This window comes from Leucoraja erinacea, chromosome 37 (genome assembly GCF_028641065.1).
Source record: "Leucoraja erinacea ecotype New England chromosome 37, Leri_hhj_1, whole genome shotgun sequence".
NCBI lineage: Eukaryota > Metazoa > Chordata > Chondrichthyes > Rajiformes > Rajidae > Leucoraja > Leucoraja erinaceus.
This window is the reverse complement of record NC_073413.1, coordinates 2,281,347-2,353,088: the sequence shown is the minus strand read 5'-3', so window position 1 is coordinate 2,353,088 and position 71,742 is coordinate 2,281,347. Positions and strand designations below refer to the sequence as shown.

General features: G+C 48.8%; 2 protein-coding genes across 2 annotated transcripts; both read right to left on the bottom strand.

Moving 5' to 3' along the window:
* Positions 1-2,708: 2,708 nt before the first annotated feature.
* rrp7a (ribosomal RNA processing 7 homolog A) lies at positions 2,709-12,399 on the bottom strand. The gene is made up of 7 exons (XM_055663043.1): positions 12,274-12,399; positions 12,007-12,146; positions 9,100-9,225; positions 6,870-6,987; positions 5,798-5,895; positions 4,117-4,315; positions 2,709-2,992 (listed from the first exon to the last, which is right to left on the bottom strand). Exons 1-7 carry the CDS (start codon positions 12,323-12,325, stop codon positions 2,907-2,909), a joined length of 819 nt encoding a protein of 272 aa, XP_055519018.1. The 5' UTR covers positions 12,326-12,399; the 3' UTR covers positions 2,709-2,906.
* Positions 12,400-24,532: 12,133 nt separating this feature from the next.
* poldip3 (polymerase (DNA-directed), delta interacting protein 3) lies at positions 24,533-57,842 on the bottom strand. Its single transcript, XM_055663042.1, has 9 exons — positions 57,733-57,842; positions 50,527-50,947; positions 44,555-44,632; positions 38,765-38,890; positions 36,579-36,770; positions 32,197-32,274; positions 30,335-30,464; positions 28,104-28,170; positions 24,533-25,598 (listed from the first exon to the last, which is right to left on the bottom strand). Exons 1-9 carry the CDS (start codon positions 57,789-57,791, stop codon positions 25,427-25,429), a joined length of 1,323 nt encoding a protein of 440 aa, XP_055519017.1. The 5' UTR covers positions 57,792-57,842; the 3' UTR covers positions 24,533-25,426.
* Positions 57,843-71,742: the final 13,900 nt, after the last annotated feature.

The window sequence follows — 71,742 nt, the reverse complement described above, 5'->3', positions numbered from 1 at the left end:
ATCTTGAAGTACATCAACAACACGTTTGAGATTATTACATTTACTTCTACCGGCAGTTCACATCTGGAAAGGGTTGCAAATTCTCATATCCCGTCAAGTTTCAATTATATATCGGAGCAGAATCCAATTTTCACAAATGAAAGTCCCAATCTGCAGCTGCCACCATTTATTTCCCTTTATCATTGGGTCATTGACGACTGAGGACCTCTGTTGGACCAATGTGAAACTGCAAGCACAGCAGACATATCTCCTCACAGCAGGGTGAGGAGATATGTTGACGCATGTGCCCAGCTGGTGGAAAGATTGGCATACTTCCCAGGAAGATCATTCCATACATGTGTACACAAGGTTGTACAAAAGAGAAAATAAAGAGCAGTCTGTAGAAAGTGCAGATTAAATAAATGCGAACCCGCTGAGTTTCTTCAGCATTTACCTTTGATTGTCCTGCATCTGCAGGTCCTTCTTTAAAAAATGCGATGTGTTTGAAGGCTCACGACCAAAAACATCACCTATCCACGTTATCCAGAGATGCTGCCTGAGCTGCTGACTCTAGCACTGTGTCTTTATTTTGTAACCCAGCACCTGCAGCTCCTTGTATCCATGAGGCAGATTAGAAGATTGGGAATTCACTTCCAGCAGGAGGTCTGTTCAAGAGTCTGATGAAAGCAGAGAAGAAGCTGTTCCTGAATCAGGTAGGGCGTACTCTCCAGCTTTCGCATCTTCAGGTGCGGAGAGAACAGGGGATGACCAGGGTGTAAGTGGCTATTGTTACATTTGCTGCTCTCTGGAGGCAGTGTGAAGTCCGTAGGGAAGGAGAGGAAGAGGCTGGTTTGCGTGATGGATCGGGCTGAGTCCATCACTATCTCCTGTGGTCATGGGTAGAGCAGTTACTATTATCGAGTAGTTGTTACACCCAAATAGGAAACTTTCTCTGGTGCATCGGTAGAAATCGTAAGAATTATTGGGGACATGCTGAATTTCCTTCATCGCCTGAGGAAGTAGAGGCCCTTGTGCGCTTTCTCAGCAGTATGGTGGATGTGGGTGGACTCACAGCAGCACTGGAAGGCCACAGAACCCTGAGGGCATCGTGATGGGCTTGAGGCCAGGAAGGACACCCTCCTCTCACTTTACCCCACCCACACCGTTACCCAACCCCCCCCTCCCTTTACGCCACCCCCATGACAACTAACCCCAGGCTCCTGAGATTTACACCCAAGTTTCCTGATCTGCTACTGGACCCAGATCAGTGAGTGAAGCTGCATGGTCACGTCTTACTCCAGTCCCGGAGCCGTGAAACACTTCAGCAGAATCCGAGACCCTCACAGGGGACAGAAAGCGGCTCTGTGTCGCCTTCATCTCTCAAAGAAAAACAAACTGCTGGAGGGACTCAGCAGGTCAGCCCGCATCTGCGGAAGCAGAGGGATGGGTGATGTTTTGGATTGAGATTGTATAAGGAGACTGTGCAAGGGCAACTGAGCCAGAAGAGAGGGAGAGGAGAGGTGGGAGTGAGGGAGGTGGCGAGGAATACATGACAGGTGGATGTAGACAACACAATGGTATGAACATTGAATTTCCCGATTCTAGCTAACTCCCTTCCCCCAGTCCCTCCCTTCGTTCACCTGCTCCATTCCCCCGTCCCCATTAACTGGATTTGTCCCCCTACCCCAGCTGGTTCCATTCACCCATCATCCAGACGCCCATCTATCAGGGATTCCCTTCCCTCAGCATCCAGATTCCATCTGATCATCACCCCTCCCATATCTGGTTCCACATCACCTCCAGCCTCCATCTCTACCTCCCCTCCCTCCACCTGGCTCCATTTGGTGTTTTTTTTTCATCTGAAGAAGGGGCCCCGACTCAAAACCTCACCCTTCGTTTTTCTTTGGAGATGCTGCCCGAGCCGCGGAGTTACTCCAGCACTTCGTACCTATCATCGGCATACACCAGCATCTGCAGTTCCTTTCTACATTTCTTTTCCCATGGCATTGACTTCTCCAATTTCAGGTAGTCCTTGCTTTCTCCCTCCTTCCCCTCCCCTTCCTAGCTCTCCCACAGCCAACTGTCTCCGCCTCTTCCTTTCTTCTTCCCCACCCCCACATCAGTCTGAAGAAGGGTCTCGACCCAAAACGTTACCTATTTCCTTCACTCCATAGATGCTGCCTCACCCGCTGAGTTTCTCCAACATTTTTGTCTACCTTTGATTTTTCCAGCATCTGCAGTTCTTTCTTAACCATCTTTTCCCATATCGTTCAGTTTCCATCTACCACCCAACAAACCCAAATTCTCCTCTGCCCATTGCACCTGGTTGGACTCGTGCCTCACCCCTCCCTACCGACCGACCCCGGCCATCTCTCCTCTACACTCAGTCCTGGTGCAAGGTTGCCACCTGCAATGTGTAGGAAGGAACTGCAGATGCCGCTTTACATCGAAGATAGACACAAAATGCTGGAGTAACTCAGCGGGACAGATAGAAGCCTGAAGAAGTGTTTTGACCCGAAACGTCACCTATTCCTTGTCCAGAGATGCTGCCCGTCCCGCTGAGTTACTCCAGCATTTTGTGTCTACCTCCACTTGAAACTTCGACCCTCCCTTTGCCTCCACAGATGCCGAGCTCCTCCAGCAGCTTGTCTTTTGCTCCAGATTCCAGCATATGCAGCCCGTCTCCACCTCTCTGTTTTCCTTGCTTCTGGTCAGCAAATGACACAGTATTCAACAGGTTATCTGTTTATTTACAAATTTCTCGAGAGTATGGAACACATTTCCAAGAATGAAAATGAAATATTCTAAATCCAATAAATAGTGTGAAAATAAACTGAATCTGCAACCACTGAGCAGTTGCCACCCCAGCCTCACCCCTCCCCAAACCCACCCCGACACCCACTGCCCCCACCCCTCCCCGCTGGGCCTCAGTAAGGCTTGAATTTCCGCTCCGCCCTCATCAGAGCAATCTTCTGTTTATCCTCTTCAAACTTCTTCCGAAGCTGAGCGATATCTGGAAACAGAACAGACAAGCCTGAGTTGGGGGAAGGGCCAGAGACGCCGGCACATGGGGAGACCCAGAGTCAGTGGAATCAGTGGCAAGTGGTGAGGAGTGGGAGGCTTTGACATGGGGAAGTGAGGGGAGGAGAACTGAACAGGTGCTTGTGGTTTCTCACAGTAGTGGTGGGAAGTCTGACCCCAGAGCGTTGTGGTAACTGAGGGAAGTGGTGAGGTGTGGAGGGAGCAGAGACGACAGGGCATGGGGAGGTGAGGAGGAGAGAGGGGGGTCCCATGGACATCAGGGCATAGTGGTATCTCAGAGGAGGGGTGGGAACGAGGGACGTCAGCAGGGTCAGTTGTACCTCGGCGAAGTGGGCTGAACGGCAGGACACGGGGAGGTGATAGTGAGGGCGGGAGACCCAGGGGTTTGTGGCATCTCAGGGACGTGGTGGGAGCAAAGACGCAAGGACATGGGGAGGTGAGAAGGGGAGCCAGGGGGTTGCAGTTTCTTGGAGTAGCGGTGGGAGGTGGGACCCAGAAACACTGTGGTATCTCAGGGGATGTGAGGGAACAAGAGACGCCTGCATCCCGTGGCACCACGGTAGGGGGGAGAAGGGGCGGAGACGCCAGGCTGCAGGACCTGGTTATGGTGGAATTCAAGCAGTCGCCTGTGGCAGCACCAGCACACCTAGCACGTGGGGTGAGGAAGGAGGGAATGCATTTCGTTGTCTCTGTACTGTACACTGACAATGACAATTAAAATTGAATCTGAATCTGGGATGGAGCTGCCCTCCAGTGAGCTGTAGCCAGGGCTCAGTCCTGGGGAAGGCAGCAGCAACGCACCCCCTCCCACTGTAGAGGCCTCTGCAGGCCAATGCTGACCTTGGAAATGAGTGAGTGCACCTTCCCCCTCCCCCTAGACCACCGCCCCTCCCCCTAGTCCACCGCCCCTCCCCCTGGGATCTCCGCCTCACCCCCTTCCTTCCATGGGACGACTGCTCCCTGCCATTCCCACTCCAGACCATCACCCCCCCCCATACCTCTACACCTCCCGATACTCTTCTCCTCCCAGACCATTCACTCTTCCCCCCTCTCCCCCTCCTCCCCCCTCGCACACCCCACCCCGGAAGAACTCACGTTCTCGCTTGGCGTCCTGCTGCTGCCAGCTGTAGAAGTTGAGCAGCTCCCGCTGTTGCCGCTTGCGTTTCTCGCGCTGCACGGCCTGCAGATTGCGTGCCTCGGTGCGCGGGACCCCCGGGCGTCGCCCCTTCCTCGTCACCTTCACCCAGCCCTCCTCGTCCGGGACCCCGTCCTCCGCTCCGGCCCGAGCCTCCATCTGTGGGGCAGACGGAGCAGTCAGAAAGCAGTGGGATCTTGCGCTATCCCGACTGCTCGCATAACACTGGATATTAGACAAGCAGCACTGTGGTGCAGCGGTAGAGTTGCTGCCTCACAGCACCAGAGACCTGGGTTCAATCCTGACTACGGGTGCTGTCTGAATGGTGTTTTGTTCCTTCTCCCTGTGACCTGCATGGGTTTTCTCCGGGTGCTCTGGTTTCCGCCCACACTCCAAAGACGTACAGGTTTTCAGGTTTGGTAACGTTGCAAATTGTCCCTAGTGTGTAGGATAATGCTAGTGTATGAGGCGATCGCTGGTCGGTGGGATGAAGGGCCTGTTTCCGTTCTGGATCACTAAAGCCTAAATACAATTAAGCCAAAGTATAACAGGTAGAGCAAAGGAGAAGATACCAAGCGAAGAACATAGTTCTCAGCATTGTAGCGCACCAGTTCCAGAGACAAAGTCCCATGTCCACAATGGGGTAGAGGTGAATCAGACAGTATCAGACAGGTGAATCCATAAGCTAGGGCTTATGGAAGGACAGTTCAGAAGCCCGATATCAGAGGGGAAGGAGCATTTCCTGTGTCTGGTGGTGCACATTTTTAAGCTTCTGTATCATCTGCCGGATGGGAGCAGGGAGGAGGTGGAATGACTGGGTGGGAAGGTCTTTGATGACGGTGGGTGTTTGTCTAAGGCAGCGTGAAGTGTAGAAGGAGTTGGCGATGGGGAGTCTGGTCTGTGTGATGGGAGTGGGTGACGTGCACAACTCTTGCTCTGAGCTCATCCGTTCAGACCGGAGCTGCCTTCAACTCCCTCCCACCCTCAGCAGGGAACTGAGTGGAGTTCCCGCACCAGGGTCTCTCTCAGGACCGCAGTGGAAGATGGATGTGGGGCAGAGAGAGGCCTGACCATATGGGGCGGCACAGCAGCACCGGACCTGCCCCTTCCTGCCATCCTGGGTGACCTCCCTGCCCCCAATAAACCTCATCGCCACCCAGACCAGATCTCAGGCACACTGCACCTTGAACCCACCCACTCACCCACCACATGGATGAGATCAGCCAACCGACCCCCCCCCCCCCAAACCGTGCCCCCACCTCCCTGCCACCAAGACAGGGGCCCACACTGATCTCTCCCCACCCCCCAAACCCAGCCCTCACCTCCCCACCACCGGGACAGGGGCTCACACCTCCCAGCCCTGCCGCTACCACTAAAAGACAGGGGCCCACACTCCCCCCTCCCCACCACGGACAGAGCAGCCAAAACTGCCTCTGCCCCACCTCACCGTCAGACATAGGGTCCGAAATGACCCCACCCCAGCCTCTGCCACACGGTTCCCCACCGACCCCCCCCCCCCCCCGCCCCAAAAACTCTGCCCCCACCTCTCCACCATAGACATAGGGCCAAAACTGACCCCCACCCCAGACCCAGCCTCTGCCAGCCACCACTGAGACAGAGACCCACACCGACCGCCCTCACCGCTGCCACACGCTGGTCGTGTTTCTTCATGAAGTCGTCCACTTCTTTCTGCAGAGCCTCAGTGTCTGTGATGTTGCAGCGATAGTCCTGGATCCACTCTGGGAAAAGGAGGAAGGGTTGGAGTAGGGAGCAGCTGCGACCAGCCTGGGTTCCCACTGACTTCCCTCCCGTCACCGCCAGTAGCCTCGCCACTGCGTCTACTCTCTGACCCTCCCAAAACAGCACAAGTGTCCTCCATCAGTGACCCCCTCCCCTCATGCCCCATTGGCAAACCCAAGATCACATCCCCACCCCACCGCGTTGCTCATCTCTGATCCCCACCCCACGCCCACATTCACCGGGCGGCACGGTGGCGCAGCGGTAGAGTTGATGCCTTGCAGCACTTACAGCGCCGGAGACCCGGGCTCAATCCCAACTACAATAGACAATAGGTGCAGGAGTAGGCCATTCGGCCCTTCAAGCCAACACCGCCATTCAATGTGATCATGGCTGATCATCCCCAATCAGTACCCCGTTCCTGCCTTCTTCCCATATACCCTATCTTTAAGAGCCCTGTCTAGCTCTCTTGAAAATATCCACAGAACCGGCCTCCACTGCCCTCTGAGGCAGAGAATTCCACAGACTCACAACTCTGTGTGAAAACGTGTTTCCTCATCTCCGTTCTAAATGGCTTACCCCTTATTCTTAAACTGTGGCCGGTTCCCGACTCCCCCAACATCAGGAATATGTTTCCTGCCTCTAGAATGTCCAAACACTTAATAATGTTATGTTTCAATAAGATACCCTCTCATCCTTCCTAGAGACTACGGGTGCTGTCTGTACGGAGCTTGTACGTTCTCCATGTGACCTGCGTGGGTTTTCTCCGAGATCTTTGGGTTCCTCCCACACTCCAAAGACCTATGGTTATGTATGTAAATTGGCTTGGTAAATTGAAAAAATTGTCGCGGGTGGGTGTAGGATTGTGTTAGTGTGCGGGGATCGCTGGTCGGCACGGGTGGGTCGATGGGCCTGCTTCCGCGCTGTATCTCTAAACTAAACTAAATGACCGTTAGCAACTGGACAAGGCACTCACTCTGAAGGCCGGTGGTGACTGGGTGCTCGCTGGGAGACAGGATCCAGGGGGTTTGGGGTTTCAGGGCAGATTTCATGCCGGCCGGGCTCTTGAAGACGACGTAGCCCACGCGGTAACCCTGTGGGGAGGCAGAGGTTAGTCACACAACAGCAAGCAGTGCCACGGGGAACAGGGCGGCTCCAGCAGTGGGCCACAGATGCAATGACCCAGTCTGAATCCATGCAGTCCTGTCGGTCACATTGCCTTAACCAATGGTGCCAAGAATATTAGAGATCAATTAGAGAGCACAGTGCTACTACCTACCTCATTGGAGACCCTCGGACTATCTCTAATCAGATTTTACTTTGAACTAAACATCATCCCCTTTATCCTATATCGCACACTGTTGACGGCTCGATAGTGATCACCTATAGTCTTTCCGCTGACTGGAGAGCACGCAATGAAAAGCTTTTCTCTGTACCTCAGTACACGTAACAATAAACTAAGCTAAACGTCACAAATTTTTCATCCCCAAATGTTCCACCAGTGAATGGTTTGGGAGGTCACTCCACAGGGTCAAAGACCTCCTGATCTGTGGGATGCTCTCAGGTTAAACACTGCTCAAACACAGGCACTTCTTCGGCCCAACGATCCCAGCATGTTAACACTATCCTATAAGGATTTTTAAGGCAGGGTTAGATAAATTCTTGATTAGTATAAGTGTCAGGGGATATGGGGATAAGGCAGGAGAATGTGGTTAGGAGGGAGAGAGAGATCAGCCATTATTCAATGGCGGAGTAAAGTCGATGGGCCGAATGCCCTAATTCTACTCCTATTTCTTATCACCTTGTGACAATGTTGGCCGGCGTGGGCAAGTTGGCAAAGTGCCTGTTTCCACGCTGTATCACTCTATGACCCCTGCACACAATAAAGCCTGGATTCTACCCAGGGCCTTTGTGTTGGCTGCACCGAGCTTCAGTGCATCCCTCAGCACGTACGGCTGCATCCTGGAGTGTGCCAATCGACAGCACTGGCTTGTGGCATCACCTTATACTGGAGTTTCAGGCAGACTCCAGTACACCTCTCACCGATCTTCCAGCAGCAGTGTTTAACCCCGACAACATCCCAGAGATCGGGATGACAAGGAACTGCAGAGGCTGGTTGATTTTAAAAAAACACACAAAGTGCTGGAATAGCTCAGTAGGTCAGGCAGCATCTCTGGAGGACATGGATAGGTAACGTTTCATGTTGGGAACTTTCTTCAGCCACATCACGAAAGGTCGCCTACGCATGTCCTCCAGTGATGCTGTCTGACCCGTTGAGTCACTCCAGCATTTTGTATCCACAGATCATGGTCCTGAGCATGACACAGCTTCTCGCAATTAACCCCAACAAAGTGTATCTGCATCAATTAACAGTTTGCCTGGCAACATGTAGAGTCCAGAAGGGGAATAGCCATGCTTGTGGATATTAAGGGGAACTAGATCCTAGTGGGGGCCAAAATGGCAAGGTGCATGTGGAGCCAGAGGATGTACATGAGATCTTAAATAACTACTTCTCAATTGTGTTCACTGAGGTGTCAGATACCTGGAGGAGCACAACTATGGAACCCTTATTTAAGGAGGACAGCAGTAATAATCCAGGTAAGTCAAACCTCAATGGTAGGTGAGTACAGTAAAACATGCTGAGTGAGAGGAGGTAGTTGAGGCAGGTAATATCACAATGTTTGTACATGGATAGGACAGGTTTAGGATATGCGCCAGACAGGTGGGGCTTGTGTAAATGAGGCATGTTGGTCGGCGCGGGCAAGTTGGGTTGAAGGGCCTGTTTCCACGCTGTACGACTGTCTGACGGGATTCATTAATACACGGGAAGAAAGTAATCAAGAATAGACAACATTATCTTTTTACGTTGTGATCCTGGGACTTGGTTCCTCTTCTTCATTGTTCTTGAATGCAGCAGCACAGATAGATGAGATGAAGGCACAACATGGGATACTAGCTGATACACAGAATGAAATGACTGGGATATTCGCTAATACAGGTACCTGAAACCAGACCAGTTTCCCAATCACACTCACTCAAGACTTTTATAGGGACCAAAGTCAGTCAGAGCAAGTCATGAAACTCATTCACAGATCTTTGATCTGCAGCCATTTTCTTCGCAACTCACGCAGTCTTTTACTCCACTTCTCAAAACATGTCCGAAGGACCGCTGACTTCTAATGCCAGTCACACCGTGCACTGATTACCTCCGCAGGTTTCCTGGAGAAGAACTTTGATTTCTTTGCCTCGGATTTGGCTCCTGGGCCTGGCTTATCCTGCAATTCCACGGAGATGACAGTGCCACACTGTGAAAAAAGCCTGTGCACACTCTCCTAGCACGACACAGAAAGCAACACCTCTTTAGACCATTTCAGTATAACAAAACCAACATTTACAATATGTACAAAGACAGTTTTTCCCATCCAACACCCTTCTGAATGGAGTACACACCACACTACCATGTGCAGCTCTGCTCATTCTACTGTAGGACGCATGTTTTTAAGTTGGAATAGATTCACCAGTATATTACATGGACTTGTGTGCTTGAGTTATAGGAAGAGACAAAAAGCTGGAGTAACTCCGTGGGACAGGCAACATCTCCGGAGAGAAGTAATGGGCGACGTTTCGGGTCGAGACCCTTCTTCAGCCTAGACCCAAAATGTCACCCATTCCTTCTCTCAAGAGATGCTGCTTGTCCCGCTGAGTTACTCCAGCTTTTCGTGTGTATCTACGGTTTAAACCAGCATCTGCGGTTCCTTCCTACACAGTTATAGGAAGAGGTCAGGTAGACAGGGTGGTCATGCAGGCTTTCAGCACATTTGCCATCTTCAGGCAGGGTATTGAGTATAAAGTCGGGAAGTCATGTCCCAGTTGTACAAGATGTCGTGAGGCCATATTTGTGTTCAGTTTTGCTCACCCTACTACAGGAAGGATATCATTAAGCTGGAAAGCACAAAGACTTACTAGGATATTGCCAGGACCCGAGGGCCTGAGCTACAGGGAGGAGGGTGGGCAGGCTAGGACCTTACTCCTTGCAGTGCAGGAGGATGAAGGATGATCAAGACTTGCACAGTCTTTAACGCAGTGTAGAGGAATCAAGAACCAGAGGAGATAGGTTTAAGGTGAGGGGAATGATTAAATAGAAAAGCCAGAGGCAATTTTTTTCACAGAGATTGGTGGGGATATAGAACTGCCTGAGGAAGCAGTTATGGCAGAAAGTATAACAACATTTAAAAGGCATTTGGACAGGTACATGTACAGGAAAGGTTTGGATGAACACTGGTGGGTGGGACTAATGTAGATGGGGCTGCTTAGTCAGCAAGGCAAGTTGGGCCAGAGGGCTCTGAATAGGCTGGAATATTTGTCTTTAGAGCATGGGAAGCTGAGGTGTGACATTAAATTGAGGGACATAGTTAAGGTGGATGCTTGCTGTCTTTCACCTAGAGTAAAGATTTCTAAAACTGGAGGGCATTGGCTCATGGGGAGAGGGAAAAGATTTAGAACAGACCTCAATGGCATTTTTTTTTTGCTCTGTATCTGAGATAATTACGACTTTGAAAAGACATTTTGACAAATATATGGATAGGAAGGATTGAAGGACGGGCCAAATGGGACTGGACCAGAACTTGGCCAGCATGGGCAGGTTGGCCTTAAGGATCTGTTTCCATGCTGTGTAGCTCGAGAACTCCAAGGCTCACTCATTTTCTCCCTACACATATCATTGATATACACCTGTGTGCATCATTGTTTAGAGATGGTTTGCAAGATTAATAAGAGCATGGATTAGCTTTTGGGTAAAGGTTGCAGCACAGTGGCGCAGCGGTAGAGTTGCCGCCTTACAGTGTTTGAAGTGCTGGTGACCCAGGTTCCATCCCGACTACGGGTGCTGTCGGTACAGAGTTTATACGTTCTCCCCGTGGGGTTTCTCCGAGATCTTCTGTTTCCTCCCACACTCCAAAAACATACAGGTTTGTAGGTTAATTGGCTTGGTGCATGTGTAAATTGTCCCTAATGCGCAGGATAGTGTTAATGTGCGGGAGCGCTGGTCGACGCAGACTCGGTGGGCCGAATGGGCTGTTTCCGCGCTGTATCTCTAAACTAAACTTGGGTGGGAGGGGCGATTTTATTTGTCCTCATGGAGGAAGAGAGAAGTTGAATGTAACATTAGATCCTAAGGCATCTCGGCAGACTTTGTGGGAGAATCCAGAACCAAAGGGTCACCTGTTTAAGACAGAGATGAAGAGAACATTTCTGTCAGAGTTGTGAATTTTTATAATTGCCATCCTCAAAGAATGCTCGAAACAGAATATTTTCTCTGAAAATGTTGGCAGATTCTTGTTAAGTGAGGGACTGAAAGGTTTCTGGGTAAGACGGTAATGGAGATATAGTTGGATCAATCTTATTAAATGACTGAGTAAACTTAAGGAGCGGAGTGGCCTTTCCGGTTCCGAATGTTCCCCCCTCAGTCCCTAAACCCTCCCCTATCACCATAACCCTCCCATCCCATCCCCGCCACCCCATTCTCTCCATCATCCCAGTCACCTCCCTCAATCCCCCTCCCACTTTTCCTCACCACAGTCTCCCCCCTCCACTCACTTTCCTCACCCCCTTCCCCATCCTGACACGTCCCCACTCTTCCCCTTCTCTCCCACTGGACCTCCCTCCCCTCTCCCCCCTTACCCTCTCCCACCCCTTTACCTTCTCCCTCCCTTTAGCCTTTCTCTCCTCACCCTTTCCCTCACCCCCTTAACCTCTCTCCCCCCCCCTTCACCCTCTCTCCCCTAAACCCTAACCCCACCCCCCCAAATTCCTTCACCCTCCCCCCTAAACCTCCCCCTCCCCCTTCGCCCTCTCCCCTCAATCTCTCCCTCCCCTTCACCCCTTACCCTCTCCCACCCCTTTACCTTCTCCCCCCTTTACCCTCTCTCTCCCCTTCACCCTCTTTCCCCCCTTCACCCTCACCCCTTAACCTCTCTCTCTCCCCATCACACTCCCCCCTCTGCCTCTCCCCTTCACCCTCTCCCTTAATCTCTCTCTGCCCCTTCATCCCACCCTCTCCCCCTTCATCCCCCTCTCCCTCTCCCCCCCCCCCTCCCCCCCCCCCCCCCCGGTACCTGTGTGCAGTAGGGCGGCGGGGTGAGCACGAACAGGGTCCGGTCCTGTGGCCGGCGGGCGGCCGTCTCTCGGGCCCGGTGCGGTTTCACCAGCAGCTGCCGCGCGGCGCCGCCGCTCCCCGAGAGCAGCGCGGGAATCACTGGGGGGGGAGGGGGGGGACGGTCGGTCAATCACGCTCCCTGCCCCTGCCTCACCCGCCTCTCCCTCCCTCTCCCCCCTCCCCCCGGCAGCCTGGCCCGTCTTGTCTCCACATCTCCGGCCGTTACCTGTGAATCCCGCCGTGTCCGCTCGCGCTCCATCCTCCCCGCGCGGCGCCATCTTCCCCACGCGCACACCGCGCCTGCGCGCCCACACCAGGCAAGGGGCCGGCCACGTGACATGCGAGGGGCGTGGTCAACGGGGACTGATTTACATATGGCGGGGGGCGGGGCCAGTTGACTGGTACTTTCCCTTGACCCCTCCGTAAAGTGGGCTGTCCCACTACGGCGACCTAATTGGCGAGTTTAGAAGAGTTTAGGAGAGTTTGACAAAGTGTCATGTTGAAGACCTCCTTCTTCGTCCACTGAACGAGGGCTACATGTATATATGTATGTAGTTTGTTTGTCTATACTATTTTTATAACAAATGTAAAGCACTTTGGCCAACGAGAGTTGTTTTTTAAATGTGCTATATAAATAAATGTGATGACTTGACTATGTTGAAGACTAGCTCCAACTAGCTTCGGGAAAATTGGACACCAAATAGTGGAGAGTGAAGACGACCTCATTCGATCTCCCTTCAACCTCCCTTCGACTATGATGAAGACTATCTATGACTACCTTCGACTACCCTCGATTACCTACGACTAACACGCTACTACAACCTACCTTGACTAAACCTGCGAGCAAAAAAAATTTTTTCCCATGGCGACTGTTTTTACTCACGTGCATTTTTCAGCATGTAAAAATACGCCACGACCTAGCTGAGGCCTCGAGTACTCTCGAGCATGAAGCAGAGTTACAAAGACCTCCTCGTGTCGACCATGCTGCGTGTGTGAGTCGAGGGCAAACTCTTCTGAACTCGCGGATTAGGTCGCCGCAGTGGGACAGCCCCTTAACTCCCTGGTCAATTCGTCCCTTCCCACCCGAACCATCCCCTCCCCTGTCCTTTCCCTTGCAACCGCAGGAAATGCCACACTTGTCACTTTACCTCCCCTCTTGACTCCATCCAAGGACCCAAGCAGTCTTTCCAGGTGAGGCAGAGGTTCACCTGCATCTCCTCCAACCTCATCTATTGCATCCGCTGCTCTAGATGTCAGCTGCTCTACATCGGTGAGACCATGCGTAGGCTTGGCGATCGCTTCGCCCGACACCTCCGCACAGTTCTTTTTTTAAATTTCAAAATAGACTTTATTCGAGAAATAAATATATATAATACATGATCCTTACAAAACTCCATCCGCCATTCTCGGAGACTATACATACATACAATACAGTTTCCCCAAATCACAATTTTTACTCCCCACCCTTGCCACTCATGTGGCCCACTGGCATGGAATCCCTTCCCTTATTTTGAGGGGGCGTCTCCACCGCACCCTGCCCCCCCATGTCCAGCAGCGGAAGGAATCTAGACTGTGGTCCTCCCCCACCGAGCCTTGGCGTTGGCTGCACCAAGCTTCATTGCGTCCCTCAGCACGTACTCCTGCAGTCTGCAGCGGGCCAGTCGGCAACATTCCCCGATGGACACCTCGCTCCGCTGGGTGGTGAACAACGCTCGGGCAGACCAAAGAGCATCTTTCACCGAGTTGATGACCTTCCAGCAGCACTCGATGTCAGTCTCCGAATGTGTCTCTGGGAACAGTCCGTAAATCACAGAGTCCTCTGTGACGGAGCTGTTCGGAATAGCTGGTCAGCTGCTCCTGGAGGTACCGAGGTCTGGTCGGAGGGGATAGAGCCTTCTCTGTTGCTGCTCCGGCACTCTGGAACACCCTGCCATTGCACATCAGACAGGCCCCCTCACTGTCCATCTTCAAATCCAGTGTTAAAACACATTTGTACTCCCTGGCTTTTGACCATGCCTGAGGCTTTGCTTCTGTTTGTGGTGTTTTTGATGTTTCTTTATTTTACATGTCTTTTCCTACTATTTCTTTTGATTGTTATTTTTGGTGTGTATTAACTTTTTGTCAATGATTAGTGATGTACAGCACTTTGTTGCAGCTATGTTTGTTTTTAAAGTGCTCTATAAATAAAATTATTATTATTATTATTATTATTAATAAACCGTGACAGGGACCCTTGAATACTTCTCCAGACTCTTTTTGCAAATCCACACTCTGCAAAGAGGTGGGCAACCGTCTCCTCTCCATAGCAGCCGTCCCGAGGGCAGCGTGAGCTGGCAGTGAGGTTCCGACAGTGCAGTAATGATCTGACTGGGAGGGCTCCCCTCACCGCCAGCCAAGCCAGGTCTTGGTGCTTGTTGGTCAGTTCTGGTGATGAGGCATTTTGCCAGACAAACTGGGCAGTCTGCTCTGGGAACCACGCCACCGGATACATGGAGTCCTTTCCCTGCAGTGCCTGCAGGACAATCCATGCTGACCACTGCCCAATGGACATGTGGTCAAAGGTGTTGGTCCAGGAGAACCTTTCCACAGATGACAGATGGGGCGGCAATGTCCAGCTGACTGGCATATTGCGTGGCATCTGCGCCAGGCCCATCCTCTGCAACACCGGGGACAGGTAGAACCTCAGCAGGTAGTGACACTTAGTGCCCACGTGCCTTGGCGCTACGCTCCACCTGATGCAGCCACACACAAAGGTGGCCATCAGGGTGAGGGTGACATTGGGCACGCTTTTACCCCCCGTTGTCTGACGACTTGTACATTGTGGCCCGTCGCACCCGGTCCATCCTCGACCCCCAGATGAACTGGAAGACGGCCCGGGTGATCCCTGTGGCGTAGGAGGGAGGGACAGGCCACACTTGTGCCAAGTACAGCAGCCCCGAGAGCACCTCACACCTACGCCTCACCCGCTGAGTTTCCTCTGAGACAGTGGCTGATCTATCCTCAGTGCTAGATCCCCATGGACCTCAATTCCCCAATTGTTTCACTAATTGCCTTTAAATACATCTAATGAGTTTGTCTCCCCGGGCAGGGACTCCCCGAGATGGGCCTTCCTCTGTGAGAAGAAATCCTCACATACCTTCGTTTTAAATGACGAATTATTTTACTTTCAACTAAAGTCTCTTTGTCCAAGATTCTCCCACAGGTGGAAATATCCCGTTCATGAACTAACCTTTCTGTCCTGGGCCACCTCCGTTGCCAGAGTGGGGCCACACGCAAACTGGAGGAACAGCACCTCATATTCTGCTTGGGTAGCTTGCAGCCCAGTGGCAGGCAGGTGGGACTAGTGTAACTGGGACATGCTGGCCGGTGTGGGCAAGCTGGGCCGAAGGGCCTGTTTCTACACTGTTTCACTCTCTGAACATTGAATTCTCCAGATTTCGGTAACCTGTAACTAATTCCCCCACCCCCTTTCCTGCCCCACACTCCTCCTCTCCCCCCCCCCCCCCCCCCCCCCCCCCCCCCCCCCCATTCCCCTCCCTCGGGCCCCATCTGGACTCCCATCTATTTCTCACCCTCCCCCCAGTACTCTGCTCCCCCTGGCTTCACAATCTGCAACTCTTAAAACCTGTCTCACCTGTTATTCTTATCTCTGGTCTGGGTTCCGTATCAGAAAGGGGGAGGTCAGGGGGATGGTCGGAGTCCCTCCGCTCAGTCCGTCTTAACCTACCTGATCTCCCGATGGCTCAGCACTTCAACTCCCCCTCCCATTCCCAATCTGACCTTTCTGTCCTGTGCCTCACTCCATTGTCAGAGTGAGGCCCAGCGCAAATTGGAGGAACAGCACCTCATATTTCGCTTGGGTAGTGGTATGAACATTGACTTCTCCCACTTCAGATAGCCCTTGCTTTCCTTCTCTCTCCATCCCCTTCCCCTTCCCAATTCAGGTGGCCCTTGTGGCTAAGGGGATCAGGGGGTATGGAGAGAAGGCAGGTATGGGATACTGAGTTGGATGATCAGCCATGATCATATTGAATGGCGGTGTAGGCTCGAAGGGCCGAATGGCCTACTCCTGCACCTATTTCTATATTTCTCAGAGTCTCCGCCTCCATTCTATCTTTGTCCGGCATGCTGATATCAGTCTGAAGAAGGGTCTCGACCCGAAACGTCACTCATTCCTTCGCTCCAGAGATGCTGCCTCCCCCGCTGAGTTACTCCAGGATTTTGTGTCTACAATCTTATCTCGGGCCTTTGTTCCAACCATCTACTGATGCTCTCCTTAGGATTTCATGATTCAGTAAATCTTGCCTCAACCTTCTAAACACCAAGGAATGCAGACCCAAGTTGTCTCACCTCTCTTGAAAGAACACCCCCTCCCATTCCAGGAGTGAACCTGGTGAATCTGCAGTGGCTTTACCCCTATGCTGTTGCATCCTTTCTTGGGTAAGAGACCAAAACCATACAAGGGGGCGCCGGAGGAGGGCGATGGCAGCCCTGCCGGAAGTCTGTTCGTTTTTTTCATTCTTTGTGTTGTTTTTAGCGTTAGTTAGGGGCGCGGATTTACCATCGGAGTAGATCCCTTGCCTGGGATCGCTCCCACTGGGATAGGCCTGCAGACTTACCATTTAGGGCTCACAGTCTCGGGAGAGGCTAGTCGGGAGCTCCAACGCCGCAGAAGGTTCGACCAGCCCTGACGCGAGGATTCATTGCCCGACATGGGGGAGCTGACACCCCCCCCGATGCGGGAGGGTGCATGAGGTTCACCAAAACCACCTGGATTAGAGTCCATTATTTATGAAGAGAGTCTGGACAATTCTGATTGTTTTATCTGGAGCTGAGGTTACAGTTGACCCGATTGGAGTATGTAAAATTATGAGGGGCATAGAGAGACGGACAGTCAGAACCTTTATTCCAGGGTGGAATTGTCAAAGACCAGAGGGCATAGCTTTAATATGTAGGAAGGAACTGCAGATGCTGGCTTAAAGCGAAGATAGACACAAAAAGCTGGAGTAACTCAGCAGGTCGGACAGCATCTCTGGAGTAAAGGAATGGGTGACGTTTCCAACCCGAAATGTCACCCATTCCTTTCCTCCGGAGATGCTGTCTGACCTGCTGAGTTACTCCAGCTTTTTGTGTCTATCTTCGGCATAGCTTTAAGGTGAGACGGGTAAAGTATACAGGAGAATGTGCAGGACAGTTTTCTTCTTGTAGAGCAGAATGGGTCTGGAACACTCTGCCAGGTATGGTGGTGGGGACAGATACAACAGTGGGGGTTCAAGATATATTTAGATAGGCAAGTGGCTATGTAGGGAATGGAGGGATATGGATCACGCTCAGGTGAAGGAGATCATTTTAACTTGACACTATGGGCCAAACATTACGTTCTTGTGCTGTACATTCCAACTTCAAGTGCTGCATATCAACTTTAGCATGCATTGATCTGTGATGTGAACTGCTGTTTGTGGAAGATGAGTGGACACAGCCACTCCCAAACATGGGTTTCGACCCAAAACGTTGCCAGTCTGAAGAAGGGTTTCAACCCGAAACGTCGCCTATTTCCTTCGCTCCATAGATGCTGCCTTACTCGCTGAGTTTCCCCAGCATTTTTGTCTACTCCCAAACAGGACCTGGATAGGTTATGAAATGGAATATTTGCTCGGGCTGTTGGGAAAGGAATGTCAGTATGTCAGACGTGATTGGAGCAGAATTAGGCCATTCAGCCCATCAAGTCTACTCCACCATTCAATCTCGGTTTCATGGTCCTCCAAAATATTCCAAGTGGAATTTAAACTGGAGGTGGTGAAGGGAGGGCTTAAGCCAGAAAGGGTTATTGGGAAGAAAGAGCTATTTTAAATCTAGTTGCATCTGGTTGGGTAACTACAGTTGGGTGGAGATTATTCCATGCTTTAATTGTGTGGGGGAAGAACAAATTGCTGTACAACACATCTGTCTTTGTAGCTGGGATCACAAATTGGATCGAATGCCCTCGTCTGCTCTTAATCGGTTTGGGTTCGGGTTTGGTGTGGGTCTTGTAGACTATGTCGAGCTGACCATTTAACATTTTGTAAAAACAGGTCAAACGGTGAGCTTCACGTCTGTCTTGGAGAGGGTTCCACCCCAGAGAATTCAGAAGTTTGGTGACACTCGCTTCTCTCTCATAGGTGTTAGTAACAAACCGAGCTGCCTGTCTTTGGACACGTTCGATGGAAGAAATGTTTTTATTTGTGTATGGGTTCCATGCTGCAACTGCGTAGTCCAAATGAGGTCTAACGAGGGTGAAGTATAGCTTCTCCTCGACAGAAGTTGAACAATGATGAAAGTTGCGCCTCAGAAAGTTTAGGCTGATCTCTCTCCCCCCTCCTAACCCCATTCTCCTGACTGCTCCCCATAACCCCGACACCCGTAGGGTGTAACCGCGTGTTTGTCATGATGGGCCAGGCATGATGGTTGCGTTGGAGTACTGAGACTCATCCACGAGGAACAGCTACAGGTGGATAATGTAAAGCCAGGTTTGAATTTATATAGTGCCTTTCACATCCTTGCAAGATGTCCCAAACTGATCGACAGCAAATAAGGGCATGAGGAACTGCAGATGGTGCAATCCTCAGCAAAACACAAAGGGTTGGAGGAACACAGCGGGTCAGGCAGCATCTGGGGAGGGAATAGACAGACAACAACCCCCCCCCCCCCCCCCCCCAAAACATCTGTCCATGCCCTCCACAGATGCTGCCTGCACCGCTAGCACGCTTACAGAGAGAGGGAGCGGGAGAGTTATGATACTATTATCCATATTCTGCAGCCACAGGTCACGGTTGTAGGAAGGGCTTCATGTTGAGTAGATTTGGCTCAGATCAAGTTACCAGGTAATTGGAGAATGGGGGAGAAAGCTGTAGAATTCTGGAGAAGGGTCTCGACTAGAAAAGTCACCCATTCCTTCTCTCCAGAGACGCTGCCTGCCCCACTGAGTTACTCCAGCATTTTGTGTCTACCTTCGATTTAAACCAGCATCTGCAGTTCTTTCTGACACAAGCTGTAAGGGAGGTGGGAAGCAGTACAAAGCCAGGCAAGTGATAGGTGGATACAGGTGAGGTGGGGGGGGGGGGGGGGATTAGCAGATGAGTGGAGATAGTGACAAAGGCTAGAGATGAAAACAAGACCAAAGTGTGTCAGAGGAAGAGATACAGGGAGCAAGATGTAAAGCCAGAGGGAAGAATATGGGTGGAAGGGCAGGGTGGTGAGGGTGTAAATGAATGTGACACTCGGGGATGGGAGGTGAGAGTATGAAGGGTGGGACTGCACTGTGTGGTTGCACAGATAAAGGAGGGCTGGAGGGATATTTTACATTAAATTGGTGAATTCAATGTTCATACCATTCGGTTGTAAATACCCAAGCGGAATACGAGGTGTTGTTCCCTCCGGTTTGTGTGGGGCCTCACTCTGGCATTGGAGCGGACCCAGGACAGAAAGGTTAGCGATTATCTGCAGTCCATCCCACACTCGACGAGGCAGGGTGGTCAGAATGATGTCCCTCTGCCCAACAACCCTACAACCACTTCATTGTGCGCTTGCTTAAGGCTGGTCTTTGAAAGAAAGACAAGACAGCTATTTTCTGTACAATATCTATTTGGGTTGTATTGTAAATATAAGAAACAGAACACACTGTTTGAAGATAAACGTATGTACACAACCTGTCCGACTGCCATTGCTGGTCTGTACAGACATGCCCCTCGACTGGGGTACAGAGCATCATTTAAAATGGTCAAACACCAAAAGCGTGCTTACAGCAGTCACTGCCCGGACACCTACAGGTTGTGAGTGAGTGAGTGGTGCTAGCCTCTCGGTGTTACATGGGAACAAAGCCCTGCCTGTGTTCAGCCCCGGCTGCCTTCACTGTGCAGCTAGCTGGCATGTGTTTGATGAGGTCTGGAGCCTGTCTTCGACGGTGCCTTAAATCACTGCACCTTTCCTGGGTCTACACACGTTCAGCAACGCTGGGGGAGTCTGCGCTGGCCACGTCTCTCAGGGTGACTCACACACTTATGGGAGGGAATGGGAGGGGGGGCAGTGGGGGCACAATTACAGAGTGCACCTCATCCCAAATGTGACTGAGCAACAAAGAACAGGAGCTGCCTCATAAAGGGTCTGTCCCACTTTCACGACCTAATTCACAACCTCTGCCGAGTTTGCCCTTGACTCATGCTCGCAGCATGGTCGTCACAAGGTCATAGGTAGGTCATAGGAGGTCGTAGGCAAAGATCCTACAGCGAGCAAGATGGTCCACTCGACGAAAAAGACGTAGTACAGTCATGGGCAGATTCATGGGTCATTTTCGGCCCCATTTCCGTAACCGGCTTCCGTCTCCGCACCAAAGATCCCGTAGCGGAGCAAACATACTAGTGCGGAGACGGAAGCCGGTTACGGAAACATCCTCGTAAAAATAAAAGTTATTTGGTAAAAATCTTCTCCTCATTTTCAGAATTTTAATTTATTAACACAAACTGTTCGCCCGCAACGTTGATTACACTGCGGGTCGGGTCGGGTTACTGAAATGGATGAAAAAAAGGCCCACGTTCTGTTCCGTTGCGTACTACACGTCAGCCCATTGCATTTAGCAGGAGTGGTCTATCTTGTTCCGCTATAGGATCTTTGGTCGTAGGTGGGCCGTGATGCCAGTCGGAGGCACTCGTGACATCAAGTGGGTCGGGGCGCTTTTTCATCATGATGAAAAACGTCCACGAGTAAAAAAGGTCGTGAAAGTGGGACACACCCTTAAGGTTGGTGGGATTCAAAGCACTGCTCCAACCAAACCAAGTTACTCCCGGGGGACAGACACAAAATGCTGGAGTAACTCAGCGGGTCAGGCAGCATCTCTGGAGAAATGGATAGGTAACGTTTCGGGTCGGGACCCTTCTTCAGTGCAACCCGAAACGTTACCGATCCACGACTGACCCGCTGAGTTACTCCAGCATTTTGTGTCTATCTTTGGTATAAACCAGCATCCGCAGTTCATTTTTATTACAACTTTTCTACTCGTGGAAGCTTTATTTCTAATAAAAAAACAAGTTTATTGCAAACAAATACACCCCCCACCGAGTGGACCACGTCCATTATTACATCTCTGGGACCTTTCACGCAAGTCTCTGGATAACAGCTCCTGTTGTTTCTTTAACAGATGAAATGGGAACACAGGCTGTGGTTGGAAAGAGTGAATCAACCACAGAGGCAAGACATTCACATCGTTCATCAGCCACGTGAAAACGTACAGCATCCCCTACATAACCCGGTCTACTACAGCACAAGTGTGGAGGAAGGAACTGCAGATGTTGGTTTAAACTGAAGATGGACTTCAAAAACTGGGGTAACTCAGCGGGCCAGGCAGCATCTCTGGTGTGAAGGAATGGGTGACGTTTCGTGACGCTGCCTGTCCCACTGAGTTAAGGGCCTGTCCCACTTGCGTGTAATTTACGCGACATCATTTACACGTCACGAAGCACGATGTGCGCATCGTGACACTCACGTGTTGTGCATCGCGCGCTTATGGTGCGTGGTGACATAGGCAGTGACGCGCGGTCGTGCGTGGCTCCCCAGGATTTTGGTATGTACAAAATCTCCGCACGCAAATGACACCCAAGTGGGACAGGCCCTTTACTCCAGCTTTTTGTCGATCTACTTCAGCACCAGACGGTTACCAGCCAACCTCCCACGTCCCAAATTGTGCTCACGGTGACACGGCTGAAAAGGTGCCCCAGGCAGCAGTGGGAGAGGGTGGAATGATGCTGGGGTCTCCATCTTGTTGGGGTGATGCGTTTGGCTTGCCACACCCAGCTGAGAGATGCTTGGCTGCCTTATCCCGGGATGGACAGGGACCCCCAGTACTCGAGTGGACCGCGGACCAGAGAGAGAGAGGGACTGCGCCAAGGCCAACACCACACAGAAGACGGCCGCTGGGAGTGTGAGCGTGGACCAAGCCGACACCAGGACAGAGGGGCCCTCAGCACCACTCCAAGCTTCATCAGTCTCGGACCAACTGGCACGGACAACACAGCGTCCACTTGGCGGGGCTGCAAACTGGAAGTACCACCGCCATCATCTATTGTGACAATGCGATGGCTCCCACTGATTGTCGCCCGGAAGCTTGTGTCCTTTTCAGGACGGACGATGACAGCGATGTGTCGTCAACATTTGAAACATGGAAGATGGACACAAAAGAAGGGGCCGGGCAGTGGAGCAGAACACTGGGGGTCTGATGGAGAGAGGGTTGGGGGGGCTTGGATGGAGCAGGGTTGTTGTGAATGTGTTGACCGGTCTGTTCTCGTGATGCAGTCCATATCCAATGGGAAGTAGACAGTTATGATAGAAACAAAACGCCGGAGTAACTCAGCGGAACAGACGGCATCTCTGGATCTTTCTTCCCTGCAGCGATGCTGTTAGACCCGCTGAGTTACTTGTGTCTTTTGTGGCATTTTGTGTCTATCCCCAGTGCAGAGCCAGCATCTGCAGCTCCATCCTACATGGAACTAGACAGTTGCCACGGGGAAAAGTCCCCAACCCTACACTTCCAAATCCAGGCGAAGGTGCAGCCAAGAAGTTCATTTATAACCGGTCACCTATTAGTAGGAAGTATCTTGATGTTGACATTGATATGCCCTCAACAATGAATCAATCAATATAAGGAGCAGTCTACATCTCATTCTAACAAGGGGTCACATATAATTGGTCACAGTACACCAGTCAGTATCGTGCTGCACTTGTGGCATCTTGACTGCAATACTGGCCGAGGTCACGCGCACTGGGGTTTCAGACAGCAGTGGGTTAGTCCAAGATGAACCCAGGCAGGTTCTGCTGCGTCCCACAGACGGACACACGGGGCCCGCTGCGCCAACTGGGATACGCCTCGCCGGCACTCACTGGCAGCAAACACACCGGCACATCTTTCAACTATGAATAACAACAAAAAAATAAAAAGCACCCTTCTGACAATGCCTGAACGATCACCCAGTCACACCGATTCACGGCTAAAGACAAAAAGGGACAGGAACTTGCTCTGTGGACACGGCCTGCGGTGGGTGAGCGGGCTGGCAGGACGCGGAGCCCAGGGTCACGCAGGCCGTGACCACCCGCTGTGCCAGCCTGCGGCTGCCCAAGGGGTCGACTCTCTACTGCAACAGGAAGGGGCAGAACCCACCCTACACGTTGAGACGGGCTGGGAGGACAGAATGACTCTCATCACACAGCAAAGGGTCTATTCACCCCTCCTCTTCCACAGGGTCCACCCACATATCCACACGGGGAACCCGGCCGACTGCTACACAAACGAGTCCTTCTCTCACACACGGGCTGATTCACACGGGATTTACAACCTACGAATCATCTCTCTCTGGAAGACACCAGCAGTAAAATGGAACAGTTTCCCTTGTACCCGTGCAGTGTTCGATATTCGCGCCCCTTCACCTCACGCGGGGACCATCAGAAGGCCCTGAGATTCTTCCACAAGTGAGACGCTAAAGAGGTTGCTTTAATGCGATTACAAAACGATTTCACTGCATTTATTAAATGCAGGGAGCCTCCGTGACAGCCATTGGGTCCTGGAGTTTGATACCAGGACTCAGGGGGAGGGAGTGGTGGACCGCACAGCCTTTTCCTCTCAACGGTCCAGACTGCAGGATGGAAGCAGCCTAGCCCAACACACTAAGCAACAGAGACCCCCCACCCCCCCATAACCTGGAGTCAGGGAAGGATCAGCCACATCGTACACTCTCTCAGGGGTGGGTAGGTAGAGTGTGAGTGTAGGATTGTGAGCGGGACACTGGGCCTGCATGGAGTCTTGTTACTCGATACCCAGGTGGACCGGAATGCAAGCAGCCCCCCAGTGCCTCCGACACATTCCCTTTCCCGGCCTAGCTCCACAGGGCTTCCCGTAACACCGCCCTCGCCTCTCCTGCTCCCCTCCCGCTGCTGATAGTCGGCCGGGCCCAGCTGCTAACACGAGGCCGCTCCAGCGGAGAGAAGCACGAGGCGGATTCCCCCCCCCCCCCACGCAGCCCCGCGAGCGAGAGGTTGGGGAGGTGGGAGTTAGGGAGCAGTGATTGCAGACTCTCAGTCCTAGTCCCCACACCTCAGTACTTAGCGCCCTGCAGAGCACGCACACACACACACACGCAGGCAGAAAGACACTCACAGACGCACACACAGACAGTCACACACACAGACAGTCTCTCACACACACACACACACACAGTCGGTCAGACACATATACAGTCAGTCAGTCTCAGACACACAGTCAGGCAGACACGTGCAGGCAGACAGACAGAGACACACACACACGGACACACACACACACACACGGGACAGAGACACACACACTCACACGGACACACACACTCACACGGACAGAGACACACACACTCACACGGACAGACGGACAGACACACGGACAGACACACACAGACGGACAGAGACACACACGGACAGACACACACACACACACGGACAGAGACACACACACACACACACTCACACGGACAGAGACACACACTCACACGGACAGAGACACACACACACGGACAGAGACACACACACACGGACAGAGACACACACACACACGGACAGAGACACACACACACGGACAGAGACACACACACACACGGACAGAGACACACACACACACACGGACAGAGACACACACACTCACACGGACAGAGACACTCACACGGATAGAGACACACTCACACGGACAGACACACACACTCACACGGACAGAGACAGACACACACACACACACACAGACTGAGACACACACAGCTTTGCATACACATCCAACAGCACTATAAACATTGGAAGGTGATTGAGAGAGCCAGTAGTTTAGTTTTCTGCTGCCTTTCTTTGTCCAAGCTATGGCACGTGTGTGTGCAGGTGAGCAGAGAAGCAGTGACTCAGCTGCCTGTGGGGGAGGTGGAGCTCTGAGTCAGGGTGTGGGCAGCAGCAGGTTAAAGTGCTGCATCTCTGTCACTCTAGCTGCCTCCCACAGAGCTCAGCCTACACTGGAGAGAGGGGACAATTGACCAATGTCCTTGGAATCATTGTATTCAGGCCAGCCCATGGAACAACCTGTATCGCCAGTGAAGGAATGCAGTCAGGCACAGTGGCTTAAAGGGGGCATTCACTGGCTTAATCGATGGGGTGAAGGGAGGAGAGAGGCTGGGGTATCTGGGGGAGAGAGAGCACAGGTGACCTCAGCTACTTACTGCTCATTCTACGTCACCCGCTCCAGACAGCATCAGGTGGAAAGGACTTAAAGAAAGTCGGGAAACCATTAAACACAACAAAGGCAGAGGAGTTGGGCTGTGGGCGGCCGGGTGTGGGGGTGGCATCGCCAGCACCAGTTAGAGTTTGATCTTGAAAGCGGTGGGCTGGGCTGACGTCGAGGGTCCCGAGGATTTGAAAAGAGCTTTCAGGACAGTCTCCGGGTCGACCTCTGCCGGGGGCTGGTTGGACGGGCGAGGCTTGCTGCGGAGAATCTCGGGCTTCTTCACCGCCGGAGTGTCGCTCAGTCTCCTGCAGGGGAAGGGCGGAGATGATCAGTGACCGACAACCCCCGTGTTTCAATCCCTTCCCTTCCCCTCAGCACCTTAGTAACCCTGGGAGGCACGGTGGCACAGCAGTAGAATTGCCCATTCGCGGGTCCAGCCAGTGGGTCGAGAAGGTTCACCAGGCCGATTCCTGGGATGGCAGGACTTTCATATGAAGAACGACTGGATCGACTCGGCTTGTGCTCGCTAGAATTTAGAAGATTGAGGGGGGATCTTATAGAAACGTACAAAATTCTTAAGCGGTTGGACAGGCTAGATGCAGGAAGATTGTTCTCGATGTTGGCTAAGTCCAGAACAAGGGGTCACAGTTTAAGGATAAGGGGGAAGTCTTTTAGGACTGAGATGAGAAAAACATTTTTCACACGGAGAGTGGAGAATCTGTGGAATTTTCTGCCACAGAAGGTAGTTGATGCCAGTTCATTGGCTATATTTAAGAGGGAGTTAGATGTGGCCCTTGTGGCTAAAGGGATCAGGGGGTATGGAGAGAAGGCAGGGATGGGATACTGAGTTGGATGATCAGCCATGATCATATTGAATGGCGGTGCAGGCTCGAAGGGCCGAATGGCCTACTCCCGCACCTATCTATGTTTCTATCATTAACCAGGGGTAGCTTACAGAGGCCGATTAACCTGCAAACCCGCACGTCTTTTGGAATGTGGGAGGAAACCAGAGCAAATCCACACGGTCACAGGGAGAACGTACAAACTTCACAGCGCCACCGGGCTGCCCTTAAGTGCTGCCGAGGAGGCTTTTGCTTTCAGGAATGGCCAAAGACATGGTGGGAGTGTCCTCTCCCCAAAGCCCAGGCAAGGGCTGCATGCTGGGGGCGGTTTTGTTCAGCGGTAGGTGGGAGATTCTCTGGGAAGGTGGATTCAGGGTGAAGAGAGGCACATGGCAGCAGCCAGTGCCACAGGAGGGCTTATTGCCTGTGGCCTGAGTTCAGGCAAGCCAGGGTGATGTAGGAGGTGAGGGATGTGTAGGAAGTAATTGCAGATGCTGGTTTAAACCGAAAATAGGCACAAAAAGCCGGAGTAACTCAGCGGGACAGGCAGCATCTCTGGAGAGAAGTAACGGGTGACGTTTCGGGTCTGAAGAAGTGTAGAAACCGTCTTGGCTGCTAACCGTCTTTTGCTGAAGTAGATAGAAACTAAAAGCTGGAGAAACTCAGCGGGACAGGCAGCATCTCTGGAGAGAAAGGAATGGGTGACGTTTCGGGTCTGTAAGAAGGGTCTCGACCCGAAACTTCACCCATTACTTCTCTCCAGAGATGCTGCCTGTCCCGCTGAGTTACTCCAGCTTTTTGTCTATTTTAGGAGGGGATTGATGATGGACATCAGGAAGAGGATGATTGAGAAACACGCCTCGTGCAGCAGCAGGCCTGGTTGACCTCTGCGAGAAGACAGGACTGTTCCATTAACTGTTTGTAACTATGTTGGCCTCAGAAAGGTGGCGACTCTGTGTGTACTGCCCGGGAGAGGTCCGCTGTATTTATCAGATAGTGTGCAAAAGCAAAGCATTTTACTGCACCTGTGACAATAAAGTATCATTGAATCATCATTGAACAGCAAAAGGAAAACATCAGAGCATGCAGCTTATGTGCAGGGTTTGGAGAGAGAACACAACCTTAGACTGTCTTTGGCTTTCTGACAGAAAAGCCGTCCCTTCTAAGCCCTCGAGCAGTCAGGAGTTTGAATGCAAACCTGTTGCAGGGACTGGGTGAACAAACTCAGTCCCAACACGCCCATCCACCTATTTTTGTACCTTTGGCAAACTGGGAAAGCTTATATTTTGTTCCCTTCCCCAGGTCAATAATGTAAATATACACAATTGAGGGCAAGAACTGATCGCTGGGTTACTGCATCAGTTACACCCTCCAGCCATAGGGACAGATATAGGTCAGCTGTCAGTATTAAGTCTGTTCTAAAACCCACTTCCTTCATTAGCTTGGGTTCGTCACTAAAGCACCAGCCTCTCATGTGGCACTTTGTCAAATGCCTTCAGGACATCTACACACGCTCCATCTACACGCCCCCCTCCACTGACCAGTAGCAAGAGAACTCATCAACATTGGGTGGGGAGGTGAGGGAGAGAGGGGACGGGGAGTGGGAGAACCTGTGAGGAGGGGTGGGGGAAAGAAGTTGTGGGGAGGGGTTGGAGGAGATGGGGTGGGGAGAAGGTGTAGGGAGGGGCAGGGAGTAGGTGTAGGGGAGAGAGGTTGCGGGGGGAGGGGGGGGGGAGGTGGGGTGTGGGGAGGTGGGAGGGGGGGAGTAGGTGTAGGGGGAGAGGTTGCGGGGATGGGAGGGGTGGGGTGTGGGGAAGGACATGGAAGGGGAAGGTGTATGGGGGGGGGGGGGGTGAAGGACATGGGGGTGGTGCATGGGGGGGAGGAAGGTGGGGGAGAAGGTGCGGGGAGGTGCAGGGAGAGGGAAGGGGAGTGTGGGGCACACAGCCCAGTACCACAGCCACTTACAATAGGATTGGCTGCTCTGAAGTGATGACGTTACCATTCACGTGAAGGTTGCATTTCATCGGCTGACCTGTGAGGGGGAGAAGAGCATGTTCAGGGAGAACTAACGGAACAAACTGTACCCCCCCAACCTCGCACAGTTTCAGATGCTCCCCAACATCGTGCAATTTCAATGCTCCCCAACCTCGCGCAGTTTCAATGCTCTCCACAACAACCTTGCAGTTTCAATGCTTCCCCCCACCCACCCCTGCAGTTTCAATGCTTGTTTCAATACTCCCCCACAACTTCGCCGTTTCCACACTCTCCCAGTTTCAACACACCCCAAACTTGCCCAATTTCAATTCCCTCCCCCCAACCTTGCAGTTTCAATGCTCCCCCGACCTCAGAGTTTCAATGCTCCCTCAATTCGCGCAGTTTTAATGTTCCCACAAGCTCCCCCTCACTCCCTCTTCACCTATGCGCAGTTACAACTAACACCATCCCCCCAACGGTGATTGGCCTCATCAGCAACAACACACAGGGAGGAGGTTTAGCAGCATACTCCCCCCAACCTCCACCAAGGAGCTCATTGTAGTTTTCAATACTCCCCCACAACTTCGCCGTTTCAGGTTCAACAGCACATCTCTCCCAGTTTCAATGCTTGCCCCCAACCATCACGCAGTTTCAATATTCCCCCAAGAAGGCCCATCTGTTCCTCAATCCCCCCCCCCCCGAGAGCCCTTACCAACTCTCACAGTTTCAATGCTCCCCCCGACCTCAGAGGGTTGAAAATTGCAATGCTCCCCTCATTGAGTCTGCGCAGTTTCTAATGTTCCCACAACCTCTCACCCCACAGTTTTACAGGGAGGCGCTACTCTCAAACACCACACAGTTTCAATACTCCCAAAATCCCGGTGACATAGCGCCTCTCTCCAAATTCACCGGGCAGTTTTCAAGCCATTTCCCAACAACAATGACATTAAATTGAATCAGTTCTGAATCTGAACCTGAACCTCATACAGTTTCAGTGCTCTCCAAACACCACACAGTTTCAATACTCCCCAAATCCCACATAGCGCCCCTCTCCAACACCGGGCAGTTTCAATACTCCCCAACTTCAATATACCCCAAACCCCATGCAGTTTCAATACTCCCCAAATCCCGTGCAGTATTGCCCGTCCCCATACTCATTTGGAAGCCTCACTCTCTCCTGGACGATCGACACTCTCTCCGAGCCCAACGCTGGATCGTTTTTACTTTGCTTCCCCCAACCGAACCTTGCACCTTATTTGTTCTCCCCACACAGCAAACCTTCCTCAGCCTCCCCTGAAGCAGTGGGATTCTCCCCCCCCCCACCCATGCCCTCACACCCCACATGAACAGACCCGGCCCTGCGAGTTCCACAGAACCTCCCCCACTCTGCGTGCACCACCAGCATCCCGTGACCCTTCCTCAGTCTCCGTGCATTGGCAATATGTCTTGCTGAACAGTTCTCGTCGTTCTGTGTCTCTGGTCAGCATCGGCATACCCAAAGGGAGGCATTGGTCGGTCGGTGTGTAGCTGCCTCCCTGAGGGAGAGGGACTGGAGAGTGAGGACACGGCAGGACCCGGAGTCAGGGGCCACGACTGGCTTGTCAATCGGCAGCCAAATCCATCTCTTTATCCCACAAAGAATGATGGAGTCAGGCTGCCATTTGACGAGAGCTTTCGCTCGTGAAGGAGAATGGGAGGCGGGGAGAGATGCTGGGGGGCAGACACTCCACTTCCTGAAGAAACAAGGCTTGGCCAGTCCCTCCTGGGTGGGTTCTTTGCCGACTCCTGCCCTTCACTTCAGTATTGATGTGTGAGGCAGGAGGAGGGATTTCAGCAGAAATTCCCAGACACCAGTCAGTAATGACCCGAGTTGCAGCCTCACAGTGTTCAGAGACCCCGGTTCAATCCTGACCTTGGGAGCTGTCTGCGTGGAGTTTGCACGTCCTCCCTATGACTGTGTGCCTTTCCTCTGTGTGCTCCGGTTTCCACCCACATCCCAAAGACGTGCGGTTTTGTAGGTTAATTGCCCCTGATGCGAAGGTGAAGTGGGGCGACCTAGAACTGGTGTGCACGGGCGATCGTGATGGCCAGCATGAACTCAGTGGGCTGAAGGGCCTGTTTCCATGCTGCAAACTTCAGTCAAATCAATCAATTTAAAAAAAAAAAACAAAAAAAACCCTAGTTGGCAAGGATTTCGAGCCATATTGTAATAGCCGATTTACCGTCCAAACATCTGTTGTTGTACTTCTTGTACGCCGCGATGGCATCGTCCTTTCTGACGAAGACGACTTCTGCCACTCCTGGATGGACGAGGCGGGCACGCTTCAGAGCGCCGCAAACACAAAACAACTCCTGGGGGCGGGAGGGAGGGAGGGAGAGTAAAGAGTGAATCACAGCCTCAGCCACTGCTCCACTTGGCTCATCCCTAACACACTACACACACTCCAGCGCCACCCACTCCTGCGTCTTTCTCTTCCTGAGCACAGGCCCTAGTCAGAACTAACGAGCAATTTAGTCTGTTGGCCTGCTGGTGATTGTTCTCCGCCAGTTCCCTTTGGCAACGTCAATGTTCACCAAAGATTCGAACTAGGTTCAAAAAGCTGGAGTAACACAGCGGGTCAGGCAGCATCTCTGGAGACAAGGAATAGGTGACGTTTCGGGGTCGAGACCCGTCCTCAGCCTAAGATTGCTTTAACATTTTCATTGTTTTTCTCCCGGGGTGGAAGATTGCAACCTTCACGTGGTCCGCCCTGTTTCGACTAATGCAATCAACTCGACGTGCACAAACGGAAGATCAAATACAACAAGTTGTCCAACAACTGTGCACGCCACACAAAAGAAGATTGCTTTTCTCCCGAGATGCTGCTTGTTCCGCTGGGTTGCTCCAGCATTTTGTGTCTATCTTCGGTGTAAACCAGCGTCTGCAGTTCCTTCCTGCACAAAGACTCAATTTAGTCTGAACTCGAGTCACGGGTCCAGTCATTTCACAAAACGCCGCCAGCCCAATGCCACGATCTGAGGCACAGTCTGACGTCTGCAATAACCTCCCGACATGGAGTTTGGAATTGTTTTGCAGCCACTCCCCATGCTGTGTGATGACTCCCTCCCTCTGGAAATGGAACTGGCCTGCACTCCATGCAATAATGTTTCATGTATCCTGTGCTTTTATGGCTGTTAGCAGATCAATTTCTCTCCAGCAATAAATAAAGTTCTATCTTATCGTATCACACAGCCGTCACCACGTAACCCAGGGGATGGTAAGCAGAGACAGACAATGCTTCCACAGTTAAACTTTCCAGTTGCCCCCCTCACCAAGACCAGAGTGAGACTGCTCACTTCTCAATTAACCCCCCAGAACTGGATGAGATTTCATCTACTGACTGCTATAAATCCCAACCCCAGGATCAGTTACACTGCTCCCTCCCCAATAAAGCTCCATGCGTTAAGAAGCAGTTAGACAGGTACATGGATAGGACAGGTTTGGAGGGATGTGGACTAAATGTTGGTAGGTGGGACTAGTGTCGCTGGGACATGTTGGCCGGTGTGGGCAAGTTGGGCCGAAGGGCCTGTTTCCACGCTGTATCGCTCCATGATTTATACAATAGACAATAGGTGCTGGAGTAGGCTATTTGGCCCTTCGAGCCAGCACCGCCATTCAATGTGATCATGGGTGATCATCCCCAATCAGTACCCTGTTCCTGCCTTCTCCCCATATCCCCTGACTCTGCTATTTTTAAGAGCCCTATCTAGCTCTCACTTGAAAGCATCCAGAGAACCTGCCTCCACCGCTCTGAGGCAGAGAATATGGTCGGCACAAACCAGCAATCCCTGCACATTCACACCACACATGGGACAATTGTTACATTTATACTGCCCTCCCTGCAACAGAACTCTTATAGGAACAAGGGTAGGCTGCTCTCTCTCTCCATCAATCTTCAGAAGCATCTACATCAGAAGGACTGCAGTGGTTCTATGAGAGAGTTCACCTCACCTTCCCAAATCCTCAGGGACGGGAGCAAAATGACATTCTGAAGTAACTGTGCAGAAATGGTCAAAAAGGCGCATCTGGAAGCGTCAGACTCACCACAATATCCTCCTCAGTCACTCGTGGATGGAGATTGTTGACGGTCATTTTTGTTCCTTCCAATGGGCTCAGATTCAGCTGTGAAGGAGGGCAGAGACGGATTAGATTACGCTCATGCCAGGTGAAAGAGACTGCAGGAATCTGGGCCCATTGAGTATAGGAGCAGGGAGGTTCTACTGCAGGTGCTGGAATCTGGAGCAAAGCACAAAGTGCTGGAGGAACTCAGTAGGTCAGGCAGCATCTGGGGGTGGGATTGGACAGGCGACGATTCGAGTCGGGACTCTTCTTCATTCATGCCAAAGTGCTCAAGGGCACAGTATGAACTCCCAGCTGTGGGTATAGTTTTAGTTTTAGAATCACAGCATGGAGTCGGCACAGATCAGCAATCCCTGCACATTAACACCACACTTGGGACAATCGTTACATTTATACTAAACCAATTAACGTACAAACCTTTACGTCTGGTTTACGGAGTGTGGGAGGAAACCCGAAGTAGTCGGAGAAAACCCACACAGGTCATGGGGAGACCATACAGACCAGCACAGACTAGCACCCGTCGCAAGGTTCGAACCTGGGTCTCTGCTGCTGTAAGCACTGTAAGGCAGCAACTCTACCGCTGCGCCATTGTGGCTATCGGTTACACAGGGGAACAACTGAACTCCCACTGCGTGCAATGCCTTGTGGAGAAGTCGATGCTTCACTAGGGACATAATCAGACAGCAGGGCACTCCTGCAACACCTTTTACCATTGATGCCAGGGGATAGTGGAAGCTGAAGGCAATTTACATTTAAAAGATACATAACCAAAATAGCCACAGTGTTTCAGAGACAAGTAAAAGCCAAAATATAATGCCAATGGTAAGAATGAATCACATGCTCATGGTAACCATAAAATGAAAAACAAAGAAATGGACACAAACAGGAACAGGACTCATAACTCAGCGGGTGAGGGAGCATCTATGGAGCGAAGGAAATTCGCTCCATAGATGCTGCCTCACCCGCTGAGTTTCTCCAGCACTTTTGTCTACCTTCAATTTTCCTGCATCTGCAGTTCCTTCTTAAACATGTCCAGCTACCTTGAAGAGTCTGTGAACCTACACTCCAAGGTCCTTCCATTCCTTCGATTATCTGCAGTTCCTTCTTAAACAGGGCTCAAAACGTTCCTTTAGAAATAATTTCTTTAGTCAGTGGAATTCAATGCCACAGACAACTGTGGAGGACACGTCATTGGGTATTTTTAAGGCGCACCTTGATAGAATCTTTAAGAAAGAACTGCAGATGCTTGAAAATTCAAAGGTAGACAAAAATGCTGGAGAAACTCGGTGGGTGAGGCAGCATCTATGGAGCGAAGGAACAGGCGACATTTCGGACTGATGGATGGGGGGGGGGGGAAGACAGGTTAGCAAGGTTCGGGAAAGAGACAAACAGCCCACAAACCTACACGAGTGGCCACATATTTGGCTGGTGGAATATAATGTGGCAAAATGCACATTATATTCCGAAATGCTACACCTGGAATATACGAGATTCCTTCTAGTAGGCAAACCAGACCATTTCCAAAAGATTTGGTCTCCATTTATCGACTTACTACAAGTATATGGTGCAACAGAATTCTGAAAATAAATGGTTTCAGGACCTGGTGAGGGGTGAGGAAAAATACGAAGTTGGTATATCCCTTTTATCTCCTTTTTTAAACTTTTAATATATCTTTTTCTCTTTTTCTATGGCTTACATCTTAATTCTTTTTCGAATTTTTCGTGTCTAAGGGTCTCTTTTGATCACTCTTTCACACACTCACTATCCTATTTCACTCTTTACTTTTCTGCTTTTTAAAGCTTAAAATACGAAGTGATACAGGAAATGTAATATGTTATTTTTGGCTTATATTATTGTAATGTACACTACTTCTAATAAATATATATATATATTTTTTTAAAACACAGTTGTCCCATTTGGAAGGGTAGATGGCACTGGCTAGTCTGCACTTGAAGTACTGAGCACGATCCTGATCTCACCTGCACAGGAGAGGTGATATGATACATTAACCCACCAACTCACGCATCTTTGCGATGTGGGAAACATAGAAACATAGAAATTAGGTACAGGAGTAGGCCATTCGGCCCTTCGAGCCTGCACCGCCATTCAATATGATCATGGCTGATCATCCAACTCAGTATCCCATACCTGCCTTCTCTCCATACCCCCTGATCCCCTTAGCCACAAGGGCCACATCTAACTCCCTCTTAAATATAGCCAATGAGCTGGCCTCAACTACCCTCTGCGGCAGAGAGTTCCAGAGATTCACCACTCTCTGTGTGAAAAAAGTTCTTCTCATCTCGGTTTTAAAGGATTTCCCCCTTATCCTTAAGCTGTGACCCCTTGTCTTGGACTTCCCCAACATCGGAAGCAATCTTCCTGCATCTAGCCTGTCCAACCCCTTAAGAATTTTGTAAGTTTCTATAAGATCCCCTCTCGATCTCCTAAATTCTAGAGAGTATAAACCAAGTCTATCCAGTCTTTCTTCATAAGACAGTCCTGACATCCCAGGAATCAGTTTGGTGAACCTTCTCTGCACTCCCTCTATGGCAATAATGTCCTTCCTCAGATTAGGAGACCAAAACTGTACACAATACTCCATGTGTGGTCTCACCAAGACCCTGTACAACTGCAGTAGAACCTCCCTGCTCCTATACTCAAATCCTTTTGCTATGGACGAAAGTGGATCACTCACGCACAGGACGGCACAGTGGTGCAGCGGTCCAGCTGCTGCCTTACAGCGCCAGAGACCCCGGTTCTATCCTGACTTTGGGTGTGTGTCTGTACGGAGTTTGTATATTCTCCCTGTGACCGTGCGGGTTTTCTCTGGGTGCCTGTTTCCTCCTCGGACCTATGGTGCTGTAAGACAGCAACTCTACCAATGTGCCCAAGTGTGGTCAAAGGTCAAAGGTCAAAAACTTTATTTGCCATTTGTGCTTACACACATAGGAACTCTTGTGCGGTTGTTCAGAGAGTCAAGTCAAGTTAAAAAGACACACAGAAGACACATAATCTATAAAAACATATACTTCTCTAGAACTAAAAAAGAAAGAAAATGCCTAAAACCCTATATAAAGGGGAAAGTGAGAGCATTGTAAATTACACAAACCCTATATAAAAAGTGTTGATTGCATTGTAAATTGCACAGGCCCAGGAGACAATATAATATAATATGATGTGCTATGAGGTAGGTCAGGACATCAGTTCATTTTGTTTTGGCCAAGAGTCTCACTGTGGCAGGGAAGAAGCTCTTAAAAAAGCGTGTTCTGTTTGTGACGATGCTGTCCGCTCGTCTGTGCCTGAGGTTGTATGTGCAGTTTTTGTGTTTGAGCAGGGAGTGAGCTGGATGTAGTGTGTCTCTGATGATTCTCTCTGCTCTTTTTTGACAGCGCTGTGTATAGATTGTATCCATGGAGGGGAGTTCATGTATTGTGGTGCAGCGTATTGACCAGAATGAAACCCAGGCTCAGAGTTTTTAAATGACAAGCTTACACAAAGACTTGATGCGGTGCCTCGAAACACTTTGCTGGTGAAGCAGTGATTTAATTCTTTCGATTTAGTACAAGGTGGTGTCTCTCCTCTGTGTCGGGGGAACTAAAGGCAGACTGGGAAACTGGTCCGTGAAACACCTCCTCCATTCCGTGCTTGCGAGTGCTCCAAACTTCCAGTTCCTGCCACGTCCATCAGCAAACTGAACTACAACTGATTACATTTGTTAAAAGCCTGCCACTGGGTAAGATCTGCAGACTAGTGGGAGAGGCCGCAGCCTCAGGAAAAAAAGGAGCTACCTTTTGATTGGAGATGCGGAGGAATTTCTTTAGCCTGTGGAATTTATTGCCACAGAAGGCGGTGGAGGCCGAGTCAGTGGGTATTTTTAAAGCAGGGATGGATAGGCTCTTGATTATTACGGGTTTAAAAGGTTATGTGAGATGGCAGGAGAATGGGGTGTTGATGGGAGGGAAATTAGATCTGCCATGATCGGATAGGCTGAGCAGACTCCATGGGCCTAATTCTACTCCTAAGTCTCGGTTAAATATCAATGGGCGGCACAGTGGAGTTTCTGCCTCACAGCGCCAAAGATCCGGTTTCAACCCCGACTCTGTGTGCTGTCTGTAAGAAGTTTGTACGTTCTCCCTGTGACCACGTGGATTTTCTCTGGGTGTTCCAGTTCCATCAGTATCAATGAAACAATCCCGCGGGCCAAAGACATACAGGTTTGTAGGTTAATTGGATTCTATAAATTGTCCCTAGAGTGTGGCATAATGCGAGTGTTTCCGTGCTGTATCTCTGAAGCCCAAAGTCAAGTCTGAAGTCAATGTAGTTGGTGCAGTGAGAAGACTGGGTACCTCCGGAGGTAATGCGTCGTCAGCTGGCTCCGCCCCCACTGCGAGCGCCGGCGCGCTCGATACGTTAGTTGTGGGTCTGGAGCGTGTGAGGGTGAGAGGAGGTGGCGGAGGAGCAGTGTACGAGTCATTCTGCACCACTTTGGTCAGAGGAACGGGCTTCCCAAGGGACAGCTTGGAGGCAGACAAACCAACCTGCAGGGAGCAGAGTAAAACAAAACAGGGTTAACCCTCGAGAGGTACACAGCCGTAAATCTAACCCACGCACCCAGGTACGCAGCCCCAACTTTGACCCACGCACAACTTATTGTGGTCGTTTATGCATATCATTCTGACCAGATGATTCTTTGGACGGATATGACACTTTAAAGCTGATCATTTAAGCATTTAGAAACATACTCTTGGGGACTGAAGAAGGTCCATCTGTCTCCTCAGATCCTGGTGAACTTCTACCGCTGCACCATCGAGAGCATCCTTACCAACTGCATCACAGTATGGTATGGCAACTGCTCTGTCTCCGACCGGAAGGGATTGCAGAGGGTGCTAAATTGCCCAACGCATCACCGGTTCCTCGCTCCCCTCCATTGAGTCTGTCCAGAGCAAGCGTTGTCTGCGGAGGGCGCTCAGCATCGCCAAGGACTGCTCTCACCCCAACCATGGACTGTTTACCCTCCTACCACCCGGGAGGCGCTACAGGTCTCTCCGCTGCTGAACCAGCAGGTCGAGGAACAGCTTCTTCCCGGCGGCTGTCACTCTACTCAACAACGTACCTCGGTGACTGCCAATCACCACCCCCCCCCCCCCGGACACTTATTATTATTTATTCAAATCATTTGCTATGTCGCTCTTCCAGGGAGATGCTAAATGCATTTCGTTGTCTCTGTACTGTACACTGACAATGACAATTAAAATTGAATCTGAATCTGAATCTTGAGGCACAGACTAAACATGGCACGCAGCATGTCTCAGTTTTGAAACACAGTAAATCCTTGTTTTAACGGACTCCTTTATACCAGATTTTGGATATAGCGGACAGACCTGCCAACGCCATGCCCGGCTCTCAACGCCTCCCCGGGTGTTTAGAACCCTGGCGTTTAGGAACACCAGCGGGCCCTTCCTCACCCACCGCACGGTCCGGTGACACGGCTGTGGTTGCCTCTAGGGACAGCACTTTCTTCGAGCCGCCATCACCGACAGGGCGTGCTTGGCCTCCGTGGGGCTCACCTGCTGCTTCTTTGTGTCAGCGGTGGCTTTGTCTGCTCCCGCTTGACCACCACCACTTCCTCCTCTCTGTCCAGTCAGCCTCATCTTTCCCCCCCATCCCCCTCCGCCGCAGAGTCCTCAACATATTCGTGGGAGAGTCTAGAACTAGAGGTCACAGCCTCAGAATTATGGGACGTTCTTTTAGGAAGGAGATGAGGAGAAATTTCTTTAGTCAGGGGGTGGTGAACCTATGGAATTATTTGGCACTGAAGCCTGTGGAGGCCAAGTCAGTGGATATTTTCAAGGCATACTGAATTGAACTGAACTTTATTTATAGAGCACTTTAAAAACAACCACTGTTGCAACAAAGTGCTGTACATGACTAATCATAAACATAAAAAAAAACCAATAAAAACATTAAAAGACAGTAAAAACAATAATAGAAACACTAAAACAAAAGCAAAGTCTCATGCAGGGGCGAAAGCCAAGGAATAGAAAAGGGTTTTAAGACTAGTTTTGAAAATGGACAGTGAAGGGGCCTGTCTAATGTGCAAAGGTAGAGTGTCGGAGCAGCAACAGAGAAGGCTCTATCCCCTCTATCCCCATAGATTCTTGATTAGTACAGATGTCAGAGGTCACGGGGAGAAGGCAGGAGAATGGGGTTAGGAGGGGGAGATACATCAGCCATGATTGAATGGCGGAGTAGACCAGATGGGCCGAATGGCCTAATTCTACTCCTATCCCTTATGACATTCCACCTTGAAAGTGGCAGCAGACAGCAATTCAGGTCAGGACCCTTCTTCCTACTGACGGTGACCATTTAGTTCACTGCGCCTGTTTGCAATTCTTTCAAAACCCTTCACTCTTTAGTAGACTGCATGTCCTTAAAAAACATGAAACTCTGGCCCAGTGCGTCACATTATTCTGCTGTAATAAACCTCATGGAAACGTTGAGCAACTTTGAAGAATAAAATACGGACTCTCACCCGTTTTTGAGCGAAGTGGTTTGTCAGTGTGGTGACTTTCATGGGTTTGTTTGCCAAGGGTATTGGGCGTAGAATATGATCTTGCTCCTCCTCGTCCTCCTCCTCAATATCCTCATCGTCAACGACCTGAGATAAAGATCGCAATTAGACTGCTTGGCAGAGTTGATTTGAATCCAGGTCACACTCAAACACTTCACATACAAGCAGTGAACCGAGTCGGCACCGGCCAGTGGTCACCCCTTACACTAACACTCTCCTAAATACAAGGGACAATTTACCATTTTACTGAAGCCAATTCACCTACAAACCAGTGTAGGAAGGAACTGCAGATGCTGGTTCAAGTCAAGTCAACTTTATTTGTCACATACACATACAAAATGTGCAGTGAAATGAAAGCGGCATTGACTGCGGATTGTGCAAAAATCTACAGAACTGAATAGAACAGAACCAGTATTTACATGTTAAAAATTTTTTTTTTTTTTTAAAAGACACAACAGTAAATTAGACCCTGGTGAAATCCTGACTCCGTCTCATCCTCTCTGTTTTCGCAGCATGACAGCGGAGGCGCTTGCCTGACCGTAGCAGCTGGAACAGTCCGTTGCTGGGGTGGTAGGGTTCAAATTGAAGATAGACACAAAATGCTGGAGTAACTCAGCGGGACAGGCAGCGGGACAGGCAGCATCTCTGGAGAATTTAGAAGATTGAGAGGGGATCTTATAGAAACTTTTCTTAAGGGGTTGGGACTCTTCAGGAAGATTGTTCCCGATGTTAGGGAAGTCCAGGACAAGGGGTCACAGCTTAAGGATAAAGGGGAAATCCTTTAAAACCGTGAGAAGAACTTTTTTCACACAGAGAGTGGTGAATCAACTCTCTGCCACAGAGGGTAGTTGAGGCCAGTTTGAGGGAGTTAGATGTGGCCCTGTGTGGCTAAGGGGATCAGGGGGTATGGAGAGAAGGGCAGGTACGGGATACTGGAGTTGGATGATCAGCCATGATCATATTGAATGGCGGTGCAGGCTCGAAGGGCCGAATGGCCTACTCCTGCACCTAATTTCTATGTTTCTATGTTTCTATGCATCTCTGGAGAGATACCCATTTCTTCTCTCTTCAACCTACAAACCTGCACATCTTTGGATTGTGGGAGGAAAACAGAGCATCCGGAGAAAGGCCTTGCGGTCACTGGGAGAACATATATACTCCGCACAGACAGCACCCGTATTCAGGGTTGAACTGGGGTGTCTGGCTCTGTAAGGCAGCAACTCTACCGCTGCGCCACCATTTTCCGACATCACCTGTACATTTCCCCCCCACAGATACTGCCCGATTCATTGAGTCCTCCAGCGCCTACTTCTTGGCTCAAGATTCTAGTATCTGCAGGGCCCCGTGTCGCTATAAAAATTGGCCATGCCATTGAGTGAGGGGGAAACTTTCAATAACTGAAGGAGGTCAGTTTGGCAGAAAAATTAAATCTGGAGAAAAGTGAAGTATTGCTTTTATTGGGGAGCGACAAGAGAACAAAAGGGGACATACTGGGAGACGAGGAGGAATGGAAGGACCTTGGAGTGTAGGTTCACAGACTCTTCAAGGTAGCTGGACATGTTTAAGAAGGAACTGCAGATGCAGGAAAATCGAAGGTAGACAGAAATGCTGGAGAAACTCAGCGGGTGAGGCAGCATCTATGGAGCGAAGGAAATAGGCGACATTTCAGGTCGAGACCCTTCTTCAGACTGTAGCTGGATTAGTCATTTAGGATGTGGTTGTTTATTAACTGATGCAGACGGTATCAAAGCTGTAAGGTTACATTTGAACTGTAATACCACTATTTGAGGAGACAGCTTGAGTGTTCAAGCTAAATTCAAGTTGGCAGGCACAGTGGCGCAGCAGTAGAGTTGCTGCCTTACAGCACCGGAAACCTGGGTTCGATCCTGTCCGTATGGAGTTTGCACGTTCTCCCTATGACTGTGTGGGTTGTCTCCAGTTTCCCTCCACACTCCAAAGACGTGTGGGTTTGTAGGTTAATTGACTTTGGTAAATTGCCCTTCGTGTGTAAGATAGAACTAGTGTGAATGGTGGTCGCAGGTCGGTTCGAAGGGCTTGTTTCCATCTGTATCTCTAAACTAAACTAAACTAAACATTAGGAAAGACGTGTTTGCTTTGGAGAGAGTTCAGAGCACGGGGCCAAAGTGTAGCTGTGAAGGAAGAGTGAATAAGCTGGGGCTTGTTTTCTTTGGAACAGAGGAAGCTGTGGGAAAATGTAATTGTGATTAATGAAATAATGAGAGGAAATATGTAGGATTTACTTCTCCTGTCAGAGATTAAAAAACACATGGGACATATTATACACCAGGGATGCCACACCGTTGGCAGCCCCGCCACCAGTCTGTCTGTTTTTCCGTCTTTTAAAAAAATATTTTTTAGTGCGTTTTAAAAGTCTGTGTAAATCTCTCCGGTTTGTTTTATGTGGAGGGAGGGGGAGGGGGTGGGGGGACACTTTTTTTCAGTTTTTTACCTTGCCGGAGATGCGATTGTTTTCCGGATCGCATCTTCGGTCGCTCTGCGGCCAACCATCGATGGAGCTGGAGGCCTCCTCGGACAGACTTTGTGCGTGGACTTGGGATGGTCTTTCAAAGGATCGGCTGGAGTGATCCTTGCCTGGGATTTTACATCGGGAGCTCGCAGTCTCGGGAGAGGCTAGTCAGGAGCTCCAATGACGCAGAGACTCGACCAGCCCTAACGCGGGGGAACTGACCATCCCCCCCGATGCGGAGGGCCAAAACACTGCCGGCTACGGGAGTCAAGATCGTCCCGTCAACAGAGGGCTCGAGGCCCCCGACTGCGGGAGAGCAGAGAAGGGAAGAGATTTGAACTTTTATTTTTGCCTTCCAACACAGTGAGGAATGTGGAGGGGTCAATGTGAACATGTATTTTGTGTGTTCCATTGCTTTTTATCTGTATGACTGACTTGGCAATTGAAATTCCTCGTATGTTGCAAAACATACTTGGCTAATAAAGTATTATTGTTACTGTGATTGTGGTTGTGAAGTGGCTGGTGGAAGGATTAGTGGGAGGGGAGGAAGGGAGGTTGTTTCAGGACAGTGATGTCTGGAACTCCCTGACTTTAAGAGTGCTAGACCAAAGACTCACTTCACATACACGGGCGGCAAGATGTTAGAGGACCTTAACTTTGATTTGACTGAAAGATACAGGCTCTTCAAGCCCCCAGAGTCCATTCTAACCATCGATTAACCGTTCACGCTAGCTCTATGTTATCCCACTTTTGCATCCACTCCCAACACACTGGGGACAATTGACAGAAGCCAATTAACCTACAAACCCGCACGTCCTAGTGATATGGGAGGAAACCCATAGGGAGAGCATGCAAACTCCACACAGGCACCTCCCGAGGTCACGATCAAACTTGGTCTCTGGCGCTGAGGCAACAGCTCAACCAACTGTGCCACCTTTATGGAAAGTAGAATGTGAGAATTGGTCAAGAGTGAATTGGAATAGACTGGTGTGGAGGATAAAACAGAACATAGATCAGTACGGCACAGGGGGATAGGCCCTTCGGCCATAACGTCCATGTTAAACATAATGCCAAGTTAAATTAATCGCCTCTGCCTGTACGAGACGATGAAAGGACGGATCGACTGGGCTTATATCCACTGGAGTTAAGAAGGACGAGAGGGGATCTTATAGAAACATATAAAATTCTTAAGGGATTGGACCAGGCTAGATGCAGGTAAAATGTTCCTGATGTTGGGGGAGTCCAGAACCAGGGGTCACAGTTTAAGAATAAAGGGTAGGCCATTTGGAACTGAGATTAGGTAAAACGTTTTCACCCAGAGAGTTGTGAATCTGTGGAATTCTCTGCCACAGTAGGCAGCGGAGGCCAATTCACCGGATGTATTCAAGAAAGAGTTAGATCGAGCTCTTAGGGAATCAAGAGATGTGGGGAGAAAGCAGGAACGGGATACTGATTGTGGATGATCATCCATGATCATATTGAATGGTGGCGCTGGCTCGAAGGGCCGAACCGTCTACTCCTGTACTTATTTTCTATGTTTCTATGATCCATATCCCTCCATTCCATGCTTATCAATATGCCTATCCAAAAGCCTTGTGAGTGGTACTATTGTATTCGCCGCCACCACCACCACAATGCGTTCCAGGCACTCGTGATGGCATAGGTTGCAGGAGCTGATGGGCTGAGACAATGACAGAGATGTCTATTGTTTACAAAGATGGAAGTAATCGGAGAGCTCTCGGCACGTATACTCAACCCCCAACAGGTGGTGGGGGGGGGGGGGTCAAGTCTGAAGACAAATTTGTCACGATCACAAGGGTGCCACAGAAATGAATGGATATGGGGAAGCAAGTTTGCAAAGGTACGTATCGTATACGGTCTCGTTAAGTTGGAAGAGATTCCTGGGCACGTTACACCAGGTACTGGACCAGCAGCTGACAATCTAGTAGTCCTGTGGACGGGGGAATCAAGAGGAACAAGGAACTGCAGAATACTGGAATCATGAGCAAAGCACAAAGTGCTGGAGTAACTCAGCAGGTCAAGCAGCATTTCTGGTGAACTTGGGATAGGTGACGTTTCGGGACAGGACTTCTTCAGAAGGGTCCGTATGTTTTGAGGAAGAAAGGTCCCGACCCTAGACGTCACCTGTCCATGTCCCCCAGAAGTGTGTGTCAGTATTATGCAGCGATAGACCACACCGTTTCTCAAGGCCTGTACAACTGCACTGCACTCACGTGTGATGTGGATGCATGGGGATGCTGGGGGTTGGAGGAGATAATGGCAGAGTTGGCCATTGTTTACAAAAATTGAAACAATTGAAAGCACTAGACTCAATCCCTGGTCAGGTAGGGTCAAGTATGAATACAAATTTGTCACTTCATAAGGGTGCCACAGAAATGGATGGACTTGGGAAATAAGTTTACAAACGCAAGCAATGACAATGGCTTTGGTTTCGGGAAAGCCAAATGCACAAGTCCTGATTGAGTTTTTAGTTCACTGATAACACAGGGGTCAGGAAGGAAGTACGGAGTTGCTCCTGAGGGTCTAAACCAGGGGTTGCCAACCTTTTTCGTCCCATTTACCCCTGGCAAAGTCTGTCCAATGTTTTGAGGAAGCCCGACCCTAGACGTCTGCGTCCCCCAGAGGGTGCTCAGCATCGCCATAGGACTGCTCTCACCCCTGTACCACTGGACTGTTTACTCACGTGTACCATCCGGGAGGCGCTGGGGGTCTCTCTCCAGAGTTGGCCGAACAAAAATTGAAACAATTGAAAGCACTAGCTTCTTGGTCCGGCGGTCAAGTCACTCTTTGTCACTCAACAACGTGCCACAGAAATGGATGTGACTGCCAATAAGTTTACAAACCCCCCCCAACCCCCCCCCCCCCCCCCCCCCCCCGGAAAGCCAATTACACAAGTTTTATTGAAATCGTTTGCTATGTCACTGCTCTTCAAGGGAGATCTAAATGCATTTCGTTGTCTCTGTACTGTACACTGACAATGACAATTAAAGCCAGGGGTTGAATCTGAATCTGAATCTGGCAACTTTAACAGCACATAACAATGTCACTTATTTATGAACAACTAATGATGAACAGATACCAGTATACCAGAACCAAACACAGTCAGTCAATGGGAAAAAATATGTACAAATCCAGAATCAACACATTTACCCCCTGGGTTGGCAAAATTTACCCCTGGGTGTAGGTTTACCCCAGGTTGGGGACCTTTGGTCTAAGGTGTTGCAGGGTCAGTCAGTGCTCACCTGGATAGGGCTCTGGTCATTCACCACGTTAATCTGCATTCCCAATGGATGCGACAGCACAGGGGGAGCTGATCTTTTCTGTGATGGGAAATTAAAACACGCAGGTCATTAGACAGTGCGTTCGGCTTGAGAGCAGCTGCATGCAAGCACTGGGGACACATTTATAAACCACCTTTCATAGCCTCAAGTACTTAGCAGCTAATTAATAGCTTTGTGAAGCGTCATCGCAAGTGTAAGGGACTTGACGACCAAGTTCGGTGCATCGAGCTTCTGCAAATTACCAGCTGACATATTTTAATATTTTGAAGACAATTATTGAATTACAGAACAGAGCACAGAAACAGGCCCTTCAGCCCACCACATCCATTTTGCCTAAACATGCTAATTCTGTTTTCCCCCTTTAGACCCCAAACCCCTTGCCTATTTAACAGTCTGTCTAACTGTGTCTTAAACGCTGTGATCGTATCTGTCCCCACCATCTAACCTGACAGCACATTCAATACATCTGCACAGTGGCTCAGCTGGTAGAGCTGCTGCCTCATAGTGCAAGAGACCCGGGTTTGATCCTGAACTCGGTTGCTGTCTGTGTGGAGTTTGCAAGTTCTCCTTGTGATCATGTGGCGTTCTTACAGGTGCTTTAGTTTCATCCCACATCCCAAAGACGTGTGGTTGTGCGTTAATTGGCCGCTGTGAGTCGCACGTAATGTGTAGGGGGCAGGGTGCAAATGCAGGATAACATGGAACTAGTGTAAATAGATGGTTGGCATGGTCTCTATGGGCCAAAGGGCCTGTATCCATGTGGTATCGCTAAACCTTTCTATGTTCAAAAAAACGTTCACCAAATCCCCCAAATCTCCTCCGTCTCATAGATCACCAGATCCCCCAAATTTCCTCCCTCATAGATCACCAGATCCCCCAAATCTCCTCCCTCATAGATCACCAGATCCCTTAAATCTCCTCCCTCTCACCTTAAACCAAAGCCCTTTTGTTTTTGTCCACCCACCTCAGGTTAACTACCCACTCTATCAATGTCTCTCATACATTTCCAAACCCCTATCTGGTCTCCCATCAGACTCTTTCGCTTTGGGGAAAACAAGCCCGACCAATCTAATCTCTCATCATAATAAAATACTTCAATCCCGACCAATATCCTGGATGTTCCCCCTCTGCACCCGCTCCAATGCAACACTTCCTATCGTGTGGCGACCAGAACTGCATGCAGATAGATGGCGGTTTACACAAAACGACACAAAGCGCTGTATCACTCAACGGACCAGGTAGAATCTGCGGAGAGGTGACATTTTTACCGGTTGGGACCCTTCTCCCATCTGAAAGAAAGCTCCCGATCCAAAACATGTTCTCCAGAGATGCTGCCTGTTGAGACCACCATGAACGACCAGGTTCAAGAACATTTCTTCCCCACAACCATCAGACTCTTTACCATTATAGAAACATAGAAACATAGAAAATAGGTGCAGGAGTAGGACATTCGGCCCTTCGAGCCTGCACCGTCATTCAATATGATCATGGCTGATCATCCAACTCAGTATCCCGTACCTGCCTTCTCTCCATACCCCCTGATCCCCTTAGCCACAAGGGCCACATCTAACTCCCTCTTAAATATAGCCAATGAACTGGCCTCAACTACCCTCTGTGGCAGAGAGTTCCAGAGATTCACCACTCTCTGTGTGTAAAAAATGTTTTTCTCATCTCGGTCCTAAAAGATTTCCCCCTTATCCTTAAACTGTGACCGCTTGTTCTGGACTTCCCCAACATCGGGAACAATCTTCCTGCATCTAGCCTGTCCAACCCCTTAAGAACTTTGTAAGTTTCTATAAGATCCCCCCTCAATCTTCTAGATTCTAGCGAGTACAAGCCGAGTCTATCCAGTCTTTCTTCATATGAAAGTCCTGACATCCCAGGAATCAGTCTGGTGAACCTTCTCTGTACTCCCTCTATGGCAAGAATGTCTTTCCTCAGATTTAGAGACCAAAACTGTACGCAATACTGTACGTTATACAACACTGACCTCATTAGATTGTCTTTGCTTGCACTAAGAATAACGGGTTTTTGCTTACAATATATCATCCGTGTGTATTGCATTTACAGGCCTGTTATGCTGGTTTCATTGTCCCGTTGTCAGTACATATGACAACGAAACACTCTCGACATGAGATATTGCCTGGTCTCAAGGTCTTTATTGCATTCATATTCAAAACCATTTCTTCAGTCAATCCATTCACTCTTTGTGACGCAAAGACTGGCTTTTGTGATAATGGGACTAGCAGGAGGAACAGATTGTCCACCCCACACTTTTGGTTGAACACTTATTAATATCTCAACCTTGCCTTCATTATTCATGTGCTGGGTCCCACCTTCACTGAGGATTGCATTGTGATTGTAGACACCCCCTCCTGTTTATTTGTCCACCATCCACTGCCCTGTAGATGCGGCAGGACTGCAGTGTTATGATCTGCTCTCTCGGTTGTGAGATCAGTCAGCTAGTGTTGCAGCTTCACCAGTTCGTTGGCAGAGAGGCACCGTCCCTCTGGCACCGTTCAACAGCTTCTTCCCAGATTTGTGAGCCCACCTCCCATATGCTAAGGGTGAATTCCAATCATTTCCGTTTTCCCTAAGTAGTCTGAAGAAGGGTCTCAGCCCGAAATGTCACCCATTCCTTCTCTCCAGAGATGCTTACTGTTCCGCTGAGTTACTCCAGCTTTTTGTGTCTATCTCCGTCCGATCTTCCAATCTCCCTTGTCGCGACCCGTGCACTTTTTCTTCCTGTAGCTATTCTGCACTCTGTTTACTTTCTCTTTCGCACAATATACTTGTGTATTCAATGATTTTCCTTGTGTTTTTAACTGTATCTCAGTACATGCAACAATAGTAAACTGATAACAATGTAGGTTAGTAGCTCATTTCTAGGCAAGCTTGGCGTTCTCCTCGCATGTCCTTCAGACAGGATCAATGCCATTACAAGGAAGGGGAGTGGATGTTGCAGATGTCCTGCGAATGGAATACTTTACACCACAGCTTTATGGGCAGCACAGGTGTGCAGCGCTTGAGTTGCTGCCTTGTAGCACCAGAGATCCAGGTTCAGATTCAGATTCAGATTCAGATTCAATTGTAATTGCATTGTCCAGTACAGAGACAACGAAATGCATAGTTCGATCCTGACTATGGGTGCTGCTTGTACAGAGTTTGTACATTCTTCCAGTGACCTGCGTGGGTTTTCTCCGGGTGCTCTGCTTTCCTCCCACACTCCAAAGACAGACAGGTTTGTAGGCTAATTGACTTGGTGAGATTGTAAATTGCCCCTAGCGTGTAGGGTAGTGCGTGGAAAACACTGGTCGGTGCAGACTAGTTGGGCCAAAGGGTCTGTTTCCGCGCTGTATCTCTAAACTAAAGCAAGTTGCTGAAACTTGCCTGTTGAGCCTATCCCATTCGGCAAAACTACTGGCATGCAACGTGATAGACAGCACGTGTAAGAAAGAACTGCAGATGCTGGTTTAAATCGAAGGTACACACAAAATGCTGGAGTAACTCAGCAGGACAGGCAGCATCTCTGGAGGGAAGGAATGGGAGACGTTTCAGGTCGAGACCCTTCTTCAAGACAGAAAGGCAGTATTCTCAGTGTGAAAGGACTTATCTCCACAAAGACTGTGTGGTGGCCGGTTCTATCAAATGACTTCAAGACAGATGTTCCTAGCATATGACGTTCAGTGAAGAGAGGGTCAAATAGGGTTGGCCTTCTTGTTGATTCACTTCCTACCTAGGCAAGCCTAGCCTGATGGCTATGTCTTTTAGCAATCGGTGAAAGGAGCTGTTACCCAAGCTCTCTGTATGATGAACACTTAAGTCTACTTCCGAGTATGCTACTTCCAAGTGTGATTTAGGATAACTGATGAGCACCGATTCGTTATCTCAAGGAGGACAAGAAGTGGGAATCAAGGAGAGGTTTCTTCCTCGACACTTGCACTGTATGTTGTACAATCACCTAGGATTGGTTGGTTATTCTACGTGCTGGGCGGGTTAGCAGGTCACCCATTAGATGTGGTGCTTTTGTGTAACTATCTATACTTCCCCATACGTGTTATTAACGTTCTGGCTCCTATATTGTTTAGCCATGCTTTCTTTTGTTTCTACAAGGAAAGATGTAGATTGGTTATTTCCTACTAACCAATTGTGGTGCTTGTTAGTAGTTGCTCCGCCTAATATGCGATTCATATTACCAAGAGCTTGCTTACGTAAGTCAGTCTGAGTAGCTGCTAGTTACTGTAATGTCCTGCAGACCGATGCTGTAAGTGGACTTCAATAAACATGTGTTTAAGAAGGAACTGCAGATGCTGGAAAATCGAAGGTACACAAAAAAGCGGGAGAAACTCAGCGGGTGCAGCAGCATCTATGGAGCGAAGGAAATAGGCAACATTTCTCCAGCTTTTTTGTGTACCTTTAATAAACATGTGTTGTGTCTTGATGTGTGTCCGACTCAACTCATTACAACCTACCAATGTTAAAACAGTTAAGTCAGGTCGGGGGAGTTCCCCCCCGCCAGGGGTACCATGTAATCCCGTGCTACCTGCTCCAGGGTCGGATAGTCGGCGACTAAACCATCTCCCCCCCCCGCTGGTTTGCCAGGTGAGGAGGGGGCTGAGGACCCCCAGCAGGACCAAAAACACGATCTGTCAATGGGCGGATGAGCTCCTAGCGAGCCAATGGCCACCCACACTTTAGTAGAAGTTGCGATCACTGTCGTACACAGCATTGTAAGGCACCATGCCCGTTGATGTTCAACGATGATGGTGATGATTATCGATTGATTGATACAGTAAGGAAACAGGCCACTCGGCCTTCACTAACCATCTATCACCCACTCACACTAGTTGATTAATTGATTGAGTGAGAGAGAGATACAGCATGTAAACAGGCTCTTTAGCCCACTGAGTCCATGTCGACCATCGATGCACCCATTCACACTTGTTCGGTGCTATCCCACTTGCTCCTCCACACACTACACACTAGGGGCAATTTAGGGGTGGGAGATTGCAACCTTCACGTGGTCCGTCCCTGTTTCGACGAATGCAATCAACCTGGTGTGATCAAATAGAACAAGTTGTTCTAGAACTTTAGGCTGTGCACGCCATACGCAAGAAGAAGAAGAAGAGGCAATTTATAGAGGACCAATTAATCTACAAACTCGCACATATTTGGGATGTGGGAGGAAACTGGAGCACCTGCAGAAAGACAGGGAGAACGTTCAAACACCGCACAGATCGCACGCGATGTCAGTATTGAACCTACATGTGAAACATCATATTTGTTATTTTAAAACTTTGCTCCCTTGAATCATAACATATAATTGCAGAGGAATGTTTGGAACAATTAATTCCGGAGAAAACAGAGCGGAAAGGCCTGCCATGCATGCTGCTTATTTGATACCACGGACACTACATTAATACAGGTCCACCACCGATCCAACAGAGGTCACGGACTCCGAGAGGAGTCCAGCGGTACTGAAGCGGTCCACCTAGGCCGCCGGGGGGTGGGATCGAGATACCAGCCCACAAAGTCAATTTCGTAAATCAGCTATGGGAACGGATCGGCCTGCTGCGGCTGGGTCGGAGTTTCATAATCCCGGCCGCTAGGAGCAAATTCAATGAGGTTGAGAGCAGCCGCCTCACCCGGCCTAAGCACCACATTTTTGGCGGGATTTCCGGGGGTGGGGGAGGTGGGGGATTTGGGGTGGTATTTCAAGAAACCTCTCGTAATTTTGTTGGATTAAAGGAGTTGCTGGATCAGTGGTGGACCTGTACCAAGGATGCTCCGCTAATACAAGTGACCCAGCCAGTGGAACACCAGTAACAGCATGCCACCAGTACCCCGCAGATAAACATATATCGATTCAGTTAACATTTGCGGTGAACATTTCCGTGTCAAATATACTGAGGCTGTAGGTTAAAAGTTTCCACCTGAGGTACTTGGATAGTTTTGGTGATCCTGCCGCCCGTGTTGATAGTCCCGGTTGTTGGAGCGGTGGTCATGGCTGGAGCGCTCCTCCTGGCTTTCAGTCGCTCCCGAGCATCAAGAACCCTTTTCATCGCCAGCCCTTTCTCGCTTCCATCCTGGCTTTTCCTTGAATTGATCATTTCGCGTGCATCGAGGACCTTCGAGGAGCCCCCGGTTATTTTCGAGCGCATGCCCTTCTGTGCCAAGCGATCGCGGGCGTCCCTCATGGTGAGCCGGTGCCGAGCGTCCGTGATGCCGATCTTCTGTCGCGCATCAAAAGTCCTTTGAAAGCCGCTGACTGGCCTGCTCGTGTTCACGTTCGCAAACTGATCCCCAATCCGTGACTTAATGCCGCCGGCAACGGGCCTGGCACTTGGCACCGGTCTGCAACAATGCAAGAAGTACAAATGAAGCATTCAGAGTCAAACACAAGTTGAACAAAGCTAAATGCACAATACTGCAGTGGCTGGGAATCTGTAATAAAAAATAAAATGCTAGAAATCTTATTGGGGGATCTTACCGGAACAGATAAAATTATAAAAGGACTGGACAAACTAGATGCAGGAAAAATGTTCCCAATGTTGGGCGAGTCCAGAACCAGGGGCCACAGTCTTAGAATCAAGGGGAGGCCATTTAAGACTGAGGTGAGAAAAACCTTTTTCACCCAGAGAGTTGTGAATTTGTGGAATTCCCTGCTACAGAGGACAGTGGAGGCCAAATCACTGGATGGATTTAACAGAGAGTTAAATAGAGCTCTATCTAGGGGCTAGTGGAATCAAGGGATATGGGGAGAAGGCAGGCACGGGTTATTGATTGGAAACGATCACCCATGATCTCAATGAATGACGGTGCTGGCTCGAAGGGCCGAATGGCCTCCTCCTAGAAACATAGAAATTAGGTGCAGGAGTAGGCCATTCGGCCCTTCGAGCCTGCACCGCCATTCAATATGATCATGGCTGATCATCCAACTCAGTATCCCGTACCTGCCTTCTCTCCATACCCTCTGATCCCCTTAGCCACAAGGGCCACATCTAACTCCCTCTTAAATATAGCCAATGAACTGGCCTCGACTACCCTCTGCGGCAGAGAGTTCCAGAGATTCACCACCCCCTGTGCCTACTTTCTATGTTTCTATAAACACAGTCACTGTAAACCATACTATCAAGTTTAGTTTAGTTTATTATTGACATGTCGCGAGGTACAGTGAAAAGCTTTTGTATGCATCCTATCCAGTCAGTGAAAAGACTGTACATGATTACAATCAAGCTGTCCACAGTGCAGGTACAGGATAAAGGCTATAACGTTTAGTGCATAATAAAGTCCAATTATATATAGTTCAAAGATCTCCAATGAGGGTAGGTGGGAGGCCAGGACTGCTCTCTAGTTGGTGGGAGGACAGTCAGTTGCCTGATAACAGCTGAGAGGAAACTATCCCTGAATTTGCAGGGATGTGTTTTCAAATGTCTGTACCTCTAGCCTGATGGGAATGGGGAGAAGAGGGAGTGATCGAGGTGAGACTGGGCCTTGATTATGCTGCTGGCTTTGCCAAGGAAGCATGAAGTGTAGATGGAGTCAAAGGAAGGAAAGTTGGTTTGCATGATAGTCTGGGCTACATCCACAACTCACTGCATTTTTTTTGGATGGAGCTGCTCCCAAACCATACTGTGATGTAAATTGAGAAAATAATTTCCATGGCATATTTGTAGAAGTTGGTGAGGATTGGGGACATGCCAAACTCCCTAAGCCTTCCAAGCACCTACTCATCAACAACCTGCTCTCTGCTGAAGACACGGAGTGCTGGAGTAGCTGAGCGTGTCAGGTCTGCCTGACTTACTGAGCTACTCTAGCACTCTGTGTCTTCTTTTGTAAAGCAACACCTGCAGTTCCTGGTGTCTGCCTGCTCTCTAATGTCCAGTTCCGGTTTCACTGAACCATTAGGCCCCATCTTCAACAAGTGAGGGTCTAACAACTTATCTTTTCCCCCTGTGCACAGGTCAACTACAGGAACACCTCATAATCCACTTGGGTAGCTTATAATTAACAGTATCATTTAGGTATCACCACCCCCTACTTGTAACACCCTTGTGCGCCACCCAAGTGCACGCCCATTTATCCCACACCCAGGGTAAACAAATCACTGGCTTCACGAACAGTGTAGGAAGGAACTGCAGATGCTGGTTTACACCGAAGATAGACGCAAGATGCTAGAGTAACTCAGCGGGACAGGCAGCATCTCTGGAGAGAAGAGATGGGTGACGCTTCAGGTCAAGACCCTTCAGGGGAGAGGGAGATATGAAAGGGCAAGGTGTGAAAATGACAGATCAAAGCAGACGTTGATCAAGGAAATGTAGAAATGGTTCATTGTAACTAACACCTATGAGAGAGAAGCGAGTGTCACCAAACTTCTGAATTCTCTGGGGTGGAACCCTCTCCAAGACAGAGAGACGTGAAGATCACCGTTTGACCTGTTTTTACAAAATGTTAAATGGTCAGCTCGACATAGACTACAAGACCTACACCAAACCCAAACCAATTAGGAGCAGACTAGGGCATTCGATCCAATTTGTGATCCCAGCTACAAAGAGAGATGTGTTGTACAGCAATTCGTTCTTCCCCCGCACAATTAAAGCATGGAATAATCTCCACCCAACTATAGTTACCCAACCAGATGCAACTAAATTTAAAGTAGCTCTTTCTTCCCAATAGGCCTTTCTCCCTCCACCACCTCCAGTTTAAATTCCACTTGGAATATTTTGGAGGACCAAGAAACCAAGAACCAAGATTGTTGGCCATGGGGAAGGTGAGAGCGAGGTCTACAATCAGTAAAATTAATCAGGACAGTGAAACTAGTTGGAGGACTAGGGTGGGGGAGGGACGGAGAGAGAGCGAATGCAAGGATTAAGAAGATAGATAAATCAATATTCATACCCCTGGGTTGTAAGCGGTCTAATATTAATGTTACTGTTTGTATGCCTCGTTGCCACCTTTCCCTCAATTTTTATTTTATTTTAATAAAATGGAATTGATAATGCTTCTAAAGCTTTGTTAAGTTTAAGGTCTTTAAATGTTAACACAGAGAAGTCAGAGTGGAAATGTGGTAGATAATGGAAATTGGAAACTCAGGGTCAGTCTGGCAGATTGAATGAAAGTGGTCCACAGAGCAGACATCTAATCTGCGTTTGGCTTCTACAAGGTCGACACTACACTGTGAACGCTGAATGCCGTATCCAAGATTGGCAGAAGTGAATCACTGCTTCAGCTGAAAGGACTGCTTGCATTACTGATGGTGGGATGAGGTGTCACAGCTCCCGTGGCTACATAAATGAATTGCAGATGCTGGTTTATGCCAAAGATCGACTCAAAATGTTGGGTACCTCAGTGGGTTAGGTACTTCTCTCTGGAAGAAATACAGGTGACGTTTCAGGTCGGGACTCTTCTTCAGAGACGCTGCCTGACCCGCTAAGTTACTCCAGCATTTTGTGTCTTTCCAGTGGATGTCTGACAGAATGCTGTGAAAAAGGCCGTGATTTACCAAGCTAACATCAAATTATTAAAGATAATCTTCAGGGACATACAGTGCCCTCCATAATGTTTGGGAGAAAGACCCATCATTTATTTATTTGCCTCTGTACTCCACAATTTGAGATTTGTAATATAAAAAAATCACATGTGGTTAAAGTGCACATTGTCGGATTTTATTAAAGGGTATTTTGATACATTTTGGTTTCACCATGTAGAAATTATAGCTGTGTTTATACATAGTCCCCCCATTTCCGGGCACCATAATGTTTGGGACACATGGCTTCAGAGGTGTTTTTAATTGCTCAGGTGTGTTTCAATGCCTACTTAATGCAGGTATAAGAGAGCTCTCAACACCTAGTCTTTCCTCCAGTCTTTCCATCACGTTTGGAAACTTTTATTGCTGTTTATCAACAGGAGGACCAAAGTTGTGCCAATTAAAGTCAAATAAGCCATTATGAGACTGAGAAACAATAATAAAACTGCTAGAAACATCAGTCTAACCTTAGGCTTACCAAAATCAAGTGTTTGGAACATCATTATGAAGAAAGAGAGCACTGGTGAGCTTACTAATCGCAATGGAACTGGCAGGCCAAGGAAGACCTCCACAACTGATGACAGAAGAATTCTCTCTATAATAAAGAAAAATCGCCAAACACCTGTCCAACAGATCAGAAACACTCTGCAGGAGTCATTTGTCAATGACCAATGTCCACAGAAGACTTCATGAACTACAGAGGCTACACTGCAAGATGCAAACCACTGGTTAGCAGCAAAAATAGGAAGGTCAGATTGCAATTTTCCAAGTAGGACTTAAAAGAGCAACCACAGTTCTGGAAAAAGGTTTTGTGGATTCTGAAGTGTATAGACATATGCTATCTGCTTAAGTTCAAACAAATGCCTCAAAACTCATTGGCCGGCGGTTCATTCTATAGCAAGACTATGATCCCAAACATACTGCTAAAGCAACAAAGGAGTTTTTCAAAGCTAAAAAATGGTAAATTCTTGAGTGGCCAAATCAATCACCCGATCTGAACCCAATTGAGCATGCCTTTTATATGCTGAAGAGAAAACTAAAGGGGACTACCCCCCAAAGCAAGCAGAAGCTAAAGATGACTGCAATACAGGCCTGGCAGAGCGTCACCAAGGAAAACACCCAGCAACTTTAAAGTGACTCTCTCATTCCCGATTGGAACTGCATCACTGTACAACCAATTCATCCCACATAATACAAACGTGTTCCCAATTCATCAATCGCATTAGTTTACAATCTTTTCTTTGCATTCTTCCTTGAATAAATGCACATTAGCTATTTTCCACTCTACTGGTACCTCACCCCTGGTTAATGATGGACTTATCTCACCCAGGGCTCCCACAATCTCCTTTCTAGCTTTGCACAGTTCTTGGATATATTTGATCAATCCCCAGAGATTTATCAACCTTCATACATTTTAAAAGACTTCCAGCAACTCCTCTACTATAATGCAGACTATCCTCAACATATCCCCATTAATTTTCCAGAGCTACTTAGATTTCATGTCTTACTCCACGATTATTATAACAGTGAAAGTGAAAGTCAGTAATTCCCAAAGATCTGATGATCTACAATTCATTGAAACAGAATAGTGGCACTGCACAGCGAACAGAGCTGACTGCTCCATAGAACACGGTTCAATCCTGAACTCACAGTACTCCCAAGATAGACACAAAATACTGGAGTAACTCAATGGGCCAGGTGGTATCACTGGAGAAAATTCCTTACATTCCTTGTGGGGAGGGGCAGCAGGAGTTAAGAGGGTCCTGGACAAATCACAGCAGGCAACAGATGACCTTGGGAGATAGAATTCACTGATGGGCAGATTGTTGGATAGAAACAGGTGCAAGCCCAAAAGAAAAACATGGTTGTGAACTATAAAGCGTGTTGAAGGGGAAGGTGACAGGTCAGTGTGGGAATGGGGAGGGGAGTTAAAAATGGTGAGCAACTAGGAGATCCAATAGTCCTTGGCAGACTGAGCAGTACTAGTTTCCTCCCACTTCTAACAGGCATGTGGGCTGGTTGGTTCACTGGCTATGTATGTGGTGGGAAGTTGATGCAAAAAGGGGGAAGAATAAAATTGGATTAGCGTAAACGGCTGCCTGAATGTCAACACAGACCCAAAGAATGGGCCTCTTTCCATACTGAACAGCTCGATGTCTCGGTGCAGAAGGCTGAGTTTTTTTTTTCCAGATTGAAGGGAAGAGGATAGTGGAATTCCCCAGTGTCAGTACTAGGACCACAATTTAAAATTTGGAGATTTCAACGAGATACAGATCAGCATTTCGTAGAAACAAAGAACTGCAGATGCTGGTTTACACCAATGATAGACACAAAGTGCTGGAGTAACTCAGCGGGCCAGGCAGCATCTTTGGAGAAAAAGGATGGGTGACGTTTTGGTCAGGACCATCCTTCAGAAAAAAGTAGTGTTACATTTTAGCGATAAAAATTAAAAGTTGTTAGATGCAACAAGTAATTTTATTGTTCCGTTTCGGGACATACGATGAAAATCACTCATAGGGTACAAATGATAAAGGACCTTAAACTTCATCCACCTACTACTCATTGCAAGTTCATCAGACTGACAATATTCCACAAGATCAAGAATACCACTATATATTTGAAGATGGAGGACCACATCCAGTTAAACCAAGTACCCATAGGCATGTCAACCAGAAGCTACCACCCTGGAAATTATTTCATTCCGCACGGCAATTCATTAGCACTTTCTAACTTGTTTTTCTTCAAGACAGCAAGGGATTGGAATACCCTACCAGCCAGTTCAGAGATCTCCAAAACATCAACACATACAAAGATGCAACTCCAAAAACTCCATCTTGACTAGCACATCCACCACAATCAAAGTGCTGAGTGATGCTCAACTTTTCAGCGTACTACATCCAGAGATCCAGATTACACACAGGGGCTCAATCTAAAATATTGACTCTGTCTTTCCACATATGCTGCCCAATTCCTGTTATTAATTTCAGATGTCCATCATCTGCAGTTTTTTTTAAATTGCTAATTCGAGGAACAGAGGAACTGTTTTCATTGAAAGTAGCAGGTCAGGTTGTGAAAGTTATGAACAGGCTTTTGGGATCTGGGACTTTCTAAACGCAGGGTCAGAGAACAAACATAAGGAAGGCTTGAAAAAAAGACTGAGTACAATTTGGGTCTCATAGTGAGGTTCTGAGTGCCATGAAAAAAATCCAAAGCTTTAGGAGTTTATTACTAACATGATGAATGTGGAACAGCTCTTTATTCCATATCTGCAGCAAAGCTTAGAGCCAAGATGTGCAGCTAATCTACATCACCCTTTCCTCCTCTACAGAGATGCTATGCTGCCTGTCCCGCTGAGTTACTCCAGCATTTTCTGTCTATCTTGACTAAAATGATGAGCCTGGGACCCCTGGACCCTCAGATCCCCGCCGCCCCGGGATCCCCACACCCGTCTCTCCCGGCCCGAGTCCCCGGCTCCGGGCCCAGTCACAGCCCGTCTCCAAGGCCCCGAGTCCGGGGGAGATGCGCCTCCCCCACTCCCCCCGGCACCGTCCCCGTCCTCGGGACCCCGCTCCCCACTCCAGGACCCCGGGCCCGGCCCGCAAACTGCCCTCACCGGCCCTTGAGGCGCAGGCCGCGCCTCCGGATGATGTCGTCCAGCGAGGAGTCCGCCATGGCCGCGCTGCGCTGGGGGAGGGAGGAGGGGAGGGCACGGCGGCCCGCGCGCACCAAGCACCACGGCGCCAAAACGCGACCGCACCACCATCTCGAAACCACTGGCTGCCTGGACAGTCTGAAGAAGGTGGATTGTACTTTAGAAGGAACTGCAGATGCTGGAAAATCGAAGATACACAAAAATGCTGGAGAAACGCAGCGGGTGCAGCAGCATCTATGGAGCGAAGGCAATAATAATAACAATAATACATTTTATTACAGACTCAAGGTCCAGTCAAGGGGCAACATGACATTAAAAAAATGCATTGCATATTAAAAAAATATCATAAAGTACTAATAATAATAATAATAATAATAATAATAATAATAATATTAATAATAATAATAATAATAATAATAATAATATATTTTATTGTCATTGCACTTCAGTGCAACGAGATTTGGTATGCAGCTTCCAACCGATGTCAAAATAAATAAATAAATAAATAAATGTGGATATAGATAGATATAAAATCTTAGTATATCACTTATAAAAGCATCATAAATTATATATTTTTGAGTTACATGAGTTACATATTTTTGAATACATGAGTTAAAAATCCAGATTAAAAGAATGATCAATGTCCTACAACGAGACAACGATACCAGTGTCTCCACAGCTGGGATTCGTATCGTGTAGTGCCAACCCTTATGTTTGACAAGGCCACAATAATTACATTTTTAGAGTCATTTATCCTGCAAATGAATTTAAACATGTGATTTCTTAGGATAGCTTCTAAAATACCGACTCCTGCAGCCACAAACGTATTACTGGCACTACACCATCTAGGTTTCCTTAGCAGTGTTCTCATGGCATCGTTATATGCCACCTTTAGTCTTGCAAACTTGTCTTTCCATAGTTGGACCACAGGTGCACAGTGTAGAGTGGTGTGCAGTATGCTCTAAGTAGCGACATCTTCACCACATCTGCACACGCACCAAATTTACGCAAGAGAATATTCGCCTGTACATACAGCATGCGTCGTTGCCTATAAATATCCTCATCATCTGTCATTTGTTCTGTAATAATGTGCCCTGGATATTTTACCTTATTACAGACACTAAGATTATTGTCAGACAATTTAAAATCAGAAATTTATCCTCTTTGGTTCTACAGATCATAACAGCACTCTTACTAGCATTATATTTAATATCATGTTCCACACCATACACAGAACATATAGTAAGGAGCTGCTGGAGACCAGCGCTAGATGGACTAAAGACCACAAGATCATCTGCATACATAATATGGTTCACTAAAATATTACCAATCATGCACCCAAACAGGCAAAGTTTCGGGCCAAAACCCTTCTTCAGATTGTATATTCCGAAATATTAAAAAAATAACATTCAAAAGTCCTGGGCCTGAATCCAAATTTGGAACCAGGGTAATATCCTTAATCTTCTCTCAAAGCCTATTGTAGAGGCTTGTGTATAAAGGAACTGGTTTAAACCCAAGGTAGACACAAAATGCTGGAGTAACTCAGCGGGACAGGCAGCATCTCTGGAGAGATGGAATGGATAATGTTTCGGGTTGAGACCCTTCTTCAGACCTTCAGTCTTGTGTTTTCTCACAGCTCCTTGGCAGGTTAAACCTGACCACAGAGCGAGGTCGAACCACTTGTAAATACCACCACCTGAGCACGTCGGTGTTGGTTTATTTAAGCCTGTCCCCGCTGCGGGTTTGGCCACCTGGAGAGACAGGTTAGGTTTTGTTTAGAGATGCAGCATGAAAACAGGCACTTCGCCCCACTGAGTCCATGCTGACCATTGATCACCTGTTCACACTAACTTAGCTAGTTTTGTTTATTGTCAGTAGGTACACAAAAAAAAGCTGGAGAAACTCAGCGGGTGCAGCAGCATCTATGGAGCAAAGGAAATAGGCAATGTTTCGGGCCGAAACCCTTCTTCAGACTGATCGGGGCGGGGCGGGGGTGGGCGGGGACAAGAAAGGAAAAAGAAGGAGGAGCCCGAAGGCTGGGGGATGGGAGGAGAGACAGCAGGGGGACTGAGGAAGGGGAGGAGACACCAAGGACTAACAAAATTGGGAGAATTCGATGTTCATGCCCCCAGGTCTCCTCCCATCCCCCAGCCTTCGGGCTCCTCCTCCTTTTTCCTTTCTTGTCCCCGCCCACCCCCGCCCCCGATCAGTCTGAAGAAGGGTTTCGGCCCAAAACGTTGCCTATTTCCTTCGCTCCATAGATGCTGCTGCACCCGCTGAGTTTCTCCAGCTTTTTTGTGTACCTTCGATTCTCCAGCATCTGCAGTTCCTTCTTAAACACTTTGTTTATTGTCACGTGTACCGAGGTACCGTGAAAAGCTTTCGTTTCATGGTATCCAGTCATCGGAAAGACAATGCATGATCCCATTCGAGCCATTCACAATGTATAGATACATGATAAGGGAATAACGTTCAGTGCAAGGTAAAGCCAGAAAAGTCTGACCGAGGATAGTCCAAAGGCCACCAATGAGGTAGATAGTAGTTCTATGTTATCCCAAATTCTTATCACCTCTCTATGCATTAGGGGCAATTTACAGATGGCCAATTAACCAACAAACCCTCATGGCTTTGGGATGTGGGAGGAAACCAGAGCACCCGGAGAAAACCCATACGGTCACAGAGAGAACATACACGCTCTGCACAGACAGCACCCAAGGTCAGGATCGAACCTGGGTATCTGACACTGAGAGGCAGCGGCTGTGCTGCATATTTAAATGTTCTCTCTTGAATATTATTTCTGATTTTTTTTCTCCCCCCCCCCCCCCCCATATTTCCTAACGACATTAAGAGCATTCATTTGGCCACCGAGTGAGTTCACTGTGGCAGCCACAGCAATCCCGCCAATCCTACAGATCTACTTATATCTCTGACAAGACCACCTACTCTCCACTGTCACCCGTCCACGCTTTTAACACTGGATAATGATAGGAAGGAATTAAATATCCCCACTATCCCCACTTTCTCATCCACTCCCTGACACACTGGGGGCAATTTACAGAGGGCCAATGAACATACAAACACGCACGCCTTTGGGATGTGGGAGGAAACTGGAGCATCCGGAGGAAACCCACACGGTCACAGGGAGAGCGTGCAAACTCCACACAGACCGCAGCCAAGGTCGGGATAGAACCCGGGTCTCTGGTGCTGATGGATTGTCTTACCTTGACGTAGCTTGTCGCGGGTGGACGTAGGTTGGCGTAGGTGTGGTCGTAGGTGGACGTCCTAATGGGACGTCAGTTGTCGGTAGCTTGACGTCGCGTAGAAGGTAGGTTGTTGTAGACATTGTTATAGACATTGTCGGAGGGGGTCCCAGTCACCGGTTTTTCGGGGACCTGCTATGACTATGACATTCGCCGGCAGTTGCTGAAAAACTTGCCTAAAAGCCCTGTCCCACGGTACGAATTCATTCAAGAGCTCTCCCGAGTTTTTAAAAAAAATCACACTCGTGGTATAATAATAATAATAATAATAATAATTTTATTTATAGAGCACTTTAAAAACAAACATAGCTGCAACAAAGTGCTGTACATCACTAATCATTGACAAAAAAAGTTAATACACACCAAAAATAACAATCAAAAGAAATAGTAGGAAAAGACATGTAAAATAAAGAAACATCAAAAACACCACAAACAGAAGCAAAGCCTCAGGCATGGTCAAAAGCCAGGGAGTACAAATGTGTTTTAACACTGGATTTGAAGATGGACAGTGAGGGGGCCTGTCTGATGTGCAACGGCAGGGTGTTCCAGAGTGCCGGAGCAGCAACAGAGAAGGCTCTATCCCCTCTGAGCCTCTGACTAGACCTAGACTAGTAAGCACGGAGAATGTACGTAGCGGGTACGTCGGAGCTCGGGGACGTCTCTTAGCGGTTCGTAACGTTAACGGCAGGTACTTGGGAAACGCGGTAACATCGGGAAGACTTGTGAAGATTTTTCGACACGTTGAAAAATGTCCACGAGAGCCCCGAGCACCTACGAGTGGCCATTACCGTAAATCTCCGAGTTCGAATCAGGGCAAACTCCGGAGAGCTCTTGAATGAACTCGTACAGTGGGACAGGACTTTAAGTGGAACAGGCCCATAAACTAAATGAAGCCTAAACTAAAACCAGCAGTTCTGGTCTAGAACGTCTCTACAAACAAATGAGTTTTGATTAGTGACGCTGTTCTGAAATGTCTTTGTCACGCAGAATTCAAATCAAAATGAGGGGAATATTTACCACAGCACGGTGTGATTTGTAGCTGAGCTTTTGTCTAATGGTGCTGTAGACAGTATTACGTGCAAGGCTCAGGGTTTCCACATGTTGCTCACCACAGACCCTTGCACACAATACTATCTACAACATCATTAGACAAAAGCTCAGTGACTAAACTAAACCGTGCTGTGGTAAATGCTCTCCTCATTTTGATTTGAATTCTGCGGTACAAAGACATTTCAGAACACCGTCACTAATCAAAACTCATTTGCTTGTAGAGGCGTTCTAGACCAGAACTGCTGGTTTTAGTTTGTGTGACTGTGTGGTTCACTTACCAAATTAAAAAAAAACGTTACATTGATTAGTTATCTGGAGACATTTCATAACTGAACTTCATCAAAACAAAGCATTTTTTTAAAAATATGAAAGAACTCATTAGCTTGTAGACCAGTTCCAGACGAGAACTGGTGGTTTATTGGACTGTCTATTTGAGCCATGACACCAACTAGATAAATGTCGAGCTAGTTATGGGAAAACATAGAAACATAGAAAATAGGTGCAGGAGTAGGCCATTCGGCCCTTTGAGCCTGCACCGCCATTCACATATGATCATGGCTGATCATCCAACTCAGTATCCTGTACCTGCCTTCTCTCCATACACCCTGATCCCTTTAGCCACAAGGGCCACATCTAACTCCCTCTTAAATATAGCCAATGAACTGGCCTCAACTACCTTCTGTGGCAGAGAATTCCAGAGATTCACCACTCTCTGTGTGAAAAATGTTTTCTCATCTCAGTACTAAAAGATTTCCCACTTATCCTTAAACTGTGACCCCTTGTTCTGGACTTCACCAACATCGGGAACAATCTTCCTGCATCAAGCCTGTCCAACCCCTTAAGAATTTTGTAAGTTTCTATAAAACCTCAATCTTCTAAATTCTAGCGAGTACAAGCCGAGTCTATCCAGTCTTTCTTCATATGAAAGTCCTGACATCCCAGGAATCAGTCTGGCGAACCTTCTCTGTACTCCCTCTGTGGCAAGAATGTCTTTCCTCAGATTAGGAGACCAAAACTGTACGCAATACTCCAGGTGTGGTCTCACCAAGGCCCTGTACAACTGCAGTAGAACCTCCCTGCTCCTATACTCAAATCCTTTTGCTATGAATGCTAACATACCATTCGCTTTCTTCACTGCAAAGATTGTGTTATATAGAACTAGATGGTATGTATGTGTGAATATTGAGATATCTCCAGATAACTAATCAATGTAACGTTTAGGCGGTTGATGTAACGTTTGCAACGATGCAATGTAACGTTTAACCGGTAGGCGGCGCGGCTCTGGCCAGCAGCGGCCTCTGCAGCCTGTCCGCGTTTTTATTATTTTTTGTCTGTGTTTTTATGTAGTTTTTGTTATTTTATGTTGGGGTGTGTGTGTGGGGGGATGGGGGGTGGGGTGGGAGGGGGGGGGAAACTTTTTGAATCTCTCCCTGCACTGGAGAATCCGACCTTTTCTCGTCGGGTCTCAGGTGTCGTTGAGGCCGCAACGAGGAGCGGCCTCCAACGGGAAGAAGCCGGGGACTCTGGTGCCGACTCACCGTTGCTGTCGCGGAGCTGGCCGAGTCCGGAGCGGGTGGAGCGGTGGAGGAGCGCTGCTGCTGCTGCTGCTGCTGCTACCGGAGAGTCGGAGGCTCCAACGACAGGTCTGTGGACGGCGGCACCGGGAGCCCGCGGCTCCCTGGAAGGAGACCGCTTTTCGGGGCTCCTGCAACGGCGAATTCTCCCGCCCGAGTTGCGGGGTTGAAGAGCTCCTGGAGCGGGGCCTACATCACTGCCCCGCGCGGCTGGAATGGCCGCGGACTCTGCGAGCGCACACCGGGGGCTCCAACACCAAGACCCGGTGTGCGACCTCGCACAACCCGGCGTGGCTTTAATGGCCGCGGAACAATCGCCATCGCCAAACGGGGGCTATGACTTTGACATCGGGGGGGGGAGAGTGCAGTGGAGAGATAAGTTTATTTGGCCTTCCATCACAGCTATGTGATGGATGTTTATGTAAAATGTAATTATGTTGTGTCTGGGGTCTATTTGTGTGTAATGTATGGCTGCAGAAACGGCATTTCGTTTGGACCTCCAGGGGTCCAAATGACAATTAAATTGACTCTGACTCTCTGACTCTAAGTGAACCACACGGTCTTATTCCAATTTTTTATTTATTTACTTCTTTTTTTTCTCTATCTATCTTTTTTTTATTCTTTTTAATTGTTTTTCTTATTTTGTTCTATTTATGGTGATGGTGTTGCACTGTTTCGTATATATCGCTGTGAAAAATCAATAAAAATGTAAGTGAAAAAGTTGGTTTAGTTTAGTTTTGTTTAGTTACATACACCACACAAACTTATCGGCTCACAGAGTCCCTGCTGACCAGCGACCCCCACACATTAACACTATCCTACACACTACGGACAATTTACATTCATTCCAAGCCAGTTAACCTACAAACTTGCATATCTGTGGAGTGTTGGAGGAAACCGGAGCACCCGGAGAAAACCCACGCAGGTTATCTGTGGAACGCTGTGAATTTGTGGAACTCTCTGCCACAGAAGGTAGTTGAGGCCACAGTTCATTGGCTATATTTAGGAGGGAGTTAGATGTGGCCCTTGTGGCTAAAGGGATCAGGGGGTATGGAGAGAAGGCAGGTACAGGATACTGAGTTGGATGATCAGCCATGATCATATTGAATGGCGGTGCAGGCTCAAAGGGCCGAATGGCCTACTCGTGCACCTATTTTCTATGTTTCTATGTCTATGTTTCTATGTCACAGGGAGAACGTACAAACTCCGTACAGACAGCACTCAGGTTGAACCCGGGTCTCTGGCGCTGTGAGGCAGCAACTCTACCGCTGCGCCACCGTGCTGCCCTGATCTTTGAAACTTGAAACTGATCTTTGCAAAACAAACCCTCAGTATCTTAATGGATACACAAGAGGCTGCAGATGCTGGAATTGTTAGGAAAAAACAAATTGCTGGAAGAACTTAACGGGTCAGATTTAGGTTTATTATCATCACGTTAACCGAGAACGGTCAAAAGATTTGTTTTGCATGTTATCCAAACAGATCAGATATACCAGACCAAGAAATAATCAGTTCAAATTCAAGTACTATTGATAGAGTAAAGATGATTCATAGTGCAGGGTATAGTTCTCTACATTATAATTCCCACCCCTTACCTTAGTCATCCGCACCTTAGTCATCCTACCAGTTGCACTGTTCACATCCTTGAAACCTTTAATTATCACCTCTTCCCCATCCAACAATGGGCTTTGGTCATCTGTGTTCAAGAAGGAACTGCAGATGCTGGAAGATCGAAGGTACACACAATTGCTGGAGAAACTCAGCGGGTGCAGCAGCATCTATGGAGCGAAGGAAATAGGCGACGTTTCGGGCCGAAACCCTTCTTCAGACTGATGGGGGGGGGTGGGGGGGGGGGGGGGGAGAAGGAAGGAAAAGGGGAGGAGGAGGAGCCCGAGGGCGGACGGATAGGAGGGTGGGAGGAGACAGATAGAGGGTTAAGGAAGGGGAGGAGACAGCAAGGGCTAGCAAAATTGGGAGAATTGACTTTGGTCATCTGTTGCCCAGACCTGATTTGTTCTGGCTTTTCCCTACCTCCAGTTCCCCTTCCCCCTTCTACTTTCAGTCTAAAGAAGGGTCTCGACCCGAAACGTCACCCATCCCTTTTCTTTTTCTTTTTTTTTTTTTGAATTTATGTTATTAGAAGCAATTATACAGGGATAAGGCGATCGACATAACAGTTATACAATTCTTGTACAGCTTCATTTTTAACCTTGTAACCTAAATCAAAAGAGAGAGGAAAAAAAAGGTTAAAAAAGAGAGAAAAAATAAGAGAATGAAGAAAGAGAAATGAGAGAAAGCAAGATAAAGACCCCTAAGCTAAGTGCAAGAGAAAAGAAAAGAAATAAGAAAAGAGAAAATAGAGATATATTCCCCCCCCCCCCCCCCCCCCCCCTGGCATCGGGTTCAAATTTGTGTTTAACCATTCTGTTGTTGCAGAAATTCAGTAAAATGCAACCATGTCTTGAGAAATTGATCTGCTTTTCTCGCCAAGACAAGCCTAATGTTTTCTAAATGTTGTGTCTAGGACATATCCGTAATCCACATCTTCACTGTGGGGACTGGTGTCTGTTCCCAAAATTTGAGTATCAGTTTTTTCGCCGTTATAAGGTCGTAATTGAGGAAAAGTTTCTTTTCTCCCATCCCTTTTCCCCAGAGATGCTGCCTGACCCGCTGAGTTACTCCAGCACTTTGTGTCTATCTTTGGTATAAACCAGTATCTGCAGTTCCTTCCTACACATTTGATGGTAGTGCATCAGTTCCTTAGGCAAAGTGCAATGTCCTCAATGGGGTAGAGGTGAATCGGACAGTGCCCCAGCTTATGGATGGACCGTTTAGAGCAGAGAGGAAGAAACTGTTCCGGAGTCTAGTGGTGCTCGCCTTCAAAATTCAGATTCAGATTCAGATTCAATTTTAATTGTCATTGTCAGTGTACAGTACAGAGACAACGAAATGCATTAATAATCAACCTTCTGTACAGGCAGATGGACAGACAATGTTTTGAGTCGGAACATTCATTCAGACTTGTGCTAAAGGGTCCTGACCCAAAAGGCGGTCTGTCCATCTTTCTTCACGGATGCTGCCTGACATATTGAGTTCCTCCAGCTGTTTGTTGTTCATTTTTTTCAATTTCTTAAACTACTGCATTTGAGTTTGACTTGATTGTATTGAGAGTGTTATCTGATCTGTTTGTATGATTAGCATGTAAAACCAAGCCTTTGGCTTGCCACAGTAAGCCTGACTATAACAACAAACCTAACATAATGCCTAACAACCATTTAAACCTAATTTAAATCCTAACAATAATAAACCTAAACTTAAACCTCATTCTAATGGTGCTCGTCCCGCTGAGTTACTCCAGCATTTTGTGTCTATCTTCGGTGTTAAACCAGCATCTTTAGGAAGGTTTCCTCCTGCATATCTTACAATACAATACAATACAATACAGATTCAGATTCAGATTCAGATTCAATTTTAATTGTCATTGTCAGTGTACAGTACAGAGACAACGAAATGCATTTAGCATCTCCCTTGAAGAGCGACATAGCAAACGATTTGAATAAAAAAACAATAAGTGTCCGGGGAGGGGGGGGGGGGGGGGGGGGGGGGGGGTGGTGATTGGCAGTCACCGAGGTACGTTGTTGTACACAATACAATATATACAATGTATAAAATATACAATGTATACAATACCTTTATTTGTCATTTGAACCTCACATGAAGTTCAAACGAAATGTCGTTTCTGCAGTCATACAATAAAAGAACCAAAACACACACACCAACACTATTCACATAAACATCCATCACAGTGGCTCTCCTCCTCACTGTGATGGAAGGCAAAGTTCTTGTCTCTCCCCTGCATTCCATTTCCCTCCCGCAGTCGAGGTCAAAGCCCCTGGCGGGCGCTAGCTAGTCCGCAGCAAATTAAGGCCGCGCCGGGCATTGTAGGGCCCCCCTCCAGGTCACTCTCAACCCCGCAATTCGGGCGGGAGAAGTCGCTGCTGCTGGTGCCCCGCAAAGCAGCCTCTTATCTGCTCCACTGCGAAATCTCTTCAAGGTATGTCTACTTTGAAAACCATCTCCTCCTCTCCAACGGGGGAGCTCTGCAATATCCTCTCTCAGGGTCTGAGGAAGGGTCTCAACCCGTGACCTCACCCATTGCTTCTCTCCAGAGATGCTGCCTGGCCCGCTGAGTTACTCCAGCATTTTGTGTCCATCCTCATCCAAACTGTTGCATCAAAAAATGCTTCAATCAAGATAGACGTCACGACTGTCTTTTACGTCAAACATAATTCCCTCTGCACAGAGCGCACACAAGCCAATGCTGGAGGGTTCATGCTGTGGAAATGTTGTAGATTTCCACCATTGAAGTTTTACTTCTTTTGAAACTCTCATCCATTTTACCCACCCATAGGAACCAGAACATCAGTGGAAGAGTGAAAATAATGAGCCACATCTAGACTAACCTTGAGGGAAACATAGTTACTGATAACCCTCTCTCTCTCCCCCTCTCCCTCTCTGTCTCTCTGTCTCAATCTCTCTCTCTATGTCTCTTTCTCTCTACTCCTCTCTCTACCTCTTGCCCACTCTCTTTTTTCTCTTTCCCCTTTGGCTCTGTCTCTGTCTGCCTGTCTGTTTCTGTCTGTCTGTCTCTCCCTCTCTCTCCCTCTCTCTCTCTCTCTCTCTCTCTCTCTCTCTCTCTCTCCTCTCTCTCTCTCTCTCTCTCTCTCTGTGTCTCTCTCTCTCTCTCTCTCTCTCTCTCTCTCTCTCTCTCTCTCTCTCTCTCTCTCTCTCTCTCTCTCTCTCTCTCTCTCTCTCTCCCTCTCCCTCTCTCTCTCTCTCTCTCTCCTCTCTCTCTCTCTCTCTCTCTCTCTCTCTCTCTCTCTCTCTCCCTCTCTCTCTCTCTCTCTCTCTCTCTCTCTCTCTCCCTCTCTCTCTCTCTCTCTTTCTCCCTCTCTCTCTCTCTCTCTCCCTCTCTCTCTTCTCCCTCTCTCTCTCTCTCTCTGTCTCTCTCCCTCTCTCTCTCTCTCTCCCTCTCTCTCTCTCTCTCTCTCTCTCTCCTCTCTCTCTCTCTCTCCATCTCTCTTTCTCTCTCTCTCTCTCTCTCCTCCATCTCCGTCTGTCTCTCTCCCTGTCCCTCTCTCTCTGTCTGTCTCCGCTCTCTCTCCCCCTCACTGTCTCTCTCCCTCTTTCTATCAGTGTCCCGCCATCTATCTCAGTCTAATGCAGTTACGTCACCCAACGTCATGCATCTCTTCAGAACTCATGAAGCACGCATGTGGTTTCATTAGATTCAGCAGTAAAATATCGTTCTCAGGGGTTAAATTGGCAGAGCTGAAAATGCGAGTGTACATATTTCAAGGAGACGTTTCAACTTCAAAGCTTTAACACAAAGGAATAAAAGTAAGTCATTGAACACAGACACACACACACACATCCAAATACACCCACACAGGCTAGGCTCCAGCAGCCTCAACTATTTCCCAGTCTCCAATGTCTCTCACCTGCACCAGAGTAAGTAAGCAAGTAAGTAATTGTTATTTACATAGCGCTTTTAAATCAAATCACGTTGAAGCCAAAGTGCTTTACAGAGAAAAAAAATTAGATTACCATACATCCATATAAAATAAAAAAGAGAAAAAAGACACAATACACTATAGGATTCAACATGAACGTCCCCCTCAACAGCAGAATCAACACTTCCCACTGTGAGGGAAGGCACCAAAAAGTCAAGAAATGCAAAACCTGTCCCTTCACCTCCCCCCTCGACTCCATTCAAGGTCCCAAGCAGTCGTTCCAGGTGCGACAGAGGTTCACCTGTATCTCCTCCAACCTCATCTACTGCATCCTCTGCTCTAGGTGTCAGCTGATTTACATCGGGGAGACTAAGCGTAGGTTGGGCGATCGTTTCGCCGAACACCTCCGCTCAGTCCGCTATAACCAACCTGACCTCCCGGTGGCTCAGCACTTCAACTCCCCCTCCCATTCCCAATCCGACCTCTCTGTCCTGGGTCTCCTCCGTTGCCAGAGTGAGCAACACCGGAAATTGGAGGAACAGCACCTCATATTCCGCCTGGGGACCTTGCGTCCGGATGGCATTAACATTGAATTCTCCCAATTTTGCTAGCCCTTGCTGTCTCCTCCCCTTCCTTAACCCTCGAGCTGTCTCCTCCCACCCTCCCATCCCCCCGCCCTCGGGCCCCTCCTCCTCCCCTTTTCCTTCCTTCTCCCCCCCCCCCCCCCCCCCCCAGTCAGTCTGAAGAAGGGTTTTGGCCCGAAACGTCGCCTATTTCTTTCGCTCCATAGATGCTGCTGCACCCGCTGAGTTTCTCCAGCAATTTTGTGTACCTTCCAAAAAGTCCAGTCCTCCTCCTCCTCCTCCTAGTTCACCCGGGGTCGGGGCCTATTTGAGGCCTCCACAACCAGTCGCCACAACGGTGACCCGATGTTATAGGCATTATACAATACAATACAATACCATTTATTTGTCATTTGAACCTCACATGAAGTTCAAACAAAATTTGGTTTCTGCAGTCATACAAGAAAAGAACCAAGACACACACCAACACAATTTACACAAACATCCATCACAGTGAATCTCCTCCTCACTGTGATGGAAGGCAAAGTCTTGTCTCTCCCCTGTTCTCCATTCCTCTCCCGAAGTCAAAGTCAAAGCCCCCGGCGGGCGCTAGCAAGTCCCGCGGCTGTTTAAGCCGCGCCGGGCGATGTAAGGCCCCGCTCCAGGCCACTTTCAACCCCGCAATTCGAGCGGGAGAAGTCGCCGTTGCCCCGCAAAGTGGGCTCCCACTGGGGACCCGCGAGCTCCCGGTGTCACCATCCACCGGAGTCGGGTCGCAGCGGCGCGCCACCACATTGCCGGGAAGATGGAACTCCGGCGTCGGGTGAGATCAGATTATAAACCTAATCAATCCACAATTAGACAAAGATGCTGCCATGCTACAATTAACAGAGCCGCTGTCTTGTACCTCCAGAGACCAGGGATTAGTCCTGACCTCCTGCTGCCGTTGTGGAGTCTGCATGTTCTCCCGGTGACCCCGTGTGCTTTACGTCTGGGAGCTCTGGTTTCCTCCCACTTCCTAATAGTGTGTAGGATGGAGGATGAATTGGTCTCTGTAAATTGCCCCTAGTGTGAGTCTGGGGGGGGGGTTGATGGGAAAGAGGGGAGAACAAAATAAAATGAAAGTCGGATTAGTGCAAATGGGTGGTTGATGGCCGGCAGAGATTCGATGGGCCGAAGGGCCTGCTTTTGTGCCATATGCCTCTCTCTCCATGACCAAACAGGACTCCCTCTCCAGGACACCCGGCGATGCGATGGGCTCTGACCTCAGACCTTACTTTAGACTTTAGATTTTAAAGGAATTTTTAAGTGGTTCTCTAGTTCCCGGTAGAAATCGCAATGTAACGAATTCGGCTGATGTACGCCAACGGGATCAATAAGCTCATCGGGAAGGCCGGCTCCATCCTGAGGGTGGAGTTGGATGCACGGGAGGTTGGTCTTGGAGGGGAGGATGCTCCTCAAACTGCGGGGCATCCTGGACAATACAGCTCACCCCCTCCATAACTCACACTGGTCAACCTGAGGAGCACCTTCAGCAACAGACTGGTTCCACCAAGATGCAGCACAGAACGCCACAGGAGATCCTTCTTCCCTGTGGCTATCAAACTGTACAACTCCTCCCCCTTCTGTCGTGGGGTAGACTGACTCCCCTCTCCCCCCCTCCCCCCCCAATCTTTACACATCCCCAATCCTTTCCACTCGTCACTTTCATTTCATGTTTCACGTATCTTGTGTTTTATGACTGTCGGTAAATCAATTTCCTTCCTGGGATAGACAAACTCAGTCTGGCAACCCCTGATTTTAAAGAACTAGTTGATATATCAAAACTAAGAATAATCCTTGGTGAAGGAAATACGGCACATCTTGGTGCACAATACGTAACAGCATGCCATTACCTGAGAGACAGAGAATGATCAACATGCACGTATGCACGCACACACTAATTGACATTAACTGACACTAAGAAATTAATATTCAATTGCTAAACTTGCTATTCTGTTATACTGCTTAC

Excerpts from the sequence above, each read along its gene's own strand:
- poldip3 (XM_055663042.1), bottom strand. The coding sequence starts at position 57,791 with ATGGCGGACTCCTCGCTGGACGACATCATCCGGAGGCGCGGCCTGCGC. Across the intron at positions 44,633-50,526 it reads AAACTATCCAAGTACCTCAG|AAAAGATCAGCTCCCCCTGT; the intron begins GTGGAAACTTTT and ends TTCCCATCACAG. Across the intron at positions 36,771-38,764 it reads ACCACTTCGCTCAAAAACGG|GTTGGTTTGTCTGCCTCCAA; the intron begins GTGAGAGTCCGT and ends TGCTCCCTGCAG.
- rrp7a (XM_055663043.1), bottom strand. The coding sequence starts at position 12,325 with ATGGCGCCGCGCGGGGAGGATGGAGCGCGAGCGGACACGGCGGGATTC. Across the intron at positions 12,147-12,273 it reads GGACACGGCGGGATTCACAG|TGATTCCCGCGCTGCTCTCG; the intron begins GTAACGGCCGGA and ends CTCCCCCCCCAG. Across the intron at positions 5,896-6,869 it reads AGTCACCACCGGCCTTCAGA|AGTGGATCCAGGACTATCGC; the intron begins GTGAGTGCCTTG and ends TCCTTTTCCCAG.